Source organism: Prunus persica, chromosome G3 (assembly GCF_000346465.2).
Source record: "Prunus persica cultivar Lovell chromosome G3, Prunus_persica_NCBIv2, whole genome shotgun sequence".
Taxonomy (NCBI): domain Eukaryota; kingdom Viridiplantae; phylum Streptophyta; class Magnoliopsida; order Rosales; family Rosaceae; genus Prunus; species Prunus persica.
Genome location: NC_034011.1, coordinates 5862140 through 5932376, shown reverse-complemented (window position 1 = coordinate 5932376; position 70237 = coordinate 5862140). Strand labels below are relative to the sequence as shown.

Below are 70237 nucleotides of genomic sequence, written 5' to 3'. Positions count from 1 at the left end.
GGGAGGAGTAGCTTTGGGCCGTCACGGATTGAGCCATAGCGGCGGTTTTGCTCCTCGTGCGCTTGCTTCCAACCATGGTTGTTTGGAAGGCTTCGGTGGATTGGAAAATAGGAGGAACGGATTCCTTGAGCACGCGTTGAGTATAACTCGCGCTCTCAATGAAAGCACCAAATGTTTGTGCAAATAATCTCACGGGAGAATATTCGCTTCTAGATCCTTCAACCTTCGATCTTCCTTCTCTCTCTTCCTCGATTCCTGTAAAAAAGACTGGAGTAAATAGACCACACCCGGGGGGTGTTGGCCAAAGACCCTCCGATACCTAAGTTAGTTCGAGTGTTTGTAGGAAAACAATAGCTAAGCAAAGGGTACGGAGTTTTATGTAGGGTGTAAACCGGGTGGCCGGAGCCGTGAGGAGGAAATATGGAGAGTGGAGAGGGAGAGAGAGCTTCGGGTATTTTTCTCGGGTATAAGGAGTAGGTTTAGATGTATCTTGAATGATGAATGAGGTCGTCTATTTATAGGAGCCTCGGGGCTAGGGTTTCGTAGGAATCGAGTTGGGCCTGATAATATCTGAATTAAATAGACATTATCTCTTAAGAAGATAATATCTGATTTAAATGATACTAGCCTCTCTGCACGCGCTTCCGCGCTTGCGAGAGGTTTTTTTAAAAAAATAAGTAAATTTATTTTAGAATTAAAAAAGATAATGGGTAGTTGTGTTCCATAAAAATATGATCCATTATCTGCTTTTTCTTTTTCTTTTAATTTTTTTAAATATGAAAAAGTGTGAATTTACCATATTATCCTCATTTAATTAATAATTTGAATTCTTAATGTTTGCATTAACCAAGGGCATTTTCTGGTATTTTGAATGTTTCACCATTCTCTGCCTTTTGCTTTATATATATAGATTATCTTCTCTTTATTATGATAATATCTTAATTAATGATATTATCTCTTTAAATAAAGATAATATCATATTAATTAAGATATTTATCCCAATTAATTAATTAGCCAGATAAACTGATTTAATTAATTAATTAAAGAGATAATCTTCTTTTCCACGTGGCGTGCCCTGATTGGAGACGAAAATATATGCTCCCACAAGCTCCATGAAATTAGCGTTAATTAATAAGGATATTGACGGGTCTGTATACCGTTGGCAAGGACAATGTCTCTATAAAAGAAGACATTTTCTGATTACCCAAAAAAAAGATAAGATTGTAGAATGAAATTCTATCTGCTCTTAATATGGAAATGAGACAAAAGGCTAAGGCAGATTACCTCTAAAAAAGAATGAAATTGATCAGTCAAACAAGACAAGTATCCTTGGACACACCAAATGTAATTCAATTTGTGCTTTCGGTGTGCAGAATGCTGCTTAAACTCACAGAAAGACAATCTGGGAAAATGAGAAAATGAAGCTCACTTTTATAATATGCATTCCCAACAGCACTTCCTTCCTCCAAATTTAAGTTTTCTTCTGCAACAATAAACGATATGAAATTGCAAGATCATATCAGAATATGTGGCCACTCAGATGTATATTGTATCAAACTATAACTATAAGTTCTAACTAAACAAAGATATCAATTCAAAAGTCAGCCTTAGTGGCAACTGGGGAAATCTCTGTTGTACGTACGAAACTATTTGTGCTAGGACAAAGACGAGGCGTAGAGGCTATGCATTTTTAGTTGTGCTTTGCGAGGCGTCAGCGTTGAAGTATTGAGGCGTAAGCCCTTTGAACATTAATTTATTTTAATAACAAATTGTAAAAGTAATTCGTATTAAACCATAATAATCTATCAATTACAAGTACTAGTTCTCATTTAAGCATAATAATTAGTCCTCCAACATAATATTAGGGTTATATTATATATATGTCCATGTTAAAATATTTATAATTTAAAAATATATATATATATTTAAATAAAGGTAAGCACAGCATTTGGGGAGTCAAACAAAAAAAACATTTAAAAAATAAACAAAAATGGAATGTTAAAAGTTAACGTGCATTTAACTTAAAACCAATGTTCAAAGAAACCAAAACCTCAAAACGACGTTGTTTTGAAGAAAACGTATTAAAAAAAAATAAAAATTCACGCAACTTCATCGTCTCGTCTTCTTCTCATAACATCCCTTCGTTCTAGCTTTCAAAATTGTTTTGTTTTAGGAGACATATGACTTGTATCCATCGCCATGGTTTCCCGATCCATCTTGTCCATATCTTTTTTGCGCAAATACTCCCTTTCTCGTGCATACTCAGCTTGAAGGGTCAACTCGTTATCTTGGCGTTTCTGCTCCATTTCAATTCTTATGCCGTTTTGCCTTGCAATTTCCTCCAAAAACTTTGAATTATTATTGCTTGAATTACCCGCTTTCTTTTGCATCGTGGCCTTTCGGCCAATGGGCCTCGGCTCCTTTTCGATGGGTGAGTCTTGACTCATAGGAGAATCGAGAGGTGAATCCGATGTCATTGAATCACGGAGTGGCGTCTCGTTTAACACAACGGCGGGACCCGTCGGAATAATTATGAAGCGTTTGTAATATTTCACCACCTCCCAACATTCATGATGGTTGAAAATTTTTTTGCCACCCCCGGTTGCACCGAACCACATTTGTGCTTGAATCATCTATTTAACAAAAAAATGGAAATGCAATAAATATTTAAAATATTAACAACATATTGAAAATGCAAGAAATATTAACAAAATATTGAAAATGCAAGAAATATGAACAAAATATTTAAAATGCAAGAAATATTAACAAAATATTGATAATGCAAGAAATATGAACAAAATATTTAAAATGCAAGAAATATTAACAACATATTGAAAATGCAAGCAATATTAACAAAATATATATATTAGGAGATTAAACTTAATACAACAAAAATTATAAAATACTTACCTCGTTAGTACGATTTTCCCCGCTTCTATAGTTGTCCATCGCTTTTGCTAGGGCAGCTCTCCATTTTCTCAACTCTTTATTGAGAATTTTCCACCTATTGGATAATGCCATCTCCATACGAGTAGACCCCGGAATTTTTTCACAAAATTCGGCATGAATTTTTTTCCACATATGAAAAAATTTCATCTCATTGCCAGACACGGGACAATGACAAATTTGGAGCCAAGCCTCACACAAGGAAACATCTTCCATGGTGCTCCAAGCCCCTCCGGTTTCGATAGAAGAAGCCATAAAAATATGAAATCAAAATACAAGATGAAAAAGAGGAAAATGTTGAGTAAAGAGTGAATAATAGTAGAAGTATAATGAAATGTATGAGGATTAGTGTTGAAAGTGAAGGGTATTGATAGGTATTTATAGAAAAAAAAATCTAAATTTTTTAGTATTTTTAAAAAAAAATTTCGATTTTTTTTTCATATTTTTATTGGCCAAAAAAGGCTCAGCCGTAGGATTGGATTCGGATATGCTGATCAGAGGGCTGGGGGCGCGACACGTGGCAACTTCCCGTTGGAGCTGGCGTCGCGCTGACGTCAGCGCGTGCTGGTTGCACGGGCCAACGGTAAAAAAAAATTTGAACGCGCTCGCTGACATCAGCGCTCGTGGGCTGCAGGTCGGGCTCGTCTCGCCTTTGGGCTGGCCCGAGTTGGTGGGTCCCACAAGCCCCCCGGGCCTGGGCTACGCGGTGGAACGAAATTTTTTTTTTTCCCCCTCGCCTCGGGCTCGGCCCGCCCGTTGGAATCGCTCTTATCTCTCCGCCTCCACCACCTCCAAAGGCTAGGCTGGAACATTTGTGAAATATTAAACATGGTCTTATTATTATAGGTTTATTCCTACTCAAATAAATATTAGCCCATTGCACTAAATAAATATAGCCCACACATGCATTGTTTTTCTTTTTTTAATAAATTAATAATAGCTCAGTCCTCTATTTAAAATAAGCCCACTCTTAAAGCATATAGAAAGTAATAAATGTCAATCCAATCCAAATCTATATAAATTTGATTAGAAGCAAAACTCACGCTAAGGCTCTATCAACTTGAGCTATTCTAATCATACTGATATTGGGCTACGCCCACATAGAGCAAACATAAAAAAATTTCTTCTAGCCAACCAAAACGCCATATTTGAACCTTGAGAACCTAGAGGAAATAGCTTTCCTCCTCTAAAAAATTGTACCAACCTATCTTGAGTGGGTTCTTCAATCTTGGTAAGTTAAAAAAAAAAAATATATATATATATATATATATATATATAGATTCAATTCCAATTTTAATTGTCGTTAAGTTTTTACGATTTAGGGTTTAAGTGAAAACTTTTGGAGATTGTTGATATATGTTTTATTTTTGCAACTTGAATTATTAATTAGCATATGATTTTTAATGTCTAGTATTTTTGGGGAATCAACTTATTGTATCTTGTTGATAAAGCAAAAGATGCATCTAATAGAGAGCAAATGAACATTGTTTTAAGATTTGTTGATAAGGATAGTTTTGTACGAGAACGATTTTTTGAGATTGTTTGGTATTTATTTATATTTTGTACTTCTTTGTGTTATATTTGCTCATATTGTGGCTTTGTTTGATTTATAAAATTTTATTTACATTTTTGTTTCAAGAGAAAAAAGTCTTATAATATATCTCCTCTATAAAAAATAAAAAAAAAATTAGCCTACCCTTATAAAAATTTCTGGATCCGCCATTGGCCACCTCCCATCTCTCTCTACCTCCATCCTCTCTCATCTTTCTCTGCCTCCATCATCTCCTCTTGCGCGCCCTTGAAATAAGGTGAGCTCAGCAACAGCTACAAAGAAAAGAAGAAAAATTTAAAGATACCTTTGATGAGTAGAGAAGAAGCCATCGCCGACACTAGTTGGGTCGAGAAGAGTAGAGAAGCAGCCACTTGACCCGCCCAGGCCGCCTAACTCCCTGGCGCCTACCCCTAACGTTTAGGGTGAACTCGCGGTGGTGTTCTCCCGCCCAGGGCCTAGGAGCGCCTAGGTCTATTTTTCAGAGTTTCTTCTTCTTTTTTTGTGGTGAGTGGTGAAGAGATAAGAAAACATGTAAAAAGGGCATGAAAGATGAGAAAAATTAATAAAATAAAAACAAAAAATTATTTTTAATTTTACTCAACAATCATTTGATATTAATTTGTCCTTACCAGCCCTTAAATGTCATATGAATCATCAGATTTTTGACAGGCATTGGCCTAATGCATGAAAGCACTTGTGATAATAAGAGTAGAACGGAATTGTGTCTGTGCTTAATATGGAGGAGACATAAAGCCAATGCAGAACCAAGCTGGTGGGTATTGAGTTTTCTGCATGTTTTAAAAATAAAGCCAACTCACACAATTGCAAAAGTAACAACACCCTATGTATGAGCCCTAATCATACCAAGAGTGTGTTATATTGAATCTGGAAAGAATGGCTTCAAAGGAAAAACACATCAGTTGGCCAGACTTACAGTAAAAAGGGAGTGAAGTGAAGACAAGTGAAAGAGAATGGAGCATCAAGCTCACAACACCCTTCTTGACATGGAGTCTCTCATCTTGCATTGCATGAGAGAAAAAATTATAGACAGAGAGTACATAGATGCAATGCAGCCACACCATGCACCTTGCAAATCAATAATGAGGTGAAAATGGAGATTGGGAGTTTTGAACCCAAAGCAACTGACAATATCACCAACCTAAGTCTGTGGAAAATACGAGATACATATACATGACAGTCCTGCTTTATATGCGAACTAAATGTATAATTTTAAAGTATAAAATTCCAACTTTTGAATTTTAAAATAGGTTTTAACTACATTACTTCATATACAGATCTAAGTACATACATGAGAACTATAACTGGATCTTGTGAGAAGTTCACTTTCAGATCTAAGAACAAACAAAACAAGACAATTGCATTTGACCAAGAAGCTTTGTTAAGAGTACATTTGGATACCCCCAAATTGACCAAGAATCTTTGTTAAGAGTTCATTTGGATAAGGGCAGCAAGTTGAACTGGGAAAAAGAAGCCTAAAAGGTTCCTTTTGTGAAAAGTGTTAAGGACAAATTTTGATTCCCATGGTCAGCAAGTCTGTGATTCTGATAGGGTGGTGATCATCTTCACTGTTAATGAGCTGGCTCTATTTTAGAAGCGACCCATGTACATTAAAGGAGACGCTTCTATTGAAATTCAAAGATGTTTAGAAGTTCTCTAATGTGGAACCATTTTTTCGGTTTTCCCAAAAAAATTTTATAGAATTAGTATAGCCATGAGACTGTACTATTTTTAAAAACAATAAAAACCGAGTGTAGCCGCTCGGCTATGCTATTTACATATAAAAAAAGAGAAGCCGCCTCATGAGTAGGTGCCACGAGTCGAAATAGGTATAGCCGGGCGGCTATAATATTTTTTATAGAAAATTAGTTAAATATCCATTTCTAGACATAGTTCTATAAAAAATAAAAAAAATAAAAAACCCTATACCATTCAATACATATAAACACACTCAAAATAAACCCAAAAATTGACATCTGTCAATTTCTTAAACTCAACAGCTATGTTGGATTAATGTTTTGCCCTTTTGCTTTGTCTTTTAATCAACTCAATCTTCATCAACACACATCTCGAACTTTCTTCTTTTTCTTCCACAATCAAGCTCTGCTTCTGGCTTTTCTCCTACTCCAATTCCCATTTAATCTTCATCGTCTCCACCATAGTCCTCGCCGACTCCATCACCATAACCTGTCGTCAATTCACCTTCGCCCAAAACTCTATCTCCAATTTCCCTTCCCCCATCTCCGTCGGACGCTCCAATGAACACACCATCCTTCATCATCTCCGATGCTACCACAATTATCTCTGTCTCAATCTCCGTCGGCCGATGACACACCTCCAGTTCCTTCTCCAGCGTCGTCGAATTTGAGCGACGTCAACCACAACAACCTCAACACATACGGAGTAGAGACCTTTGTTCAAATCAACAGGTATTTTAGCTTTTCCTTATAGCAATTTTTGTTTTACTGTGCAAAGGGAATTGTTTTAGTTAATAGATTTGTTTGCAGTTCCAAAAATGCCAATATGCTAAACTGGAGAAGTTTCGATGTGGGAAGAAAGGTTATAGGCTCAGGTTGCTTGATGATATATTTAAAGGGCAATTTCTCAGAGATTTTGCAAAAGCCTTAAAAAGGGGTTCAATTTATGTGTTTGCTTAGCATATTATTGAATTGAGGTTTTGGCAATGGTGATATGGTCATTCAATTTGATTCTTCATTCTTTGGAGCACCGACGATGCTAGAGTTGGTGGTAGTCAAAATTTTGGGATGAGTTCTTGGCATAAAATACTTAATTAGTCAATATGAGTCATTGATGTATTGCTTTTTCTATTTTAGAATGATATAATATTTGGAATTAGTGATTTAGAATTCATTATGCTTGTTTTTCTCATTGTTGTTGACTTGTTTAGCTCTATCTGTGTATGCTATATAATGTTTGGTTACTGAGAAAATTGATAATTATTGTTCTTGGATTTAGATTCTCAGTGATCTAGGTTCTTTGTGATTTTAATGTGTAAAACACTATTTAGTGTTAACTTGGTTTTGATGTTTGGTATTATATTCTTTATCATACATATTACGCAAATGAAATGACATAGTTGTTAACTTCCAGTAAGTGGTATAAATAGTTGTTATACTGTTCATACCCTGCAACTGAGATGATTTCTATGGCATAGTATTAATAGTGCACTTCTATGACATAATATTAACAGTGTACTTCTATGACATAGTATTAATAGATTTTCAGTAACAAAGCATGCTCTATATTTGCTCTATATATAGCTATGCACTTGAAGTTTATGATATGCATAATGTAATTTTTACTAGGAAGATAGTGTTATGACATAGTATTAACAGTGTATTTTCTTTTTTCTTTTTCTTGTAGAGGTATTTCGTTTTGCCTTTGCGATTGTTTCTGGTGAAACTATGAACAATTAGAGGTGGTTTCTGCAAAAGATATCTGATGTCTTGCTGGGCTCTTTTTTGGGTTTTTTGAGTTTTTTTGTATGAAATGGTATTAGCAATGTACTTCTATGACATGGTATTAACAATATACTTCTATGACATGGTATTATCAATGTACTTCTATGATATGGTATTAATAATGTACTTCGGGCTTGCTGGGCTTGTTTAGGATTTTTTTTTTTTTTTTTTTTTGAGTTTTTTGTGTTGGGCTTATTTTAAGTTAATCAATGGCAGTCATGTAATTTATAGGAACTTCAACACCCATTTCTTATGTAGTAAATGGATTTTGGGTGTGTTTCTAAAGTGCATTTCATATTGGGTTTTTTTTATTTTTTATTTATTTATAATTTCAACCCCTATTTTGGGTATATAGTGAAACTCCCTATTTTTTAATTATTAATAAAACCGAGTAAGGCCGGACGGCTATACTATTTTTTAAAAAATAGAGAAAACGAGTATAGTCCATCGGCTATACTATTTATATATATATAAAAAGGACCCGCCTAGTCAAAATAAGTGTAGCCGCACGGCTATCCTATTTTTTTAAAAAATAGTATAGCCAGTGTAGCCGCACGGCTATACTATTTTTAGAATCACCGAGTACAGCCGGCCGGCTATACCATTTGTAAAAGAGGGACCCGTCTCTCGGTAAGGCGTCCACGTATCAAAATACGTATAGCCACCCGACTATACCTTTAAAATATTCTATTTATTGAGTACACGTACGTATTTTTCAATAATTTGAGTCTGGGGCGCCAAGAAGGGAGGTAAGGCTCTATTGTGATGATTTCGGCTTTTGTTTTTGAAATTTGGGAACTTTCTCAGTCCAATGACCAAATAGACGAAAAGTAAAATTTGGTCTTAGTCCAAGGACCACTGCTACAATTTTGCCCCATATATATATGTTTTCAAAATCCGTAGTTTGTCACACCACTACAGATCACCCCATTTCAAGGGTATTTCAGTATTTTTCATAATGATAAAAATTCTGAAATAAAAGATGGAAATTATAAGGAACTGAAAAAAATGAAGGGAAAACTGAAATTAATATATATTATAACAGAATATAGAAAATATAGAAAAACAATCAGATTGAGGCACAGTCAAAAACCCTTTGCATTCAGTAAAGTTTTGAACTTTTGATATTTTTTAGCATACTTTTACTGGTAAGCAAAGCTACACTACACTACAGATGACGCAATAATTGAAAGAAAAAAAAAACATCATAAAGCATCAGCTTTGTAGAGCAACTTGCTCAACTTCTTGGACGACCTGTTTACGAATAGCATGTCCGCTGGCCTATCCATTCTGAGGTTCATCAAATCTTGAAGCACTCTGCATTTCCCTCATCGCTTCTGCATCCAAAAAATGTCATGATGATAAAGAGATGAACAACTGTGTTGTCGCAATTTTAATTCCATAGAAAAGGAATATTGGGAAAGTAGAGATGCATCAAGAATTTGGCAGCAATAGAAGCTATATTGTGCTGTTCTACTGTCATGGAACCATGGAAACAGTAGGAACAAGAGCATAAGAACTTGAAACACTGAACAATAAATGCAAAGAGCATAGTTATCAAATGTTGCTGAGAACAACATTTAAAGAAACACCAACCGTTCCTCATTACTCATTTTCTACAAATTTACCAACTGGAATTAACTAGAGTCTAACACAACAGCAAACACATACGGAAGATTTTGAGCAGCCACAAATCAGATTCATACACACACAACCAAGAACACACATAGCTAAGGAGCATTCTCTGAGAGTTACTTGCAAATAACATTTTCAAGTCAGTTCACACTACACGAACCAATTTTCCGCTAGTTACATCCATTTGACACACCACATCTTGTAAAAAGAAAACATGCCTTTACAAAAAGCAAAGTAACGACTGAAATCCCTGGATAACAGAGATAGGGGAAAATCAAGATATAAGAAAACCCTCTTTGTAGGGACTTAGGTTTGCTGGTTTTCTGGTCGAGTTAGATTCTCCTGATTCGGCAGAGTTGGAGTCATGCGAAGCATCTTCTGATTATTAAGCCATAAGCCATGTATCGAGATCAAACGTCAATCCCGCACTTGTTCAACAAAACTAAGGTGTTAGATCTAGGAAAACACAACAAACTTCCTATCTGTACAGGAAGAATACATAACTAATCTCTTCCTTTACACATATCAAACTAAACTTGATCAGCACTCCGCTTTGCTTGATGAGCCATGTACAAGGGGGATATCTTCAATCCAATCAGCATAGATGCGACTCATTTTCTCGAGTTCGTTCCATTTGAAGTTGCATTCCATACCCTGCACTTGTTTATGATAAGTAGCCCCAATTCCCATCCTACGTTTTGACATACTTGTAGAAGAAGTCCTCGAATTCTGCACACTTCTAGATTCCACTGCCATATAGCCACAAAACTTCATTAGTTCTGTAAAACAAGGATACAACTCAGATTTTAGTTTTCTGAGAATCATTGCACATCCCACAATATTGAGCATCTCTTAGTCAATCAAAAGGGACATTGATGAATGTGAACAATCAGCAATTCATAACTCTAGATTGGTTCTGCAGGATATCATAACGGCCTCTGGTTCATCACTACAAATGGCTACCAATAATGGGTGTCATTTTGTAATGATCAGTACAAAATGAAGGTTATGTACTTGAAAAACAAAATAGAAAAGACACAGCTCAAATGCCCAAAATGAAGGTTATGCGCATTAACAACTTACCATTTCTCTTTAGAGCACATGGAAAAAAGAAAAAAAAAAGTAAAGAAACTGTCAATACAACAACAACAAAAATTTAAGAGGAGTAATTAAGTTCATGTCAAACATTCGATGCATCAATCAGACAACCAGGCACTGAAAGACTGTATCGCTCTCCATAAACTTATAAGTTATAAACCAACTTGCAGCAAGAGCAAAAACCTTATAAGGCCACTATGAAATCATACATATATAATATCAATTTCCTTGGAGAAGCCTGGTCACCTTCTAAATAAGAATTGAGAAAATTGCAACAGCATTATGAATACCATCACCAATCATGCATTCCAAATACCAAGTCCATTAGACCAATATCCCCTGGGTGCCTCTTCTGACATAATGAACCAGTGAAACGAAACTAGAGTTCTTATGGGCCATGACTCATGAGAAATCAATTGATCCTCTCACAATGGGCCAGACATACTTTAATGAAGTCAAGCAACCAATTTCAACAAATTAAACTTTTAGTAGAGTCAAAATCCATACCCAAAGACCTCTTGCTGTAAAATTGACCAGAACCACCCATGTGAGCCCCAGTAGTTGAAATGCTTATCGCTGACTTCTCTCTGATGCTTTCAGGAGTTACATGATGAGGATAGCGGCATTTGTCTCCATATGAGCATTTTCCCCCATTAAAGAACAATCTGCATACATCATTAGAAGTTCTTCTATGATCATAAGTCCTGGCCTTGAAGCCCTCCTCAGTTTCCAGTCCTTGCCAATGACGCCAAGTCTTGCGGAGATCACTGATTCCATGGGCAAAACAACATCCCTGCCCATAATGGCAATTACCCATTTTGAAGTTGTTGCAAAGTCTGGTTTTGAAATTACAATGCAACACTTTATTCTGCGCCATGGGAATCGTAGAGATCAATACGACTTCAGAAGTTTTGCGTTTCTTGAAAGGATGGCTTTCAATGTCAGAGTGATCTTTGAAATCTTTATCAGCATTAGGAAATTCAGGCTTTAGTTGATGCCTGTTGTCACCGGATTCAAGATATGGGGCAAAGAATTGGCAAGTAGGTCCAGAATCGCTCATGTTGGAACAGAAGTTGAAACCAAGTTGGAGCTCAAACTGTTTGTTGAAATGTCAAAGAACCCAGAAGAAAACTACGCTCGAGACATAGTTGGAGCTGAAATTCAAGAAAATCCAGGTGCAATTTCAAAACAAATCAGTGGGTATCAATCAAGAAATGAGAGCCATTCTGTTTCAATGTTTGCAAATTCGCAATGTATCACAATCCAGATGAACATTTCTAAGTTCGGAATAGACGGAATGGACCAAATTGAAATATTCAGAAAACCCAGATGAGAAGGTACCTAAGTGGAAGTTCATTATGCGCCTCAGCTAAATTGTTATGAAACCAAAATGTTTGTGAAAAATGGAAAAACCCTAAACCCTGACTGTATTTTGCATCCATTAGTGACATGTTTAATTGAGTAGATGGGATGACAAGGGAGAGTTGGTCGAGGCTGAGTATGCTATTACCATTTGGCCTTCTGCACGGGAAGCTCGTCGAGTAAATGGAGACCCGATATTTTTGTTATTAAAACTTTTTCCTCAAGAAAATGATTTTAGAAAAGGGTTATTTACTGTAAACGTCCCTGAATTTGGTCTCTATTTGCAATTGGGTCCGTGATTTTTTTTTTCAGCAATTATATCCGTTAACTCGATAAATAGTTTCAATTGAGTTCTGTCATCCAACTCTGTCAATTTGTCCGTTAAAATGAGGGATAAAAGCGTCCTTTTCAAAATGGATTGAACAGAACCACAATCCAAAAACAAAATCATATGGAAATTTTTTTCCCCAAATACGATCAAAGAAACGAAACACCTAAAACCCATACGAAAATCTTGATCTAATCACAAACACCAACAAAATGCAGTTCACAAATTCATCAATTCAACAAACAACAAACAAAAGGAGAATTTTTCAAAAGCTTTTGAGACATGAACATCTAAAAAGAACTATAGCAAAATCGGAGAAATAAAATCACAACAGAGCTGCCCATCGTGAGCTCGGTGGTGAAGCTGGAGTGGCAGCACCTGGTGTAGATAGTGAAGCATGTGCAGAAGCTGATGGCGTTGGATTTGGCCACGTCTACCAACGTCATGGCTTAGATGGCGGTTATGGTTGCCTTCATTATGGCGCCAAGGGTTTACGGCGGCAGCAGAGGAGGAGAGCTTGAGGGGATGTGGTTGAGGGTGGGTTCTGGGTTTTGCAGGTTGGGAGATGGGGGGTGGGTTGCAGGTTGGGTTCGGATCTGGGTTTTGAGGGAGTGGGCTAAGGAGAAGGGGAAATGGGTTGCTGGAGAGAGGGAGAGATAGAGAGGGAGAGCTGAGAGAGAGAAGGAGAGCTTAAAGATAAACTCACACACCTTCGGGAATGATTCACCTCCTCCATTCTAGCCATACGACTATTTGGAATAGTGGGATAGATGCTTTGCTTGAGGACTTAAAGGAGAACTGTGTTTGCTTCTTGTCTAACTAAGCTAAATTCAAAAGTCAATGCCAGCCGTATTTTGTTTTTTTTTAATATTTAAGTTTTCTAAGTTTTTTCATTTTTTCTTTTCAATTTTACAAACTGTAAATAGAGCCAAGTAAATCCTATGTGGTTTCTACCAATCACAAACTATTTGATATGGATTTGTACTGAAAACTTGTGAAGATGGAGGTGGGGTTGTTAGAGTTGATGATGGATGAAGAAGGTGGAGTTGGGGTCAATGATGGATGAAGAACCCGAAAGGACACTTTTACCCTCTCACTTTGACAGATAAATTGACAGAATTGGACGGCATGACCCAATTGGAACTATTTATCGAGTTAACGGATGTAATTGCCGAAAAAAAAAATGAGGGCTCATAGTTCTTACCATTTACCCACTTGGGGCCCAACGTCCTTGCTAGTATACTTCGGTCGGTGTCTAGCTCTAATACCATTTTGCCGTGACCTTGCTTTAGTAGCAAGATATTGTCCGCTTGGGTTCCAAGCCCTCGCGGTTTTGTTATTTGGCTTAAGCTTATGTTATCTTGCCCAAAATGCCTAGGAAGTTGAGTGCCCACACATATATGGCACTTCACCTTTCTCCCCCCGAGCAATGTGGGATTGCTCACTGATCTCGCCCCTTCCCCATTTCCATCCTTCACAGCCCACAAGTCCAAGTGTACCAACAAGAATGGCGGCCCAAAGGGGGGTGAGGGTTGTGAGATCATGGGATGGTGCCACAATCCCACATCGCTTGGGTGAGGAAAGGTGAAGTACTTATATGTGAAAATTTTCCTCTCCTTAGTAAGACTTGTTTTGGGCTTGAAAGCCCAAGAATAAATATGTGTGTATAGGGCCCAAAGTGAACAATATTTTGCAAAGAGAGTGGACTGTGACATTCTTCCTCTTTATATCTTCTTCCTTTTTCTTTTCCCTCTTACTCGATTCAACAAATCAATGGCTCGCCACTATCACCTCTTCATAGCATCTCATCTTCCTAAACCAAAAAACAGGCAAACCAAATCGGAATCTTAGTTTAGATTTGTTTGGTTCCCCTAAACATTGGTATGAAAATCTATTCGAACCAAACCAAATGTAAGTTTTAGTTTCAGTTCAAATTTTAGGGGTAAACCAAGCCGAACCGAGCCATGCCCACCTCTAAAATAACCTATTCAAAGAGTTCAGACTCGAGACTCATGACCAATCTTGGGACCTGGAACCTAGTCTGGGGCCCCCAGACACCAGATCTGGCATAATATGCCTTCTTTGTTCTTGGACTGAGTGAAATACAAATCATGAATGATTAAACGAAAAAGAAACACAATAGAAAATTTGACTACGTTTGTAGGTTTGCTCCATTAAAGAATATAATCATATATAGCAATCAAACTTGAAATGGTAATTAGATTAAATAAAAAGAAAAATATAGAAAAACTCATACATTTTTCACGGAGAAGAAATCTGACTTACTTAGGTTGTGAGATCCAAGAGAGACGAGGCAGGCAGTAAGATCCGAGAGAAAGATAAAGAGGAGGCGATGAAATCGAAGAGAGTGAAGGTGAGAGCTAAAGAGGTCAGTTGGTCCCACTAAGAAAAGTGAGATCTATCAAGGAGTGGAGAGAGTTAAAAGTAAAACGAAAACGAAAAACTGAAAACAATTTTAATTAGCCTAATTTTGAAATCAGTTTTCTTTTTATCAGAAAAATAGTTACCAAAAATGTTTTCATTATTAAATTTTCAAAAAAGAGTGGTGATTTTCACACACCTATTTTATATATTAGCACTTCTTTCTTTGGTTTTTAATGCCTTAATTTCCTTATTTGGATAACAAAATATCCCTGGAGTTTACAAAACTATCAAGTTGCATCTTTTTATTGTTTTTTTTTTTTTTGTGTAATCTTGGGGACCACAAATGACAAAAAACAAAAAAACAAAAAAAAAAAATGCAAGCTGATAATTTCGTGAATCTCAGGGACATTTTGTGATTAAAAAAACCTTATTATTTATATTCAACTATTGGGATTTTATCATGACTAGTCCCTGAATTTTTTAAAGATTCCTCATTTTAGTCCTCAAACTTTCAAATCAATTCATGTAACCCTTAATCTTTTGGTTGACATATCAATTCGATCCCTCTTGTCACATTACATCAAAACCCTTGTTAAAGTTGCACACTTGATGGCTCGCACTAACTTTAAAGGGGTGTTTTTGTCAAAAAAATACTACATATCCACCCAAAAATAAAAAAATATGAATCTCGTGTCTTATGCTCAACAACGTGAATTTTGTTTTGTTTCCTTTGTATATAAGCTATATTTTGACGGAAATACTCCTTTGTAGTTGGTCAAGCAGCCAATTTTAATAAAAGTTTTTACGGATTGCAACAATATGGATAATATTGAAATGTAAACACAAGATTAAGCAACATATTGATTGATTTGAGAATTTAAGAACTAAAATGAAAACTTTTATAAAAAAAATGTTCAAAAACTAATTATTAGAGTATAAAAATCAGGGGAGGAATGCAAGGGTACAAACTAGAAGGGTGAAAATCGTCACCCACAAAAACCAAGGGAAATAAGAAATAAAAAGGTAAAAACGAAATTATTACCAAAGGTTGGCTATAAAAAGGGTACAAACTAGAGGAAAGTTGTAAAATTACTTTATACACTTCCTTGACTTACAAATTTCTTTTCTTTTGTATTATTTTTTAAAAAAAATTTAGACCTTCGCTTGCATTGAAAAAGAAAACTTCCATAGATTCGCAACACATACTTACATAAGTTCTCTACCACATCCAACACAGAATAACCTAACCACAACCAGCCCACAGAAGAATAATGCTACTCTTACCACATTTGTATACCACATTCTCATATCATTTTATGTGGCAGTTGAGGTGAACAGCCACATCAATTAAAATTATTTAATATTTTCTTTTCTTTTATAATTTATTAATACTTTAAAAAAAATGTTAATTAAACTTTCCTTATTAAAATACACTTCATTGATTTAATTGATATGGCATATAATATGGACATGCCACATCATATAGTATAGAAATGTAAGATAAAAATGTAGTAAATGTAGCATTACTCGCCCAAAGAAAACCGCCCTTATTCATATCTAACTTCATTAATTACATTGAATTCAAATCAAAATCCAATCCGTTGACAGATCTTTCAGCCTGTATGTTTAGAAGAGGTATAGTCTTTACAATCACATATCATGTTAACTCAGTTAGTTCTTCATAAAAGCTACTAGAAAAACTAAACCATCATATCCTTCTTCAATCGGCTGTAAAGGCAAAAAGGAAGCTAATTGCGACATGGGAATTGATAGTGTTAAAAAAAGTTAGAAAATTTCATGCCAAGATGTAACACTATATTATGTCCCTTCATGTAAATAAAGTTGTGCAAGGCTAACTCTGCAACAACATTGTACAAAAAACACAGTACACAATGCATATAAAAAAATATTACTGTTAAAGAAAGTAGGAACTGAACAAATAAAAGAAAACTAGAACAAAACTGCTTCCTTTATTTTTCAATACAAGAATGAAAAACCAATCTATCTACTGAAGTTTCTTAATCCCAGGAAATGAGGGGAGAACTGCAATGAGAGCATCACCATATCCAACGGGATCTGTTAGGAAAAAATAGATTAGATGAGAACTTCTACCAGTGGTATCAACAAAATCCTGCAGACAAAGAACTGAAACATAGCCAAACGTACCGCCATCTTCTCGTAGTATCTTGATGACCTCCCCAGATACATCAGACTTGGAAAGAAACAATGAGTGAGTCAAACACTATGTTAAATATAAAGGACAACAGCTGGGAAGAGGAGAAATCAAACGCCCTGCCTCTCTCAACTGACACATACCTCAATTGGAAGCTCTCCACCAAGCTGTTCTATGTAGCAAATCACTTGGCCTTCCTTCACTATTTGCTTCTGTTATGTAAAAATTCAAAAATCAGAAGAATCAGTTAAAACACTAAGCATGGAAAATGTTGTTAGATTTTTTCAATGACACAATCGAGCAAAGTATTTAGGGTGTAGGCAAGAGCAAATTTTTTATTTATTTTAGTCCTTGCAAGACTCTGTTTTGTGATAGCCTAATATACTAGAGTTTCTTATTCATATTGAGATAAAAAAAAATATTTTTGAATTAAAAAAATTGTTTTAATTTCATCTGTTTTACGTCACTAAGCTTACATGGATTATTGATGGCTCACAAGTAACAGCATAATAAACCTAGACTAAGCCGAGAAATAAACAAGCTAACAAGTACACTGACGGAGACAAAAAGTCCAAAATGAAGCACGAGAAATCAAATTTGGGTCCCAAATCCCAACAAGACATCCCTATATCCTGACTGTGTGCCAGCCAAGTATTTCCATTAATGCCTTTAAGGAAGCAGGAAATTCGACAATTCTTTCGTTAAAATTAACAAATTAGCCGAAAAATATGTACCTCTTTACATGATGGCGGAGCACGCTTCCCCTTTATCGTTCGAGATCTCCTAAATAACCCCACCTGCACCATTGGTTGTTTTAGTATCCAGATTTTATAAAATGACAGAAACATTTCATTTGAGTTCTTACTCGTGGAGAATGAATTAACACCAAGCCATCATCTGCAGCTCTATCTAGCAATGTCTGGATATTCCTTGAAGAATGTTCTTGTCTAATGACAGCTAAAGATTGTGTAGGAACTGAGCCATTCGAAGCAGGTGCTTCAGAAGTTGCATTCACACTAACAGGAGCAGGACTTGGGGGAGGTAGAGTGCTAATTTTTTCAGTCAACTCCCTCAGCACATGTAACCGAAATCCACCGATCTGATGATATGGTTGGAATGTGTGAAATTAATAATAGACAGAATGGAAGATAAACTAGTAGCATCCCATACTAATAGGAAGCATAAGGGAAAAAGGGAGGGGTTGTGAATGGAATATTTATTAGTTGTTAAAAAAGAAAAAATTACAATTCATAATATAAGCACCATTAAGAAAAACAGTCTTGCTTACTTTTAATTCGAACTCAGCAACTGAAGTTGTATCGCATATTGTTGTGACCAAAGATTCTACCTGCAAACCAAAGTAACCAAAAGACATGTTTTAAACTCATAAAAACACTTTTGCATTAAGTGAGGACATGCATGCGTTTGTGAGTAAATGTAAAGAGAAAATTTTAAGATGAAAAGTTTGTCGGCCTAGTAATAATTAGGGAATTGCATGGCAAGGTTAACAGAAGTAAATTTGAACAGAAGGAAATTTTATTGAGGAATTTTACAAGAAACATAGATAAAATCGGTGAATCAATATTTTCCTCAAATACGAGCTTGAAAGAAAATAGGGTGTCCATGTATTAAGATAATAGTTAAGGAAACAAAAATGTAGAGGAATTTCACAAACATTATAGGGACATTTCACGATACCATCCAGGTCTATAACAGAAAGACCTAGCAATACATATTTTCAAGTCTAAAGGGATTAAAGTTGTCTTTTCTTTTTCAAATTTGAAGTACCATAAAGCATGATTTTGCAATGTACAATAACAATAGCAGGATTACCCACAAGCAGTGATGAAAATAAAATGCATGCAACTTGTGGTTTATAATATTCTACCAATAACCTATTTTTCCATCCCTCTTTTTCAACACAAACCAAAGAAAATAAACTTGTGTATTTGAATGCAACTATTCAAGAAATCTAACAAACGAAAAAACTGCAGAGGTTGCACAAGATTTTTTTTCTTTCTAAAAAAGTAAATTTGAAGTGTAGGGATGTGCTCTTTAAAGATGGTGATTATAACTATCTTATGACACCCTAGAAATAGAGAACTCGGACATCTACATGGTGCATAAAAAATTGGCATGATACAAGAAAAGAAGGAATTTACATTTTTCTCTCTGTCTTACCATTTGATAAATAGAAAGAATAACCAAGCAAAAATAATTCTTGGATCATAATTCCTCCAAAAGTAAAACTCCAAGAAACAGCCATTACTATATTCACAACTCCACTAATCTTTAAAGATGTGCCAAAGGGAGAAAAGGGACATAGAATTATTAAGGGTCCCTAATTATTAGTGAACTTACCTCGTCAAAATTTGGAATGAGCTGGTTTGTCGAACCAGAATCTCTACTCTCTGCAGGACCATCTTCTAAACTTGTAGTAGCTGTTACATCATCAACAGAATGATGATATGAGATAGACTACATGTTACAGGACCAGATATTATCATGTTGACATAATACTAACATTTACAAATCAATGAAACTTACTATTTCATCACTCAATACTAGACAAGAATCACAAAAGTTTTGGCCTTGCAAATCCCAAGATAATGCCTACTTAACTTTTAATCACAGGACATATTAAAGATTACCAAATATGACTTAATAGGTTTCAGGACCTACATAAAATTTTGGGATTGGCAATAGCATACCATAAATGAATAGGTCAGTAATTTGGATTTATTAGAAAAAGATAAACAAACTGCATTCATCATTTCAACACTGAATTAAACAATATAATAGGAAGAATACAAGATTGTAAAATTCCATATAAAGAAAATTGGCGTATGTACCAGACAATGTAACTTAAGAACAATGGCTTATTTACCTTTACAAAAATATTTTGTAAAGTGGATAGAAATGCACTAGTATATCTACCCAGATTCTCAAGTAATCAACTTCCATGTCATTTTCACTTCAGTTTCACAAAATTTACTAAGCTTAAAAGAAAAATGGATTATCATGTAATAGCATGTGTATAAATTCAGTAAGAAGTCATATAATCCAACAAACTTGATGTTTTGAGTGCCGATAATCAAATTCCAGATTTGACGTATTACTGAGGGAGGACAAGCAAACAAATACATCAACAAAAAGAACTTACGCAGGGTTTCTAAAGATGGACCACTGTGTGCACGTAATACATTGTCTGGTCGTCTTGATATTGACAAACATGAGTACAATTGTGGTTTTTGCCCTGTCCAAGGTTTTAGACCAGATGATTGTAGAATCCCGACTCTTGTTCTACCGAAGTTCAAGTTTGTAATTTTGGCATTCAATGTCCCAAGGCTACCTGCCACCCAAATCATATCACAATTGACTAATAATAAGAAGAAGAAATTCCTTCATTTCTATTTCATTTTCATTTGGTATGCATTCATGCTTCTGTGCATGAATAAATAAGAATCACGCCGGGAATAGACAAGCTTTATAAAGAAATGATAAAATCTACTAGAAACGAAGCAGACTATAAGACCCTCAAATTAACTTTCAAGTAGAATCTAATGATGCACTACACTTGTAACATAGATGCTTGAGGTCAGTTGTTCTTCTCCTTCTTTATCTTCCTTTATCAGTTTTTACCATTTACTTACCAGTTACCACTAGGAACCAGAACAATTGAATTCAAGAATTTAGATTCACAAGGGAGTAAGTGCAATGTTTCAAACATGCACTAATTACTGTTGCAGCAACATGGTTAACCCTTTTTCATGAGCTGTGCCAAAAACTTCAATGGGTATATGCAACAAAACCCTGTAATCCCAACCCCCAATTCCTAACTATAACTATAAATCAATTTACCAAATACCCATTTCCCCATAATCAAAATAATGAATATAGACATGTATAAACAAGAAGAAGTAAAATCAGATTTCTCAAGTATATGTGTATCTGTGTGAAGGAGAGGGAGACTCACAGGAAGCCATGAAGATGCTTGAGCCTTGTGGGTAGGGGGGGTGGAGAGAATGAAGAAAGTGGCTAGAAGCTTGCAGAAACTTCGCAGAGAAAAACCCAATTTGAAATGTCAGTGCAAACTCAGCAGAAGGCAGAAGAAGAAGAAGGCAGAGAGTTGAGGCGGTGAGAGCCACGGCCGTTGAGTTCCAGAAATGACAATGGAATATAGGGACCAGTTAACCACTAACCAAACACACCGCTGGAAATTGGATTAGGACTCTGGCGACCCAGCCCAAGCCCAAATCTTGTTTGTCCTCAAAATCTATGCCTTTTTATTTTAATTTCTTGTCATTTTTATGTGAATATATAAAATAATCGAGGTAGAACTAGAAGCATTGAATAGTTTTTTTAAGATTGAAATTCTTTCCGGAAATATGTTGATCTGATCAGTGTCGGTCCTCGAACTTATGACTTACTAAGTTTTAGTTATATCACAAAGCTAATAAATCTACGAAACCAGTATATATTGAAATTATCTTTTGTTTTCAAAATTATAGACATGTTTGGTGTGCCAACAAGAAGTGTGAAGTGCTGTTCTAGTTTAAATCGGATCCAAATTGATTTAGCTGGTTTTTGTTTATCTCCAAATTATGTTTTCCAAGTTTTGGAATGCTCAACAAACTTTCACCTACTTATTGGAAATGTCTTTTATCAATCCAATCTAAGGGGCATGACTTTCAATTCTTAACTTTTCTTTTATTGTAATGTGCCTGCTTTCTGATTACTTTTTTCCTTTTTTTTTTTTTTTTTTTTGGTGTGAAAGATTTTTTCTTTTTCTTTTTTTTATAGAGTTTTTGGTGCCCAGAACTGCAAGATTGTAAAAACAGCAGGCCCGAAAATGTTTTTTTCAAGGAGCCCTCCATTGGACTTCGGTTGGATCAAGCCCATACCATTTCTATTTTTCATTTTGGGGTCAAGTGATTAACCTGAAGTGCAATCAACAAGATTACACCAGAAGCAAGCACTATAAGTTAGAGAGGATGAGATACTGAGGCCATCCATCTCCATCCAGTCATGGGCTATAGGCCGAATACAAGGCTACAATTTAGTTCTTCAAAATACTATTATTTTAATAAGTAGTATATTTTTTCATATTCAGTTATACATGACTATATTTTAGGGTCTTTCGTATTTTATTATTTTGAAAAAATTATGGTACACATTCATACATTCTATTACTATGTATTTATTTAAATTAATTAAACTACTATTTAGAGACAATATTCCAAATATGACACGTGTACGTTGATAAGCATTTATAAACACTGTGCAATGAAAATTGTGAGAAATGTGGAATAAAATGAGTGAAATTTTTTAAAGAAATTTGAAGGTATTTATAGACATTTTTTTAGGTTTTTTTAAAAAAAAAATTTTAAAAAGCCTATAACTGCTATTTTGAAAATATTCCTACATTTCAAAAGGTTATGACCTCCCAACAATCATAATCAATTTATAAAAAAAAATAAAAAAAATTTATATGCATTTAAACGTTAAAAGAAAGAAAAAAAAACATTCCAAAAGGTTCTGACCGTTATATATATACCTATATATATAAAGCAAAAGGCAGAGAATGGTGAAACATTCAATATATCAAAAAATGTCCTTGGTTAATGCATACATTAAGAATTCAAATTATTAATTAAATGAGGATAATATGGTAACTTCACATTTTTTCATATTTAAAAAAATTATTAAAAGAAAAAGCACATAATGGATCCTATTTTTATAGAACACAACTACTCATTATCTTTTTTAATTCTAAAATAAATAAATAAAAAATTTTAAAAAAGCCTCGCGCAGGCGCAGAAGCGCGTGCAGAGAGGCTAGTATATATAAAGCAAAAGGCAGAGAATGGTGAAACATTTAAAATACCAGAAAATGTCATTGGTTAATCCAAACATTAAGAATTAAAATTATTAATTAAATGAGGATAATATGGTAAATTCACACTTTTTCATATTAAAAAAATTAAAAGAAAAAGAAAAATCAGATAATGAATCATATTTTTATGGAACACAACTACCCATTATCTTTTTTAATTCTAAAATAAATTTAAAAAAATTTAAAAAAAAAGCCTATTGCAAGCTCGAAAGCGAGAGACTATATATATAACAGTCAGAATCTTTTATATATATGAAGAAAAAAAATTTGGAAAATTAAAAAATGAATTTAAATACATTTTAAACATTATATGAAAAAACAAAAAAAAAAACCAACAAACAAACAAATTGTAATGGCTAGCTAACGTCAGTGCGCCTTTAATATCAACTCTTGTATTACGTTTGCACGAGATGTTCCTCTGATCACACCCACACGTGATACTTCCTCTTGTTGGGCAACACATGCGCTCGGTCCACAAAAAAGATTTGACATAGGCTACAAGTAGCTCGGTTGGAGAATTAAAAGGCTAAATGTGGCCTTCAAAATTTGGCAAAATTTTTTTTTTTTTTTGCCCATAGCTGGAGATGGATTTTGCATGTTTTGAGAGCTAAATATGGCCTATGTTTCATTGATGCCGTCATCGTCGTCGATGTTGTCGTAGTCGTCGTCATTGTCGTCCTCACTGCCGCCGTCGTCGTCGTCTTTGTTTAGTGTCTAGGGTTTAAACTTGTTATTTTGCTTCAATTATGTGTTTCTCTTCGAATTTTGGTTGATTTGAGGAATGTATTTTAAGCTTTGATGTCATCTCATCGCTGCCGTCATCGTCATCGTCGTCGCTGCCGTCGTCGTCGTCGCTGCCTAGTCATCGTCGTGGCCGCATTCAGCATCACAGTCGTCGTCATCTTTGTTTAGGGTCTAGGGTTTGAACTTGATCTTTTACTTCAATTATGTGTTTCTCTTCGGATTTTAGTTGATTTGAGGAATGTATTTTAAGCTTTGATGATCGATTTTATCTTTTGTTACTATTTTAGTTATGGATCTCATTTTTGTTTAACAATGTACTTGTATAACAGAGTATTAACAAGATAGTTATATGACAGAGTATTAACAATGTACTTCTATGAAAGAGTATTAACAATGTACTTCTGTGAAAGAGTATTAACAATGTACTTCTATGACATAGTAGTATTAACAAGATAGTTCTATGACATAGTAGTATTAACAAGATAGTTCTATGACATCATAGTATTAACAAGATAGTTTCTATGACATAGTATTAACAATGTTCTTCTATGACATAGTATTAACAATGTACTTCTATGAAGAGCCCCTGCTTGGTTTTGGCTTTTTTTTTTTTTAATAAATTGTTTGGGTTAAAAAAAAAAATTGGGCTGGGCTTGTTTCGGGTTTTTTTTTTAATTTTTTGTGTCGACTTTTTTAAAGTTAATCAATGACAATCATGTAATTTATAGGAACTTCAACACCCATTTCTTATGTAGTAAATTAGTTTTGGATGTGTTTCTAAAGTGCATTCCATGTGGTGATTTTTTTTATATAATTTCAGCCCATAATTTGAGTATAATAATAAGGCTCCCAACAAAGTATGAGATGAGAAGGCCTTCAATCGGTATCCCATCGGTCTCTTTGATATTCAATTGGTTAAGTGCTACCCCAAAACGCGAATCTTTGAAACAATTTGCAAATTAGTTAACCTAGAACCGACCATGCAAAGTAGCAATATGCTCTTACACCACAATACATTTAATTCAAAACTCTATCCAACCTTCCATGGTATGAAGGAGAAATTTATTATAAAATTTATAGAAATTTGTATATTTTCAAGCACTCAATATTTTTTGTCAACCCCAATATTTTCTTTTTAAATTGTCAATATCAACATATAATACCTTAAAATCAACCCACCATTCCGACCATAAAGAAAAAAAAGACACAACCTTCTGTCCAATGCTTGTTTATATAGCTATATCATTGAATCATTGACAATCTTCTGCTTTTGACGAAGAGATAATATACTAAAAGGAATGCTTTACCTTCTCTATACTACATGCAATCCCTATTTAATTTAATTCTCACAAACATTGTCCATGTGTTATATACTAAAACAAATGCTTTATCTACTTTTTATTTTTTATTTATGAAATTATGATTATATACACAAACACGTGTCAAGTATTGAAAATGATAATAAGGATACAGTTTGGATAAAAATGGTAAGCAAAAATACTTTTTATTGAAGCTGGATTGACACGCCATGAAACTAGCAATACTTGTAACTAGCTAGTTAGAATGAGATTTGACTAACAATATTGTAGACAAATTTGAAGTAACATAAAGCTGGCCTAAAAGGATGACAAGAATCTTGCTGCTTAAAGCATTGATAATGGAGTGCTAAGAGCAAGACACATATACATGTATGAATATGTATCACTTTTGAATCCACCTTATACACATACTTTTAAAAGTACAAACCAGGTCAATGAAGGGAATCCAATGTGGCCATGTAAGCAAAAGAAATAGTGAAAATTATTAAATTAAATATCTATTCATTTTAGGGATGATTGAATAAAGCAAAGGAGAAGGAGAGCATAAAAATAAGTGCAAATGAACAAAATGAAAGTAATTATAAAAAATCGTCATTCATTCACATAATTTATAATCTTTGAAGTCGTGACATGATCCCTTATTAATCGTTTTAATTTCATTAAACAAGATTAGCTTACAAATACTAAAATAAGAATTGGCTTAGTAGAATTGTTTTGTGTTTCTTGTGGCTTCGGTGAAATTTGATATTACATCTTGTACTTATCAGTTATCAGAATGCATGGTTGCTTTCTTTGATATCGATAATGCTTAGTGGAATTCATCACTTTTGCCTCAAGCAAGCTCCTTTTTAAAGTGAAACTACTCATATCTGACCAAATTTTCCTTTTGCATATATATATATATATTTGCTAAAGCTCCAATGGTGCTCCTTTTAAGTTTTCATTTGGATAATACATTTAGCAGCCTTTAGTGTGGATATTCTAATATTGATGAGTACGGTAGTGAGTGAGAGAGAGAGAGAGAGAGAGAGAGAGAGCATCTTATAATGAAGTTTGTGCACATCGTTTCAAGTAATGAAAAGAAAAAGGAATCATTCATTTCAGAAACCAGGCACATTACAATAATTAAATAAAAGGTTTAACACAAATGACAATAATGGGGAAATTAAAAAGCACCAAAATTACATTGATTAATTTAATTCTTATGGGAAACCTAACAAAATGCTAGGCATATATGTAGCTTATGTGGACATGGGTTCTTATGTGCCATGTTTCACCATGAAAAAACCCTAGAGCTAGCAACTCAAAGAAATAGGGAAGGAAAAACTGGTCATGATGATATCGTCTCTCTCGCTCATCAGCAATGCCTGCAATAAAATAAATAAACATATGACATCGTGAATTGATATTGAAACTGAGCAAGATCTAAAAATCATTGGTGTTAGTTTGGAACAACAAATGACAGCGTAAAAACCTACCCAAAATTGGTTAAATCCTGTCTAGTATGAGTCTCTTGGGGCATTGCATCTAAAACATTCCATTCTGCTAGCAAAGTTGTGTTCGTTGCACCCCAACCTGTCCAAAATAAAAAAAAGATAGAGATTAGTTTACAGATGGAATGTTACAAATAGATACAAATGGGAGAGAAAAACGAGAACTAAACTCTACTTTCTATACGTGTGAAGAAATAGTTATATTAGAACAAATCGAACTCTTAACATATCTTAATTTTAAACCAACCCACTTTCTTAATTCTTGAAATGAAAAAGAGAGATTCGTAAAGTATCTAACTTGAAAAAGCAGTCAAAGAAATAGGAATATTTTCAGTACGTAAGTACTTTTTCGGTCAGATTTTCAATTTTATTTTTTGGTCAGATTTTCAATATTTAATGAGTACCTAAACTAGCTGAATATACATCTTGACAAAGCAAGCTGTAGCCAAACCAAAAGCAAGATTGTGTCCAAATTATCCAGGACCAACTTTTGTTGATACTGAAAATATATCCCAAATTATTTTTAGCCAAACACATTACACGTATTAATTGTAACATATATACACACATATGCATATTCCTGAATTTATCACCTGGTACAAATCCAATCTCCAGATTTCCATCCAGGTCGGGCACCGCCGCCAGCACCGCCACCAAGCCCTAACCCAAAACCCCGAGAGCGTGGCATGTCAGAGTCAAAGCCGCCTCCGCCTCCACCAGCGGCAGAGTCATCCTTGAAAGCACCACATTTGAAGCAGCTGGAGCGGCTGGCAAAATTGTGCGCCCCACAGTTGGCAGCAGCGCAGTACCAGTCGCCAGGCCTAACATCTGAGCCGGTACTCATGAAGCCGAACGAAGATCCTCCTCCTCCTCTTCCACCAAACCCCCCAAAGTCAACGCCGGACTTGGAATCTCCGCAGCGTTGGCATGAGTCACGCCTCTGGAAGTTGAGGTGCTGGCATGACCTGCAGTTCCAATCTCCTGGCCTGCTCATCTTTTGATCTGCATTAATATTTTAAAAAATGTTTCAGAAATGGTATTTTAATTAATAAGTTTCTGAAATTTAAAATAAAGTCACTTTTTTTATTTATAGATTTTCCTATATGGAAGCTACAGTGCTATGCATGAGAGATGTGGTAGCCCTTAGTATCAATAACTTACTTTATCGTAAAGCGACCTAGTTTCAAACATAAACACGATATCAGCACAATTTATTATAAACTTACTTCGTTTTTCAAATATAAACACAATATCAGCACGATTTATTATGAACTTACTTCGTTATAAACAAAATTAAGAAATTAAATGCATCGAAAATGTTCATTATTCATACATAAAACTAAATTGAAACAAAAGAGAAGCCAAAAATCAAGATTCAGAAGGAAAGAAATTGTTAGAAAAAGCATTGTGGGAGATAGAAGAGGAGAAATAACCTTAAGAAAATGTAAGGATCGATCTTCTTCAGTATTGGATGTGTTGGAGAAGAAAGAAGGGGATAATGATGAAGTGATGAGCCATGCAGGCAGGGAGTGGTTATATATATACAAAGTGAGGCCACAGAAAAGGGGAATAAATGGAGGGCCGTGTACTACTTTTTCGTATTCTTCAATTAGCAACCTTGATAAATGGAATCAGAGAAATCTAAAGGAAGAAAAAGAGAAGGGGAACTCGATATTCCACGATTCCAAAGAGAGGATATTTTGAATTTTGAATGTGTACTTTGTTTACTGGCCCTCTTTCAATTTAGGGTTGTTTTTTTTTTTTTTTTTTTAACGTGAGAAATAATGCATGCATGTACGCACTAGTACAATATACTACTATTCATGCTGGTAACCCACTTTCACATTTGCTTCTTTCTTAAGATTAGTTTGTAACTTATTTCATTACTAATCACATCTCTCACGAAAGTGAGGTTTTTTCAGAGAGATATATAATTGAAGTATATACAAGCATTGTTTTAACTTGTAAAATCTTTGAAAAGTGAAATGTATTATGCAATTTAGATGTTTTGTTTTAACTCTAACACGTATTCCAATTTAGTCATTTATCAATTTTTATGTCTATTTAAGGGGTAAAATCGTCAGTTATGGTATAATTATTCTCTAAAACCAACGAAAAATGTTACAAAATGACCAAATAAAAACACATGCCAGAGTTGAAAGACCAAAATGAATCTCGAGGATAAATTTAAGGATCATTATGGTTATAAATCGTAATTAATTCAACTAATAAAAAGGTTTGGCAATTATTTGGAGTAAGAACATGCGATGAGCAGCTGCAAATCTATATGTGAGAGTGAAAATGAAGAAATCTAGATTGTTATTGTAGGACAAGTTACTTCCAATATCCAAAGGCAAAAGAATAGCAGATCATAGTGAAAATGTAACCTGAAACTAAAAGTCATAAGTTTTCACACAACCAATATGATGGCTAGTCAGCTAGCCCGCCATCTTTAAGATTAATTGAAGTGATTAGGTTGACCAAAGGGAAAAATCTGATTCAGCCTTGCAGGTCTAGCACGCTAGCCCAACAATTCAAGACCCACAAAAAGAAAATACAGATTCTGTAGCCTAATTTCACTACAAATCTACCAATCAAGCAAACCATGAACCTAGAAAGGCCCTTTGACCATGGCATTAATTGGGACCCCTTTTACTTCATTAATATGGTATCTCAAATTGAGCTGCCACAACCTATATATGTTTGGAATTTTTGTAGGAATGTGACTTGAATTTATATTTTAATTTTAATTTGTCATTTTAAGGAAAAATTTAGGAGAAATGTCATTATAATTTTTCAAAACTCATTATTTGTCATCTGACTTTAATATCATCCATTTTTAAGGAGATTTTAGTCTTTCTATTTTCAAGAAAAGAAATATAAAAAAATAGACCTCTCTTTCCCTTTCTCCCCCACCTCAACCGCACCTGCTCCCAAAACACATCGCACTGGACCCCGCCTCCCCTTCTTCTCTCTCTCTCTCTCTCTCTCTCTCTCTCTCTCTCTGTCTCTCTCTCCGAGCATGGAAATGAAAAAATACCAAAAAGAAAAAAGAAGAAGAAAAAGGTGGACTCTATTTGGGTGGGCTGAGGGAATTTGTGTGTGGAGGGTAAGTGTTTCATTGTAGATAGAAGTGAAAGGGGTTGTGAAGAGGGAAGGGAGAATGGATTTCAAGGTGGGCGGGGTTGGTAAGAATGATTTTTTCTATTTTTAAAATATCCTTAAAAATAAATGGAAAATTAAACGGTGTTAAAGTGAGATGATAAATTATGGATTTTGAAAAATTAAGGTAACATTTCTCTTAAATTTTTCTTTAAGGTGACAAATTGAAACTAAGGTATAAGTTCAGGTAATATTTTTACAAAAATCTATATATATATATATATATATATGTAACAAACTAACAGCCCCCTAGAAAAAGAAAAAATAAAAATAAAAACCCACAGATGGCTGAATGTAATTGGACAATGTGGAATTCTAATCAGCATCTCCTTCCATGAAATAGATATTCCCTAAACATAAAGCTCTTAGCAGGGCCACTTGTTATCTTAATTGTATCCATCAAAGGCCCAAGGGGGGTCTAGTCTCTGTCAATTTTACTTTGAGAGAATCAGCAGATTGACAGTCAATTTATTGGAAAAATTGCTCTTGCTTTACAATTTTGAATATTCCTTTATTCCTATTACGTTTCATAATTACAGACAGCTCAAGTGGAGTTAAACAATACCCAACTTTCTAAATGCGGCAAGACCACCCATTGGAACATTAAAAAGAGCATAGAATTATCATTGTAATTGAAATTTTTATTACCAAAATAGAAATTCTCGTAGCTGGTATATGTATCCTCAAAGAAAATACCAACTACAGTCATTTACGTGCGCGTAGATAATTATTGACGATAACGTATATATGTTAGACTCATATATTATTAGGGATTATTGCCTGACGGAATTTTGGTGTTTCTTTTCCTTTTTCTTTGATTGTATTGATGGGAATAGTATCTTGAAGAGAGAAACTCAAAAGGGAGAAAAATGATAAAACCAAAAACAGAAAAAGAAGCAAAATGGTGAGTTTCAATAAAGGAAGTTGAAGCTGATGATGGAATAACAAGTCTTCGAGGTGTTGTTCATTTTGACCATCTTTCTTTTTTTTCCTTTTTCTTTTCTTTGCTGCTGCTGCTATTCCAATATTTCTCTCTCTCTCTCTCTCTCTCTCTCAAAAAAGAACTGCACATAAGGAGAGATCTGGCCTCCATTCTCTTGGAGAAGGGTAAAGGGGAAGAGAGGCAAACTGTAAAGAAGCAAAGAGAAGTGGGCAGCTGATGATTCGATTCTCTCTCCTCGGGAATCGTTTCCATGCATGAATGACTACGACTAACTTATATTTTCTTGGTCCCTTTCTTTTTTGTGTGTCCTCCTCTCGTCAATAATATTAATTCCTCAGGCTGAATTTGTTGAATTCCTTTTCCTCTTTGAAAAAACCAAACCCTAATAAAAGGAGATAAGGTTAATTACTCCCACTTTGTCCTTTTGCTATCTTCTTTTTTTCAATACATGCCCCTTGTCATTCTGCTATCTTTTTTATATACAGAGTAAATGCTATTAATCACTTTACTTAAAAATTCCTTGTCGTTTTGTTATCTTCTTATATACATAGCAAATGCTCATAATATCTTACAAGTTTGACCAAAATCCTTTTTATTCCAAGTCATAATTATTCCAAATTGTAAGCTATAAATCATCCTAAATATTACCCTAATAAACCCAAATACCTTCTATATAAATTGTAAGTTAAACCAAGCAAATTTGTTGTGTGGCTTTGATGGTTGAAATAGGGTTTTGTAATTGTTGTTGAGTGTTTCTATTTTCACCCTCTTATCTTATTTTTTTCACACGTTTTATCTTCCCACTCACCGTGTATATTTGAAAGAACACGTACTTATCTTTTCACACACCATTATTCCTAAAATACCCTTTAATTATTAATTCTAGTAAATTATCTTTGCTAATCATTAGTTATTTTATTTTATTTAAACCATTAATTGTATTTTCATATTTTCCATTACAATTAAAAAATTCTTCAATTAGCCCATCCCCGCTTAAGTCTCTCCCTCCAACCTCTCTTCCTTATAAAATATAAACCTCAAAACCCAAATAGAACCCATTGTACCCATTGTATTTTGATTCCCATGATCATGAATGGTTCCTTTCCTTCTCTCTCTCTCTCTCTCTCTCTCTCTCTCTCTGATATTCAAAATAAACTATTAATTTTATCTCATTTTCAATTATTTCTCTCAATCAGGAATTCCTTTTTGTCTTTTGAGTTCTGACGCCTAGATATGGTTGAAGGTTCTATTGTTTTTGGAAAAAGGAAGTATATTAGGTCTGATTTGAAAACAAATTAGCCAAGTAGAAAAAACTAAAGATTCTAAATTCTAGTCCGGAAGGAAAAGAAAAGAGATTAGATTCAATATGGCATGAAACTAGACAGTAAAAATGGATATTTGAGTTTCAGAGTTTGGGTGGGTTCTGTTCATCCTTTCTGAAGAAAGAAGCCGGACATTAGGTTCCTTTTGTTTTATTTTCCCCAAGTAAAAGTGGCAATGTATCCTTTTTTTTAAACCCTTAGATTGAATTTTAATGATGTGTCAAGCTTATATTAATAAATAGAGAGTTTTAAATTTATTCTTAAAAGTCATTTTGTAAAGGGATAAATTTATTTTTAAAATTTTGAAAATAAAGTGGGTAGGAAAATAAAACATATGAGTGGAAATAACAGCGCTCTTGTTGTTTTAAGAGTGATTTTCTTCTCACTATTACAACATTGCGCTTGGATTCGGATATATACTTCTTTGGTCATGTTATCAAGTTTAGGGCCATTGCGTTCAGCGTATTGCGTAGTTTGAACACTTGAGTCTAAAGACCTACCCGAATTAGATTGCTTCAGAACCGTGATTCTATTGGCTAATCAATAATATATTACTTGCTTTTATGCGTACAACGATCTGTATAGTCGATTTGTATGACTAAACGTAAACGTAATAAACGTAAACTTGTGGCCAGGCAATACGTTCAATTTCATGGTCACTTGCATACCCGAAGAACAAAAGGTATACACGAACGAACATAAGAAAGGCAATGGAGAGAATCCCGTGGACCTTCAAAAGGTGCACTCTTTACAAATTTGTTCAAATCCCAAATGCCATATATAAAACCACAATTGAATTCCATTTAACTTCTCATTATACCTGCATACACCATACAGGTTGCGCCTACACCAGATGCAAATTTCAAAACACACTTCATACAAGGCACAAACCATTTTAGCAAAACTAGTTTATGTAAACCAACACAGCAGCTCAAGCTAATCTACAACGTGCACACCACCGAGGATTGCTTTGAGAATGCATTATGATCCTTTTCGGCTTCGACTACCAGAACCAGCTAGACTTCTTGCACTGATTGATTCACTTGGACTAAACAAGTCCCTGTGACCCAACGGAGTACTTCCTCGGGGTATAGGCGACGCAACTTGACGAGGCGACAAAATTTGACGAGGCGATGAAACTTGACGAGGAGATCCTGAACTTTGCTCGCTTGCTCTATGTGTCTCGGTCTCCAAATTCTTCACTTCTTCAGTGAGCATTGCTAACTGTTTCAGAAAATGCCATCCATTAATATAGTTAGCATGAGAAAGATAATCTCTTAAAATGTTACAAACTAGGAACTAAAAGAAAGGAAATTTGGGGCCTCCATCAGAATCACTTGTGCATGGCCAAGGACCAAAGCCAAATGATGGAACGGGAAGACCTAGGATGTAGAAGAAGTATGTCCAGGTTGAAATTTTAAAATGGCTCAACCTCAACATTGAACTTTAAATCAATCTAATTCCATTAAAATTCCATCAAACTTGAAAATCTTTTGAGATCAACAAACCATCCTTACTATCTACAAATGGCATGGTATATACCCGAATTTCATTCTCTCTTAACCGACACTGCAGTGCATTTATGGCAGGACTTAAACTGCATAAAATTTAAAAATTGGAAGAAAGTCAGTAAAACATTAAAAACCAAAAGGCCAGGCATAAAGAACTAACAGGGAGGTGGGCAAATAACTCACCAATATTCAATTAATTTGCACATGGAAGCCTGGTACATTGATGTGTGATGTATGTAAGTAAGTGGATGCACTTTCCCATCCCTAAGCAAAACCAAAACCAAAACCAATTAGAGAGAATCAACAATGAGTTGATCAATATGAAGTGATCAAATATCATTGGATCACCTCATATTTTGTGAGATAGCTTGGTTATATGCCGCTCGCTCCTCTTCATACAGTACTCGTTGCAATTCCGTAAATGATAATAATGGTGAATCGAGTTTAATAAGAGATGAGGTCGGTAAAACATGGAGAGGAACTTCTTTCCTGACATACTCGGCACCACTACGAGAAAAAAGATAAAAAAGTACATTTAGGATTAGAAATTCAAAATTGTGTTTTGTGAATCCAGAATGGAATTGGACGTTGTTTATTCATTCATTAATGGATAACTGTGGATGTTTTTATAATTTTACTTTACTCTTTTGTGTGGGATTGAAAATATAGATCTTAAAATCAAATAAATGTACAAGAAAATACAGTGATATAGACCTAAATGACTCATCCAGCAAACGCAAAAAATTTTACTCAAACTAACAACATTTATGTTTTAACAAACAAGCCCACAGCTCCACATAAACAAGAAAGTTCTCGGTGCTTTATTGAATCACGCTCAATGCCTTCTTATAAAAACAACATAAATGCACCCAAGACTTGTATACCATATCTCAACTGCAATTTGATGCATGAAAACATCCAGGAATTTTACATGAGTGAGAGAAGAGAGATGTGTAAATTGAATACGTAGAAGACAACTTTACATCAACCATAAATAACAATAAGGGATCAAGGAAGGATCAGAAATAAAGGAGAAAAACATTATTCTGCCAGGGAACCAACAAAAAAATCAAAATACTAGGCCATTTCTCGAGTGTCTTGCTTTTAGACAAAGGCAACGAATTTACTGCAAGAAGGCACAGATTTATGAACCAATGAAATATGGGCATTTTCTCATTTCTTTTCGAGGAAATATAGGCAGCTACAGAAATGCTGTTAACTCTGCTGCCAGACATAAATGCTAACTGTTTTGAATTTATTCTTTAATTAGCGAAGCTATTAACACTTATAACATGTACCAAGTCCACAATTTACACAATGAAAATAGAAATAGAAACTGTGTGGATAGAGTACATACCTCATATCCAAATTCGAACGGTGCATTGCTTCTTGCATACTCTCTGACATATCCATGTGATCTATATCGGCAATGATGATGTCTGAAGTGTTAGTGTGGTGGTTTCCTCCAATTCTTTCTTTTTCTAGATGATTTGCATCAGCATTAGCAAACAAAAGCCCCAGGTCTGAAGATCGTCCCCCACCCTAAGCAAATCACCCATAATTTACGCATAGCATAAAGCGAGCAGCATGAAAACAGTATCCTCTAGACAAGCAAATATGCAACAAGAAACTGTCACTACTAGAATTGAGCTCCTATTCAGTACGACACATCCTGTGACTTCAGGCACTAACAAAGCAACCAGGGCAAGAAACAACTGAGTTACTAAGCACACAAACTCAGTACCAATGCTTTCTTTTTCTTTTTCCTTTTTCTTGTTTCTTCTTTTGTTTTCCCTTTTTGTCTTTTTTACAAACTGTCATTACCAGGGTGGTCATATAATCTGGTAGGCTATATGCCTGCTTCCACGACTCATATGATGAAATTTGAGATGATGACTGAGTATATTGGGAAAAAGTAGCTGGAACAAGCTAGATCCTTCCAAAGCTATATGATAGTTTGTACATGCATTCCAGATAATATTTCTTATGTACATGCTTCATGGGGTCGACAATCTAAAGTAATTTTTGCCATTATCCTACTAGCCAACATGCACACAAGTCAAAACAAGTTTGAATGAAACACCACCTAAGGAAAATTATCAGCAATTCACTATTATGTATGGGTAATACCCTCCCTCAAAAAACACTAAAGAGGCAGCCATTTTACCTAGCTGCTCTTTTGATAAATATTTATCCTACGAATACTCCAATTAACCTCAATATCTTTTTTTACATACTCCAATTAACCTCAATACCTCAATATATATGCCACGTCAGCAAACTAACGGAGTTTTTGACAGAACCTAACGGCAAGGACCATTTGTGATCACACATACTAACCTTGAGGACCACCAATGACACAAAAATACATTAAGGATGCAATTTGATAGTTTCATAAACCTTAGGGACATTTTGTGATATTAAACCAAAGAAAAATCATACTATGATTTTAAATAAGTGTCAAAGGTAGGTGAGCACATTGTGTATGTCCGTTCATATATTTGCTTAACCCACTTAATATAGGAGTCCTGATCTCTTGGACTACAAGGGTCCAAGAGATTTGTGGTCACTCACTGTTGGATGTAAATTCAACGGTTCACTCACTCTTGCACTCCTTTTAAGAAATTTTTTTGAACCATTGGATTAATATCTAACGATGGGTGACCACAATCTCTTGAACTCCTGTGGTTCCAAGAGATCGGGACTGCTTAATATAGATAATTACCAAGCCCACTCAGTCCATCAATTATAATTAAAACATATATTGACAATTGCATATTGATCAAAATGAAATTTCGCCATTTAAACATCACTGCTGTGGAAATATGAATTAAAGGCCAGATGGATGCACAGGCCATTAGGTATCTGCATAAAGGCTAAGTTTTGAACTTACATGGAAGGAAAGAAACTTATGAGTTTTATCATTCACAATACATCAAGATATCAAAACAATATATATGACCAATAGTCAAACATTTACTCAGTAAAACAAGTAGCAAGACACAGATTTGTAATCAGGTATCAAGAAAACGAACTGGTATTAGGGCTCTGCTGCCAGGATCAATTAACATAGTTTCTATTTCCTCTTTTTTTGCAGTTTTATTAGAATGGATATAGTACCTTTATAGTTCCAGAAGTTCTTGAATCAGCTGTGTCTTGTTCAGGACACTCTGCTCTAAAGGATCTTGCAGGTTCATTTTCTGAGGTACTTAAAGACGATTCAACTTCTATAACTGGACTTTTATTTACAGGAGATAAAGATATAGGTCTTGACATGTGATGCTGCTTCCCATCTGAGGACTGAAAAGCAATTACTTGGATTCGTCCGACCTGAAAATACCAAGTATGACTAAAGAACATAGTCACAAGAAAAATCGTTTATATCTGCAGAAGAAGCCCCACTACTATGCTAATACCATGCATAATGCAAACCTTGTTTATATCTTCACTAAAACAGGAAAATATAAGCCCAATGAACCCAGAATCTAGAAGTTGATACATTGCCTGAGTCCGCACGTCTGCACAAAGTAGAACACAGCTGTAATATCAACTCGAGCAACTGATTATGATAGCATGTCTAACAAATAACAATATCATCAGGTCCAAATGTTAGAAAGAATAAAATACTTCAAGTATATCAATGGATTACTGTTGAGTAACAGCATGATACATACTGACACAGATATATAGATCAATCATGCTCATGGGCCACAGATAAAACCATATTTTGACACACATCTTCAACTTTTCGATCTTTACCATCTAACAGTTGAAAATGTAAGTGGCAACAAAAAAAAAATCCTTGATTGCTTTACTGGAAACATTAGCTTGCTACATAATGTACAAGGGGTGTCCTTTAATCTCTCTGGCTAACTGTAAAGTCTCCTCCTTTATTTACTCTTTTTTTGTTCCTTTTTTGTCTGGTCTTACAGTTATTTGGATACATGTTTGGGGACTCTGAGATGGAAAACAGAGAGGAAGTTAAGGATGGGTTTCTAAGATTTGGCAGTCTTTAATTTGATAAGAAATGTCAAAAAGTAAAATTTAATGCAAAGGCATGATAAACGATCACAGCTTGAATTATTGGCTACTTTGGCTGCTAACTTCACATTCGATTTATTTGTGTTTTGTAATCCAGGTTAAAACAAGACAAAAGTCCACAACCCCGAAATCCACCATAACTTTCCATCAAAGCATTTTATAGGCCCTACATTTTCTCCCTCTGGCACAGTATGTGCAGACTCATACTTATCAATCCTGGAGACTTACAAACTAAATATACACCATATAACAGGTGATTGATGATCCATGAATGTATCCAGGTTTCTACCAAGTAAATATTTTCCAAAGAAGAACTCCCAGGTTCATGAGTATAACAATCCCAAGTAATCTGATAAGTTATATAACTAAACTCTACTTATGATAGCCCGACCTCATGAAATTGAAGAATGAACATGATAATAACAGAAAGCAGGGGTAATTACATAACACTCACCAACATGGGAAGGAAGAACCGTAATATGAGGATGCGAATGGTACCACCCAATCACCCTAGTTGTTCTTCCTGTTGACGTTGTCATTCTGTGCTATAGAGTTAATTACACAGTATCATAAAAACAATCCTCAAAAGTAAAGAAGCAAAACAGATATGGAGCATGGAAATACCATGAGCCACTACAACTATGATAGCTATACAACTAAAGAATGTAAATGTTGAACCAACTGAACGTATTCCCAAATTTCCAGCCCACCTAAAACTCAAAGCCCCAGCTCATGAGGATGCATTCACGATTTTTTCTTTTCTTTTGAATGGCATGATTTAGATTCCTGAACAAAAATAGCTTTGTTTTTTTTATTTTATGAATTTATATCACAGTTTTAAAGCTGAGGCAGTGTTGAAAACTATGTTAAAAACAAACAAATCCAAATAAACTGAATAAGTACAGCACAACCTAACGATATAATTTTTTGTGACTGATACCACACTGTGTAGTTTAAGCAAGCATGGGTTTACATGGCAAGGGATCCAAGTAATGGAAGTTCAGTTAGGAGAAAATTCACCAAACAATAACAGTCAAAGCTTATTGTGAAAACCTATAGCGCTTCCCTTAAAGTAGAGCACTTTTAAAAATATCAACTGTAATGTTTACTATGGGGGATCATGAGAGAAATTAGAACCAGATTTTCTCTTTCAACAAAATTTATTCTCTAAATAGGGATGTCAAGAACCCATTTTTGGTTTTTTCCTTTTGTAATGAAAACATAAAAAGATTAATTTTCAAATATTTATCAAAAATAAAGCATCAAGGATATTTCGGCCTGGGCTGATGCAGCAGCCAACTGCTCAGGATTAGTCTCCACACGGTCCTTCCTCCGATCAGATCGCGTTTGAGGTGATGCTCCCCAAATTAGTGCAGTCACACCCCCATTTACAGAGTTCTGAAATTCCCAACATCATTGGAGGAAGAAAATGTTATGACTATAAGATGCTATACAAAATTAAGATATAAACAGAGAGCCAGACAAAGAGGATAAATCCAGATTATAATAAAATCATTGTATAAATCATAACCAAATTCAGTTGTCCATCATATATCTATCACCTTCAGCAAATGGCTTCACAAAAGAAAAAAAAAATTATAAAAACGTCTCACTTTCAGAAGACTGCCAAACATGCAATTATTTCTCGTCCACATCTTAATGAGTAACAAATTATTAGGCCAAGCCCCTGGGAACTTCCACTTAAGCACGAAACCACTAAAACACATGCCAAAAAAATATTAATAAAAAAAGAAGCACCAAAACACCAACAGAACAGGTGAAACAAGAAACTGTGCAAGCTTGTCTAGATTCCTTGTATGCACCTGGGACAAGAGTGAATGGAATTACAGTGCTTTTCGAGGAAAGGGATCTTAGAGTGCAAAAACAAAGATCCTGCAGCAACATATTGAAGGAACCATTGAGTCTGAACTCATTATCAATCAGATATTGGAAATTGGCAACCAGAAATGATGCTGGATGTGAAATTTGTACTGGAACACTGAATCAACTAGCCTAATACAAAACCACACCAATCTTATGCATCACTGCAAGTCTTTAAATTTCAAGAGCAGGCAAAAACATCATGCACAGGTATAAAAGATGAGTTAGCATGTTGATTTGCTAGAAAAACAAGGCTGATGCTTCCTTTAATTTCTGTGTAAATGTTCTATTTCTGTATGAGTGTTCTAATGTTTGTCATATGCCCTGAATAAGCTTTCCCAAAAGAGCCCCTGGAGCAATTTTATAATGTCGCTAAAATTTCAAATTTCATCTGGACTTAGCAAAGTTTCTAGCTGAACAGAAATTAAAAGAATAACCATATGAATTATAGTTATTGGAGAAGAAAACATAAAAACGCTGACAAAGCACAGTATTCTAAAATCAAGTTCAAGTAAGTATATCAAACAATTTGCATTTGAACACATGTACTCAGTGGTTTTTAATAATTATGAAACCCAGAGTAAACTTATGAAAGTACCAATCGAATTAGAGGAAACCCCGAGAACTAGTCTAGTTAGCAAGGAACATTAATATGCCAAATTCGAAATCTAAACTGACCCAAAATTCAAAGAAAAAACAACTAAGCTCGGTAAACCTAACCTTTCTAAACGCATTTCAGAAAAGAACCCAAAATACCCAAACCATTCCAGCTCTACATTTACTCCAAGCATCAAACCGATCAAGCAATTTCAACACCCGTACAGTAAGAAAACCTAATACATGCATAACATAAGTAGAAGCCAAAGAATTTGAAGATGGAAATGGCAGAGAGTGTACCTCAATATCACCAAGAAGGAGGCCCATGATCTCCTCGGTCTCGGTGGACAATGCATGAGTGAGACATGTCAACCAAACGTCCTCGGACATTTTCACACCCGTTAAAGACATTCTTCTCGCTCTCTTTCTCTCTCTAAAAATTGTGGCTTTCTCTCTCTACTTTCTGGCTCTGCAACAAGAGGAGGAAGAAGAAGAAGAAGTGAAAAATGAGAGAAATTGAATCCCAACTTTTTTCGAGGTTGCAAACGCAGTGCCTCGTTGTACCCTGGGTTGTGTTGTTGGAAGATCTCTGGTCCTTTTGGGGGCAGTGATTTGGTACGCTAAGTTCTAGATTGTAATTATGGTACTCATCTCAGTCGAGTTGAATAGCTTTTGATTTTGATATGCTGATGTCATTTTAATGTGACTTTCGTTTTTAATTTCTTGGTGAGGTAGGTGGTGGTAGTGGCGGTGGCGGTGGCGGTGGGCATCGCTCAAAAATATTTTCTTTCACATCATATCACATATTTTAGTCCCCACTTGGTGCATTTTGATGACTTATGCATTGTGACTTACTTCCACACTTATGATAGGGCATCAATTCGAATATGAAGTTAGATTATAGAAGAACAGTCTCGATCTCTTGGACCATAGGAGTCTAAGAGATTGTGGTCACCCACCGTTGGATATTAATCCAATGGTTCTAAAAAGTTTTCTAAAAGGAGTGCAAGAGTGAGTGAACCGTTGAATTTACATCCAACGGTGAGTGACCACAAATCTCTTGGACCCCTGTAGTCCAAGAGATCAGGACTGTATAGAAGAATATCATTAGACCGAAAATTAGTTAATTATTTTTTATTAGAGTTTACGTATCATATGAGATTTTAAATTTTTATTAATCTAAAGTCCAAATTAAGGCTAGTGCAAGAAAAAAAAACTTAACATAATAGTAATACTTTGTTATCTTCGTTTTTCTGGGTGATTTATGAGTTATTCTGTTTTTCTCATAAAATGTAACAGATATATTTTAAATTTTATATATATATAAAATTACCCAAAAAAGTCATTTATTAATTGGCTTCAACAAGCTTCACACATGGACACACATGGCTTCAATGAATCATGAATATATCAACTTGTTCGTGTTTTTTTTTTTATCAAACATCGATATTCATTAATAATAAAAAATTTCATCAATACATCAAAAACGTCTACAAGACACAAATCTTAACTTGATTGTAAAACAACAACCTGAAAGGATAGTGAAAGAGAAGGAGAGATGAAGAAAGAGGGAGAAATAGGACGAAAATAGAGTGAGGGACATATGTCGCTGGTAGGGATGGATCACCGGCGGCTGGAATCATGAGTGTCGGGGATTGAGGTTGCTAGTTTTTTGTTGTTGTTGTTGTTATTTTCTTTCTAATGTGTGGGGATGAAAGTGGAATATTAAGGGGGGAAAATTAAAATGGGTGGTTTCATCATAGTCGGAGGTGTCAATAAAATTGTTCCCTTACCGAAAAGGTCAAAAGTCACTATGTATGATTGAATATAGATTTAACTTTTGAAATTAAGTAGTATTTCTCTATTCAACGCTAGAAGTGAAATTTTAAATTTGAGTTTTTTTTAAAAAAAAAAAATTTAACAGTGGCTAGTCATGAGAGAGAAAATGAAGATAGACGTGTCCTTCTAATGTACAAAGTTTGAAGTAAAAATGGGTTTTACTTTAAAGAAACAATTATTCAAAGTTAAATTAACTAAATTTTGGCCAGCATTACTGAAGATGCTTTACATAAATCTTATGTTGACACATCAGATTTATAAAAAATAATAATAACAAAAGTTCTATTTGCACTCCTCTTACATAGTGCAAAATTAGAATTAGTTGTATCATATTTATTGATCATATTTTTTTTGAAAAATCCTACATAAGACTCATTTGTGCGAGATGCATTAGCTAGCAGTATATGGTATATATATGGCACGACTCCTTTACCGTTAAATAATAAAAATAGAGATTACAGAAAATTTAAAGAGACAAAAATAAGGATATGAGAACCACACTCTTTTTTATTTTCTTAACATTAATCCATTTTCACAACACTCTTAACAAAGAAGGAATATGGACGTCTTCTTTTATTAACCAAAAACCAAAACACAAAGGAACAAAAATACAATATGTTGCATCTGAAAGAAAACGAAACATAGCCATTTCCACAGCGCTAATTGCCATGACACCACGTCATCGAAACTTTTGATGCGAGTGAAGGCAAAGCTAGCATTATTGAAGAAAGCACTTCAAATCCTTGGGTTGCTTGGGTTAATGCTTGGGCTCATGTTTGCGTTGCTTGGGTTACTGTTTGGGTCGTTTGGGTTGTTCATTCCTAAAGTGCTCTTAACTGCTTCAGCTGCTCCTTGAGCCATGTTTTTCACTTGCTCACTTGTCTGCAATCAAACACACTTGTAACATACATATATATATATATACAAGAATATAGTTATATTAATCACATTCCCGGTTTGTCATTTTGCAGTTATTACGTTAATATTTTTGACAAAAATGATATTTTAGATTATTCTAATGCACAAAGAATGAGTCGAACTCGAGTGCAAAGAGACATACACATTATCTTGACCAACTGACCTAACTCACATTTACATTATGTAAATGTTTTAATATAATAAAAAGTGATGTAAATGTTTTAATATAATAAAAAGTGAATTTGGAGTTCTGAAAGATAATCACAGAGTGAAGTTGATTGGACTAGCTTTTTTCTCATTAATTAGAGTAATGAGATGATACTAATTGAATTGGCTTATATGTTTGATTAAATTCTGAGTAACTTCTTATACTATATACATTTAATAACAAAAATCATTGAAATAATAAGGAAAGGGGAGGAAGTGATTGCCTGTTGAAGGAGATTGGTGGCTTGGTCCTTGATGTCTTGGGCAGTGTGAGATGCATCGGAAGTCTTGTCCTGGGCAGACTGAGATGCATTTGATGCCTTATTCTGGACAGATTGAGATGCATTTGATGCCTTATTCTGAGCAGACTGAGATGCATTTGATGCCTTATTTTGGACAGACTGAGATGCATTTGATGCCTTATTCTGGACGGACTGAGATGCATTTGATGCCTTATTCTGAATAGATTGAGACATATCTGATGCCTGATTTAGAAACTCGTCTTTCTTTACCTGCACAAGTTAATTAAATCAGGAAAATAAAAAATAAAAAACATGGATTAACTTGATGGGATGAAAAATTGATTACAAAACACCAACCCTAATTTCATATTATTACAAAATTAATCACAGTTATAACTTGCCTGAGCTTGACCAGTCAACTCGCCTGCCTTGTGACTCAAATCCTGATTTTGGTGGCTTGCCATTTTTGTGCTTGATTTTGTTTCTTCAATCAAACTGAATCAAATTTCAAAGTAAGAATGCACAATGCAAAGCTCTTCCATTCGAAGAGTATATATAGATTCTCAAAGTCTCCTATTCTTGCCACTTCCAAGTTTCCTACCCCATTTTTTTGCGTTTAATCAGTAGCATGGATGGCATGTATTGATAGGGGACTGTTTCAAACAGGTTTGCTTAGTCAAGAAAGAGAGTCCCTTGGCATAGGCTCCGGGAGAATTAATTAAGCTTAATTACCATAAGAAATTAATGGCTTATTTTCTTGTTGGCCTTGTGCAAATTATACTAGTTGTTTGAGTCTTTTTCTGATTATATAGTAGTATTTTTCTTTCAAATGATAACTGCTCTCATATGTGTGACATATGAAACAACATATAAGGAAACACTCATGTGAAGTAGTGGAAGGAAAAGACTAATCTTTTTATTAAAAGTATTAAAAGAAAATACTTATTGAATTGAAATTAAATATTTTAATCCTATGACATCTTGGTTGTGTGTGTGTGAGAAACTCTCATATCATGTAATTTAGACTATCACTTGTACCAAAAAAAAATTATTAGTCGATGATCTTGAAATTATTAAACCCAAATTACAAGTTTCTTGCTATTTCTGTTTTTGGCTAACATTATTCTTGAAACAACCCACCTCCTCCATTAGAGAGATGGTCATTAATGTGGTACAAATAGCACCACCCTTCTCGATATTATTTAACAAGTAAATTAAACCTAGTTCCTAAATAATCTCATGGACCACTAGTATTTTTTTTATTTTATACAAGCGATATTGGGAGAAGAATGAATTGAACTTAAGACCTAAAATATAAAGATAAATATGATTTTAATCACTTGAGCTACAAACCCTTACGTACCACTAAAAATTTTATTGCAATGTTTTTTTTTTTGGTTGGAATTTTTTATTGCAATGTGATGTAAACGGTTTATTTACAAGTTTTCTAAAAATAGAGCACAGTAATAAACAATAGTGTAAACCCTCCACATCCAACACTTGCATGTCAGAGCACAAAATGACAATGTGTCAATAGCCTATTGACTAATACATATGATGCAAATCCTGTTGGAAGTTAAATCGACACAGCAAATTACCTCACCTCAGAATTTCAGAAAGCAAAGCACGTGTCATACGACGTGTCAACAACGTGGACACATGTTGACCAACCAGCCCACATGAGAATACTATATATACCATGCAGATTGCCACCGTTCCTTCTCATCAGCATATATCTCAAAGTTGGACGACGTACACAATTTTGATAAACTCTAAATCCATCGCTCTTATTCACTGTTTTAGAAGGCAAAAATGGCATCCCAGAAGCAGAGCTACAGAGCTGGTGAAGCCAAGGGCCAAGCTGAGGTATTTATCTAGTTTTCTGTTATTGTTTGTACTTTGTCACCGCGTGTTATGTTATTAAACTGTTAATAGGACTTTGTTGTTTTAAGTGAAATTTTATGTTCACTTATGTTGTTCAAATTGATTTTCTGAAACATCAAGTGTGAAAATACAAAGAGTATTTTTGTGTATGTGTAGTAGTGATTGTCGGGTATGTTATATTATCAGACGGTTAATTTGACTTTTTTTAGTGAAATTCTGCGTTCATCATGTGGTTGATAATGGTTTTTTGAAACTTCAAATACATACAAAGGGAATATTTTTGTGTATGCTTAGAAGTAGTAGTAATGCGCCAACGAGGTCTTTTCCCATTAAAAAAAGATCCTTGGCGTATAGACCGGTGGTCTTATTTTTGAACACTCATTCATGGTATGGTATGACACTTTGGTAGTATATGTGATAAACTATTGTTTTTATTATTTATAAAAATAAAAAATAATTGTGATTTTACTGTTTTACCCTTGGTCTCTCAGGAAAAGGCTGGCCAGATGATGGGCTCAGTAGGGGACACAGCCCGAGAAGGAAGGGAGAGGGCCCAAGAAGGAAGGGACAAGGCCCAAGACACAACGCAAGCAACAAGGGACAAGACATACGAGACAGGCCAAGCAGCCAAGGACAAAACCCAGGGAGCTACCTACCAAGTCAAAGACAAGGCCGTAGAGAAGGCAGAGGCTGCAAAACAGAGGGCAGAAGAAGCAGCCCGGAAGGCCAGAGAGACAGCCGAGCATGGCAAAGAGAAAACCAGTGGGGTACTGCAGCAGACTGGAGAACAGATGAAGAACATGACTCAGGGTGCTGCTGATGCTGTGAAAAGCACTTTTGGGCTGGCCAAGAATGATGAGGAGAAAGATGAAACTGGGCTTTCTGATAAGAAGGCTGGCACTGGTTAAATTTCAGGTGGTGTTGGTTTGATATATGTTTGTGGTGTTTTTATGTTGGGCATGTTTCAGAAGTCCTGTGCTTCCCTCTCGCTGAGTTGGGATTAATGTTGTATTTTTTGTTTTCCAGTTATATATATTATGTGTAATTCTCAGTCATAAATGAAATATGAAGTAGTTTATTTATTTATCTTTCTTTATGCAAATTTCATACAAGTTTAATGCCCATGTAGCTAGTACAATTTCTAAGAGAGTTACACACTCGACACCCCAAAATTATATGAATAACAAGTTCATAACGAAGTCTGGGGTTTTAGCGATTTAAGTATATGGTAAAATTGGTTCAATGATCCACTTCATCAAGCAGACTTTAATTCTTCAAACACTGAAATGCAGACAGCTACGTTTAATGCCCTATCTCGATTATATATAGCGCAATATTTTAGTTTTACTGCAATAAACAATCACGTAAACCCTGCACCTTTGGGTGAAGAGGGCATGTGGTTAACAAATAGAAACTTGTCACTTGCATGCCATCTTGTTAAATGGACTTGGCTTTTATTGAGATGAGTGATAGCATACTAAACTCATACACGTTGCACTACGTATATTAAGATTCAAATCTATGACTTTTTCGGAGAAATAATTACTCTAAAACTACTACACTAATAGGTCATTTACAATTGAGAATTCTTAAATCGGTGTTACAATTTCCATCTATTTATTTACAGTTATTAAACTATAAAATATATGATTATATATCGTTGTGGTGTTAAAAGTCTCACTTATTTAATTATTAATATTTTAACTTTAAAATATAAGATTATCGTCCATTAATATTCACTAATACTAAATCGATCACACCAAAATTTACTATTCAATCAAGTTTCAACTAGACTAGGTACATGCCAATACATATCAATGAAAATCCTCTTGGAAGTCATAAACCAAAGAGCCAAAAAGGAAAAGAATCGAAGCAGCTGTTTAAAACAAACAAATACCCCTGAACCTTAGTACAGAAGATGGCACCACGTGGCACATGACTTGTCAACGAAGCATGACACGTGTTGACCACCCAGCGCCACACTTGCGAGAAATTATAGAATAGGACTGTACCACCATGTCAGCTTGTGATACTCCCATTCAAAATTTGCCATGTGTAATTTTTTAAAATAAGTAAAGCTTTTTTTTCCAACTAGACAAAAAACCCATTATTATCTTTTGAAATAAAATTAAGAAAATAAAAAATCAGGAAAGAGACATAACCACCCACCTCGACCAATTCTCTTACCCTGCGCAACCTCCCCTTGGCCACCGCCCCTCCCTCTCTTTCTCTTCCACTCTCTCTCTCTCTCTCTCTCTCTCTCTCTCTCTCTCTCTCTCTCTCTCTCTCTCTCTCTTTGTGGCCTTCTCACGCAATTTAATAAATTAACCATAGCACAATCCTTGTTTATCACCCTTTGGTGGCTACCAAAGACCCATCTATATTTCTTCTTTTTGAAGGTCTGCTCATTTGTTGACAGATGCTATCAGATTTGAAAAAGGTTGAGGTGAGAGATGGGTGTTAATGGTAATTGAATAAAATTGGACCCATTTTCAAGGCTTATATTATCTTGCAGGTGGTATTCCATGGGTTCAAGACACCCTACAGTTTTAGAGAGACAGGTAGGAGAGGGAGGGGCGGCAGTGCTGGGTAAGGGGTTGGGTTGGGTGTGAGGTGGTTTCCGGTGTCTTCTTTGTCCTTTTCTGTCTTTTTTGATTTATTTTTTCTTTAGTTTTATTATGAATATAAAAAAGAAGTTTTAAATCCAGTTGTAAAAACTTATATTTTTTAATATAAAAAATGACACATGGCAAATTTTGAATGGGAGTATCACAAGCTGACATGGTAATACAGTCCTATTCTATAATTTCTCCACACTTGCAACCGCTCTACCTATACGCTGCACTGTTGACTGTTTCTGTTCCTTAATATATTACCACATTGCAAACTTGGAGAAGAATTCTTATCTTTCATTCATTGTTTTGGAGAGGCAAGGCAAAGAATATGAGCAGCAGAGACAGAGCTACAGAGCTGATGACGAAGCCAAGGCCCAAGCTCAGGTACCGTTCCCACACCTACCCACAAATATTAGGGTAAGCTTAGCCTTCTGGTCCTATTTGGTTCATGAGAAAGAAGGTTTGAGGTCTCATGTTTGGTAAGTTTAGGTATAGGAAATCGTTACTTTGCACATTGGAAAATAGGGAGGAAAGTGTAGCCCTCTTCCGCCTTTTGGTTTTGTTTTCCTCCTTATGGGAAAGTTTGGGAAAATGTGCCAACATTAAATACATATTTTTTATGATCATGTTGTCCCCATTAACAATTTAGAATTACAATATAGCATTAAATGCATTCTTTTTTTTTATTTGATTTCATATGGGTATAATTTGAAAATTAAACAAACTTTGTTTTACATTCTTATCCAAACTAAACATGTGAAAGGAAATAAAGTTGTATTTTTTATTTATTACTTTCCTAAGATTACCAAACATGGGAAAGAAATCTCCATTACCGATCCCTTGGAAAATGACATGGAAAGTGATTTCCCTCAAATCCGTTTTGTGAACCAAATGGGACCTCTAGGTGGTAGGCTTAATTAGTTATGAAACTATAGGTTAGGGGTTAGACCAAATATGGGAGATATTTTGGGGTAGGTTGTAGGACACTCCAGCCCTAGATCACCTGAGCATCATTTGTACACGTTTATTTATAAGTAATGAGAATAAAAAGAAATGGTGATTTTCATTCATGACTTCCTCTGCTTTAACTTACACATAAATTATTAAATATGCGGGTTCCACCTAAAAATCCTTAATGAAATTCCTTAAGGAAGTGGAATCAAATCAACTATCCACTCCTAGTTGATATGATTCCCATTCTTTGTTTATCCAATTCCATTTATCTTCATACTCATTGCTGGCAAGTAAACATATATATTTACCTTTTCCGTGAACTTATAATGCACTTATGCCTTCAATAAAAGGATCATGAGCTGCTTTGATTAGTAGTACACTTAATCTAGTTTTCAGTTTAACAGCTTTTCAATAAAATATAATCTAGAATTGACATGTTCATTAGATATCATAACACATGTTTCGCAGGAAAGTACCGGCCGGGTGATGGGCTCAGTAGAGGACAAAGCCCAAGAAGTAGGGGACTCGATCTACGACGCGATACAAAAGGCAAAGGAAGTAGTCAAGCAGAAGGCCTCAGAGGAGCCTAAAAACCCCGAGACGCAACCCACTACAGCAAGGACAAGACTAGCATGCATGGACAAGGAGGATGATGTGTATTATCAGAGAGAGAGAGAGAGAAAGAGAGAGAGAGAGAGAGAGGTTGGGTATGGGCTTGATTATAAAAGCTTGTGGCATGGTTCATTGTGGGTTTTTGAAGCCCAATAGGCGGTGGCCCAATTCGATTTTTGGTCCGGTTTGGTTTTGGACTGGATTATTTTTTTAAAATTATTTAAATTTCAACTAAAATTTAATTTTTTGGGCTTGAAAATTAACAAATGATCAAATTTCATACAAAGAGAGAAATTGGACATAGAAAAGAGAGATGTTTTGAATTTGAGCTTGGGAAAATATTAGTTATGAGATTAAAAATGTAGCGTTGGATTTAAATAATTAAACAATTCGCAATAATGAAGTAAGCTTTCGTCCTCTTAACTCTACAAGGAAAGGTCGCTAATTCGGAATCGTTTCCGTTGTAGCAAGAATTAGTAGAATCACAATTGGCATTTTCATCAGTTGGAACTTGGAAATCATTTCCGCAAGGTGGCAGAGCAATCTTCAATAATTGAATCTCTAGGAATTGGGCTCTAGAAATTTGTGAAATCTTTGGGATATGTTTGAGATTTGTTTAAAGATCCGTTGGGAGACGGAGAGATATCATCTACTTTTAACATTCTTTATATGCTAACAGGCCATACATGAACCCCCACCTCCAGCTTCAGATTTTAAGCACTAAACGATGCTTCTTGCTTCTTGTGTTATACGGCACAATGAATGTATTTGATAACTTTCCATTCCAACGAAATTCTAAACAATAATGCTACAACAATACAATCATCCGACCATGCCATGAAGAAAGAAATTGGAGTAAAATGCTTCTCTTTCTCAATTGAATGTCCATGATTTTGGCTATGCCAATCGTATTGAGTAATAACGATTTTTGTCTTCCAAAGGCAATTAAACATTGAATCCAATCTCACACTTCCATCGACCATGTTCATCCATTGAATCCGAACCCTCACTTCCACCCCCCATCATTCTTGCAGCCGTCACCACCGCACTGCACCATCACTATCAAAGTTCTATTGAGGTCTAATAGAATCTGAGAAAAGTTCTCAACTGGCCCTCTGTGGGGGAACATTTCTCGCGATTAACTTCAAGACTTAACTTCAGTTCTACATTTTAGATTTACGTTTCAATCACCAACTTCATCTCTTCCACTTTGCCCTTATAGATTGGTCTTCCGATCCATCGAATCCATTCTAGTTTCTTATACAATATTAGATTGGTTAGCCATTTGAATGGAAGCAATAAATACATAAGATAGAGCAGAGAAGAAGTTAATGATATAGGAAGAATGAAGAAGAAGAAGAAAGATTTCTAACAACATTTACAGAATATTCATACTAGTCGGAATATACTGTACCTAACAAGATTTACAAATATTCATAGAACAAGAAGTAGTTAGATCATCCAGGCCATTTGAATGAAGAAGCAGGCAGAATATATTGTACCTAACAACATTTACAAATTACTCATAGAGCAACCATCGACTACTGAACATCATGCAAGGTACAAATGAAGGCAGCAACATCACACCAGTTCCTCCCTACAAACAACAAACCACTACCCTGATGTTTCCACCCTACAACTTCTCCAATATCGCAATCTTTCTGTTTCATCATCAGCATATCCAGCAGAGGGAGAAACTTAACTCCAAAGTTGTTCCCAAGTGCGATAAGACTCTCAGCCGGCTCAACAACTATACCCATATCTGCCTTGAGGAGGCAAGGTAGGTCATCTACAACACATCCTACACAAATTGTGATGCACTCAGGTAATAGTATCGTCGGTAATAACGCCAAGTGACCTGGATACTTCAAAACTCTAGACACTTGACCTGTTGATATGCCCTCCTCATTATGCCAAAATATCTGGTTTGCAGAGCAATGCAACAGTCCCCTGCTCATCTCTACTCCACAAGTCAAAAACCAAGAATAAGAATCAATTAAATTTTGAATAGGAGAACGGTGGACACCGATTAGAATTAAAGAAGGTTACAACAACTGTATAAACAAAAAACTGAATATAAGACAGAGCTAAAGAACTTAGAAGATTAAAAGAGCAGCCTGATATAGCAAACTACCCACAAAGGAAGTTTGAAGTCTGTAATAGTATTATTAGAGTCCAGTATCATATAGAAGTATTAACAGAGTCCATAGAAGCATCTCAAACTCAACTGGGTATACTAAAAGCAAAAGGTCGATCTAGATAAGTTTCATGGGTCGTCCACCTTGTCCTTGTAGACCAGGAGTATATTTACCAGGTTTATATTGTCCATAACATCCCACTATAGCTAGTATTAAGAGCTATTTAACAGACGTTAAGAAGCATACTAAATATTTAAAACGTAGACAAAAAATTTATAGGGACACATTAGAAGATCCATCCACTAGTGAACAAGTAAAACCAATTCAAAGAGAGTTATTAGAGCACAGTCAAAGACATCTAGAAAGAGAAATAAGAGCAAAAGAATTTTTACAAAATCAGTTGGCAATAGAATTTGGAAGAGGAAGGCTTAGGTAAATTTTATGATAGAATATCTCAATCTAGAAATAAGTGAGCAAGTAGTCCCCCTACACTTCATCAGTAATCCAAAAATTAGAAAATCTAACCGTAGGATCAAGTAGTCAGCCTAGAAGAGTCAGACTTAATCCTTTTGATAATAACAAATGGAAATATTCAGAAGCAAAGAAAATTACTAGTAACAGCAGAAGATATTTATTCAAATGAAATTGAAGCACAATAATTTCTTAGAAAAGGTTTCGAAAGAACACAGAAAAATAAGAGTTGCCTGTATCAACTAGGTATATTTGAAAATAAAAATAGTCTAGTAAGTAGCATAAGCCAGCATGAAGTAAATTGTATAGATAAGGAAGTTACTCTTAATCCGTTAAGTCAGCCAGCAATAGAGCAACTTAGAAAATCACATTATAGGCAAATTCATATAGGAACCATAATGACAGGAATAGCAGGACTGACTAGGGCACATGTAGGTACCAAAGCACTTGTATGCATATATGATGATAGGTGGGATAATTACTTGCAAGCTGCCATAGCAACAGCCGAAGTAGATCTTAGTGTCAATATAGCAGTCATAGGATGCATACCAAATTATGTAATGGCAATAAAAGAATTTAGCAAATATATTAAAATTAGCATTAGGACTAAGAATTATAATATGAAAGGAGATTACAAAAATTTGAGCATTAGTTTAATGCATGTAGGAAAAGTATCAGATAAATTTAATCATAATTTTAATGTAGAATTTTCTAATTCAGTACAAACATTTGGAAGCAAGCATGTGAATATGATAGAAGCAAAGCCTGTAGATCATAGCTTTTTAGAAGGTATAAACATATAAAAGATATTAGAGACAAAGTAAACTACCTGTTTCAAAAATATTAGAGATGAAGTCTGAGGAAAAATCCAGCGAGTAGACATGAACAAATCCATTGAAGTCCTCCTTGTTGTGAAGTTTATTAATCAGTGAAATAAAGTCTGGGCTAACCGAAACATTTTCACGAGAAGTCTTATGCATACGCCTTCGGTCAATACCAACCAACTTCTGGGACTCTTCAACATTTCGATATAAAATTTCTCTTAATTGTGAAAGGCTATCAAAAACTTCTCCCACTTTTACATTGTCAAAGCGCACCACCGACACAATAGGAGTTAAGCTTTTCACCAAGTTTTGATAGTTTGGTTCCAGCTCCACTAGAAGACCTGAATCATATGAAGGGCTACAATTTTGCTTAAATGAAATTACACTAGCCAACTGACAAATCAAATAGACATCAGATCATTTAGGAGGCTTTGGTAGAATAGGAACTACAGCTCGGACAGATGCATGCACAGATTCATGGGAAAAGAAAGATACTGCATCTTTTAGGCTAGTTCTATAGCGATTATCAAGTATTTGAAGCTGGACCTCGGACAAATTCTGACATGATTGATCAAGAAGGAATTCAGTTTGCACAACCAACTCCTTAAACTCAGCAGAAGCATAAAAATCAAACCAGTTTCGATGAACGCAACCAAAAAACTTGAACCAACCTCGGTCAAACCAGTCTTGGTATAGGTGATTTCCTTCAATCTTGCCTCGGATCCAATTCATAAAATGCTGACCTATAACGTGGTAAAGTCTCAACCAAGCTGCCACAGTAGCAATGGTGTAGGCAATAGTTTGATCGTCAGAAGATCCTACTACAGACAACTCAGCTTGCATTAAAAGTTCTTCCGTGAATATAGAAACTGCTTCAGGTAGATCTTCCTCATTAAGCTTAGCAATTAACTGCTTCACACAACATAGGAAGAAGGTTAAGCATTTTGAACAGCTACATGCAGTAATTAAAGGGTCCATATACATCAATAATAACAGCCAGTCCCCAAACAAGATTAATTAATATATACACCTAAACCCTTTCAACTCCCCAAAGAACATTAATAACCAAGGGGTCCACACATACCCTTTAAATTCCCCATACATCATTAGTACTGCAACAACATGTGAATTGAGACTCCTCAATCCCATGGCTGCTTCCTCCTCTCTATTAGAACTCTACTTCTGATGTTTTTATCTCACATTATCATGGATTCAGTTACTTGTTTTGTTAATTGAGCACATGAATTATGGCATCATATCATACGGCATGGATAAAAAAGAATTCACTATGATTACAAAACACCATCAGAGAATAATATAACCAATTTCTGCACACAGGTCAGTAACATGAAAATTTGAAAAACAAAAAATCCATGTAATAAACTTCCAAAATCCTTCAGTACAGATTTCTTGCATTAGAAAAGCCACTTCAATTATGGTGTTGCCCTTTTAAGAATCTAAATAAAGATAAAGAGCACTCTTTCCTATATCTATACGTATCTTTTTGGTCTCTCTCTCTCTCTCTCTCTCTCTCTCTCTCTCTCTCTCTCTCTCGCTCTCTTCAAAAATACAGTCAGAGAGACTCAACATACGTAGAGTTGATGTGAAGATAGCAATATATTCCCCTGCTCAGAGCAGGTGCACTGCCGTTTCAATAAACTCTACTTTAAATTACTATGACTCAAATTATTCTCTTACCTCTGTTTCCAATGTAAGCTTTGCTTCCCCAATAAGTTGAGCCTCCAGCTGAAGAAGAAGGTGTGCATCGTAGCCATCACAATTTTCTCTCAGGATTGAAAACCTAAACATCTAAATCATTAAATCCACACAAATATTTAAAAAAACAAGTTAAAAACAGATAAAATTAGAAGAAGAAACTCACGATTCAAGTATGGTTTGCATGATATGAAATTCCAGAGCTCTGTAGAGGTTATAGGTCTCCAATGGCAAGCTTCCAGAATACATTTTCAAAGAAAAAGGAGAGTAGATAGCAGAGAGGAAGTAGAACTCACTGTCTCTCACCAATTTGTGAATTGCATTTGCGTTCGCAATTTGTTCTGCCAGCTCGAACTGCCTGGCTCGGGACCAAAAATGATGATCTCCGCTCTCAAGGCTGGGCATAGTCAATATTCTTTCCAGACGATATAGACAAAGACGCGCCTCGCTCCTAGATGCAACGTTTCAAATACGCACAGCCGCGCGGGTTCCTTAAAATTCTCGAAAATAATCGAGTATAGCCGCTCGGCTATACTATATACATATATACAGAGACCAGCCCATCGCATATGCGACACGTGTCATATGAGTATAGCAATGCGGCTACCTTTAAAAACGAGTATAGCCGCCCGGCTATACTATTTTTTAAAAAACAATTAAAAAAACTGAGTGTAGCCGTCCGGCTGTACCATTTGTTTTTAATACATATTATTGAGAATAATATGTGAGAATTATGTGTATAATGGTTAATTAATATATATTTAATTAATCAAAAGTTTGGCTTTGGGCCTTAGGGCTCCTAGGCTCTGCTATTTAATTTAAACTCGATTAGTTAATTAATTAACTAATTATTTGAATTATTTTTAAAATTCAAATATCATATAATGTTTTTGTCTGATTGAGTTTGTCTTGTAAATTCGCAAAAAACATTCATATTATCTTATATAGCTACATAGATAAACACACAAATTTCGCTAGAAACAATGAGGAAACAATTGATTATAGCCGTGCAGTTATACCATTTTTTAAATATATATTATTTTTATTCAATAATATGTGAGAATTATGTGTATAATACGTGAATTTCGTGTCTTATTGAAATTTTTGTAAAAAAAAATACGTGTATTAAACATAAGAAATACATGCATACGTGTATAATACATTATTAAACGTGAAAGTGCTAAAATCTTTATACAAGTAATAACTCTAGAAAAGTACAATAGATACTCGAGTAATTGCCTAATAGTAATGGATAAGGCTCTTGGGCTATGGAGAAATTTAATTAAAACACCAAAATGATTTCACAAAAGACGTAATAAATAGAAATTAATTATTTTGTGGACTTTTTCTTTATTTTTTATATATTAAATAATAATTAAAGTAATTCAAAAAGGCTAACATATTACTTAATTATAGTAATTAAAAAAAGGCTAACATATTAATTAATTGGATATAGTAAATTGAGACCAAGCCCTAATTATTTGATAATGTGGTTTTTTTGTTCGGTTCCTTTTTTATGATGCTTTGATGTTTGATCATTTCTCTAAACTCAGAGTAGGGTTCGTCCAAAATTCCGGGCCGGGCTTTGCTAGTTTCTTTATTTTGTGGGCTGGGCCGAGGTTTCAAAGGGCTGGGCTCGGGCCTAGATGAAATCTAAACAAATGGAATAAAATTGTGGAAAGTAGAGAAGCAGAATGCAGATCAAGGCAATAAAACAAGTGTAGAGACATGCAAGGCTCGATTTCGTCAGATAAGGGAACCAAGTAAGAAAGTGAAAGAAACCAATTTTAGAGATAGTTGGAGTAAAGATGAGGAAATAAACAAATTATCTTTCAACCACTTAAACAGAAGAGAGAACCTAAAAATTCAAGTACAGAGATAGAAATAAAGGAAAAGGAAAACAAGAACCCCAATATATCTTACCTTTGGGTGAGTCAAAAACCAGGTATCCCAATCTCTAGTGCGAGCGTAATCATAAAAGAAAAAAGGAAGCAAATATTGAGGAGGTGTAGCATAAAAAAACAAACCAAAGGAAGTAGGGAGAAAGAGAGGGGGAGAGGAAAAGAGAAGATATAGGATTAGCTGAGAAAGAAAGAAGAATTTGGAAACTACTCAGCAACTCCCAACGCAAGGAAACTTTCCTGGACTGAAAGGAGGTGCCTTTTTCCCATTATTTTTCAGCATAACTTTCCATGTGTTAGAGAAGAACCTGCCCCATAAAATTCAAATCAAATTAAGAATCAGCACATAACTACTTGAATGGAAAAGAAATTAATAAGCTAATAAGTGAAAATAAGTTGGAATTATCCAATGACGAACACAAGAATAAAGTGCATGTTTTTATTTGTTTGTATATGAGCTAGAAGCATTGACATGAATTTGGAACATCTATCAAATACTTTGTATGATATCAAGTATTCACCAAGAGCAAAATATTTCATCAATAAAATTTGCATTGAAAATAACTCGAAATAAACAATATTATGTTCAGAAAATCCTACATGATATATTGCATATATTCTCATGGTAACAAGTAAATTCCTGGTCAGATAATCTGTTCATCTCTTTCTTCCACCGCGCTCTCTTAATGAAAGAGTTAGTGTTTCTCCTGCTCCAACATTGTAATATGCAAGCGACATATTGTCCTTGAGAAAACCAGGTTTTCCACTCAGTTTCTGCTTGTTTGCAGGAAGCTGGATCTCCCCAGAAATTTTTTCTTTGAGACTCCCAACAGTTTCGGATAAAGACTGCAATGTAATCTCCAACAGTTGTCCCTTCCGATTACCTTCATCAACATTGGGGATGGATACTGTGATGCGAACAGGTCCCTGCACTGGCTGCTGTGCCAGAAACTGATCTTCTGGAATAAGCATAGAATCATCGAGCTTCTGGCGCTTTGGTGCAGGTTCTTCTGGAAGCGGACAAGGGGCTCTCTGAGGTGGAGGTGGTGGTGGTGGCATCATTTGCATTACAGGTGGAGGAACAGGAAGGGGGATATAAGCTTGCATGAGTGCAAACTGAGAACCAGGTGGAGGTGGTACAGGAATACTAGGTGCACTCATAGAAATTGATGGAGGCATCTGTCGGTTCATTGAAAGGGGCTGCTGTCCAGAACTCATGGGCATTGGAGGTCCAGGTGATGCAACTGATTGATATTGGACAACTGGGGGCCTTGGTGGAGGTACAGGGAGGCCACTGCTAGTTGGAGCAGAATACTGGACTGTGTTTGGATGAACACGAGGTAGATTCAATGCGAGACCATGTGGTGCGGGAAGAGGACGAACTGAAGGCACAGCAGGTTTTGGACCAGGAAGACTCTTTGCATCTTCGTTAAATACATCATTCTGTGAAATGGCTTGATTTGCTGTGACGCCAATGCTTCCAGTGTGACCGTCCCATATGACCTGTTTTGGTTGCTCATCATTCTTTTTTGCAATCTCAGCCTTGACAGCGTTAGAAACCTCTTCCTCTGTGGTACCGAAAATGTCAGGGCGGGTTCGTGCAAGGCCCAGAATATTCCTTGAGATTTCATCATCCTGAGCAAGAGTAGTCACCCGAAGCTTAGCGAACATTAGTTCTTTCTGCTCCTTGTATTTTGGATCAATAAGAGAAATCCTCATGTGTTCAGACATCTCATTGATAGGGATAAGCTCCCCAGTGATTGGGGAAATGACATACTTTGTTGGGTCTCTTCGGGAAAGGATCCTGTCCTCAGGTCTCTTCCAGTTGTTCACAATTCTCATTGGTGGTTCTGGATCCTCTGCCACCTTAGTCTCCTTTTCTTCAAGTCTGTCTGTCCTCCAGTCTTCTTCATCCAATTCCATTTCCACCTCCTTACCAGTCTCGACAATATCTTCTTCCATATTTGTGACCTTGCTTCTCCTTATAACTTCCTCAGGGGCTATTGGAGGAGGTAAATCCTCATCCTCATGATCAGCAAAGTAAATCGTTTCAACCACAACAAAATCGTGCCAATCAATCATAGCCGCTTGTATCCTTTCCTGCTCAATTTCATCTTCAGCCTTGTGCCTTGCCTGCTCTTGTGAACGTTCCCACTCCAGTCGATTCACGCACCTTTCAAGCATGGTTGCATTGTCTGCAACACTTTTCTTAAGCTTCTCTGTCAAACCCTTAGGCGGCATCAACACCTTTGAATACGCATCAGCAAGATAAGTGAAAAATGAGAACATACTATGCTTAGGCCTCAGAAAATGGAACTGGGGGTTATTGATTTCTCTGCTTGTCAATCCTGTCAAAAAAGATTTCCCATTTCGAGCCACAAACTGGGCTGTGAGCATAACAGTATCCAACTCTTCTCCAGTTATTCCTTGAGGAAGCCGAACAGTATACTGCTCGGCCTCTGGTGTTTCGAGCACTTTGCACGCTGGTTTAAAGTGGGCAGAGAGGTCAGGCTTTGGTGCTCCTCCTGCTTCACCGTCTGCAGCCGGAGCTGGTGGGGCCGACTCGGGTGCAGCAGAATCTGCAAACTGAGAAGAAGGTTGCTGTCCACGGAATTCAGACAACCGATGCTGATAATATGCATGGAAGGGACTTGAGGAAATCAAAAAGTTGAACTTTGCATTTCCAGTATTCTTAGCTAAGACCCTCTGCTCAAATTCAGGTCCATTTTTCGCCACGAATTCAGCAGTTTTGTCAACAATGTTTCTGATGTCTAGGGGAGGATATATGATCCCAATAGCCCTAGTATGCGTCGTAACTGAAGTACAAGGCAAGTTGGTTTTGCTCAACTCCTCCTCCTTATTCATGAATTGCTTCTCATCCTTACTAACTTCAGTCCCTTGGGATGCTGAGATAGGTAAAACGCTACTTCCATCGTCATCAGGAGGAGCCTGTATGGGCAAAAAGAATCCTATTGGTCTTCGATCAACATCAACCTTACCCATAGCTTCCACAAAAACACAACACTAACGCTTTAACTGGCAGATAATCTATCTAGTACCAGTTGAAAGAGAGAGAATTCAAACACCAGATATTAAAGTTTTATTACGCAGAGAGAAGAGTACCTTAGGGCTAGCTCTTTGTGGGATTGTGTGAAATAAGTATCACCTATGTCCTTTATATAGAGATTTTTAACCTAATTTGAGCAGGAATCCGTCTCCTAAGTGCCTTTGGATTGCTAAACCGCCATGACCTGGCGTTAATTTCGTACAAAGAGTTGAGAATATAATTTCCAATTTTATCATTCCTTAATGGACTAGGAAACCACTTTCTGTATTCATTGGCCCAACTCAACAAAAAGTTTTTATTTGGTTGTTTTAGTTTGAAGGGAAAAGTTGGAAATTCGAGGAAGATTAAGCAGAAGGAAAGGAAAGAATGGTTACATTTTCATATGATCTCCTCTTTCTTATAGTTAGGGGAATAAAAAATTATTAAAGCACTAATTAGTTTCCATTCCCATTTTTAATTAAAATTTATTAATGCTTTAACAATTTTTTTCTCTTACATTACATAGAAAAGAAGATCAGATCCATTGAAATATTCCTTAAGAAAAGAAGAAAATAAACTAATTTGCCTTAGTTAAGCTTTTGTAACCTCATGGGAGTGGTATGCTTCATTATTTTCAGGGCCCTCTCCTGCCCTCCATATGAAGGTCCATTTGTCACTACAACAACATTTTGAGTGTCGGTAGTTTGCTTCTCTTCAATGGAGCCAACACTATTGCATTTTATTTGTCTATTTCCATGCCATTGGGGATCCTCTTGGTTACCGAGAAAAAAAAAAAAAAAAAACCACCAACCCATATCCCTTTAGATTTGAGCAGCAATTTTGTGTCAGACCAATAAGCAAGCTAATAAAGTTGCAAATGTAACCTCTGGACTAAAGAGTATCTCCGAAATATGTAAAATTATCACATGAATATAAAATAATAAAAATTAAAAGTTAAAGTTGCTTCAATTGAGGACTGAAAGAGATATGTCAAAAATAATATATCAAAAAGTTTGATGTTAAATATATTTTTAATATTTTTTTTGGTCATGAATTCCATTATCATTCACTCTCTTTTAAAACTTTATGCATCAAATGGGCCTCATTTGTTTTTTTTAAAAATATAATAAAATAATATGATATTTGGCATTTTGAGTGAAGTTAAATTTTTTACAAAGTGTCAAATTGCCACATAAACCTTCAAATTCAAATTTAACATTTTTCATTTGACATCTCCCTTTTAGAGATGCTCTAAAGATCACCAAATGTAACCTTTGAAAAATCATAGGTTAAAGAAAAAGGAATATGAAAAGTTTTTCCAAAAAGATCAAAAGTGGTATTAGAGAATTATAACAAGGGTACGCTAATCCTAAAAAGTTACATTAAATACTTTCTTAGGTGGGGGAAAAAAATTTCCCAAGCTCAACCAAAGATATCAAATTTTCCCTCATAGGTTTCACTGATTAGTATAAAGCATAACAAGTCTGGGTTAAAATATAAAGTATAACATATCGGTAACTAATAAAACCCTCTTGACCTTTTAGTCTATATGTAACCTAACAAATGTGATATATTTAAGCAATAGAAATTAGAGGTCATCATATGGCTAGCAGCCCGCGGGTCAAAGTGGATAGTTCAGCTTGATTTGATGGTTAGGCTCGTTCAGCCTAGTTTGTTTAAGGTTGGGTACGAATTGGACTTAGGTTTTGAAACCTCTGATTCCCTCACGGCTCAGTCCAACAAGGTCAGCTCATGGCCCAGCTCAGCCTAGTTTGTTTTATTTTTGTTTCTTTGGTAAATACCACGAGGTGTCTCTACGCTCGAAGGGTAGGATTAATCCTCGCTCAGAGTTCGGCTTGCCTTGCCCACAAAGTGCTGCCAATTGGTTTCGAACCCTTACGATTGAAGCACCAAATAATTCGCCAGCTGGAGGTGGCAGTTTGTGACAAGACCCGACCCAAATTCCACTTTGGAATCCGAGCCGAACCCTGTGAGTGTCCGACACCTTGCTAAAGCCGGACACAAAGACCAAACTGCCCTCCTAACTAAAAATCCACTTTTAAAATAAGATTATCTTCTGCCGAAAATTCGGTAGAGTTTCCCCTGTAATTTACTCATTTCCCAAAATTTCTACTTGTCAACAAAAATTTAAAATTTCTCAAGCGTTCAGCATATATCAATTTATATCCAGGAAATCAAGCATCACAACATTCTGGCCTCAGGCCTCAATGAAACGAATAAATCATTCTACTAAACACATTAAATTCAACTTCTTAAACCATCACCAGAACAATGCTAGATTTCATAATAACTTAGCTGGACTACCTTTAATTACTTGCTCTCGTGGCTGCACCTTGTAATCATAGGCTGTCTACGTACCCTTACTAAGGGATCAAGCCACACGTAGTTCTCGTTTTTCATCTCAACTTCCTGTTCCAAGCTTCCTGGCATTTCTCACATGGCAATATATAATCAAACAAAGAAATAAAAACATCTATATCAAGTAAGCATGCTTGGAAAGCCATAACCATCAATTCCTCGTGACACCAATGATGACACGTCTTGACCTGTAATTCTCGCTGGATTCAGGAGACATCTGGTCAATCTGGTCCGCAATTCTCGCTCCCACAGTCCAGATAACTCTAAGACTCGTGGAGCAAAATATGCTAGAAAAACTTAAGATATTTAATACTATATAAAATAATAAAAGATAAAGATAAATAAACATACTAAAATAAAATAAAATGAAATAAAATAAGTTAAAGATTTATAAGCTAAGAACACCCTTGTATCGAACTCAAGTAAAGTTCATAAATAAATAAATAAATAAATATATATATACATATATCTCCATCTATCGCTTGTAAAACAAATGTGACGCTTAAGAAAATAATGGTAACTGTATAAAATCCTCAATTTAGTTTAAAAGCATCTCAGAATTTAAATTCTCTCCACCTAGGCGTACCCCCATTTCTGATTCGTTAATTCCTTTAATACCGTCAATTCCATATATGCCATCAATTCCATATATCCGTCAATTCCAATAATAATCCGTCAATTCCAATATTAGTCCATCAATTCCATCCTCGCAAGTCTCGAAACCATAAAGTTAACCGAACCGCATTCCTCGCAGGTCTCAGAGATTACACTTCAATTTGAGCCGCAATCTTCGCAGGTCTCAGAGATAACACTTCAATCTGAGCCACAATCCTCGCATCACACGGTTCAGGCATCCCCGAACGTGGGGCACCATCAAAATAACAAACTGTCTCAAGGCAACTTGGGGGGTACCCTCGCGGTGGGTTTGAAAACCGTAACTCGTCATTTATATAAACTTGAAATAGATTGGTATATATAAACTTGAAATAGATTGGTTCTCAACTAAACTTATATATATATATAGTTCCAATAAAGTGATCGACTATTGTGTAAAGTAATATGTTGATTTCCAGAGTCATGATCAGAGAAGACAGTAACCAACCATTCTGGAAAGAAAAATTTGTTAATCGATTGCCAAACTTATTTGCCCATAAAATTCGATCAACCCTTAGTAATGAACAAGGTCATATTGATTGGGATAGCTTAACTTATGGAAACATAATCAGTACCATTAATCAAGTCGGAATGTGAATGTGTGTGGATATGAAAATTGGTAAACAAATCCAATCTAAAAGAAATTATGCCAAAATGAGTTAGGTAATTTCTGCGAACAATATGGTTTAATGTCTGTTCCCCCATCTAGAAAAAATAAATCTAGTCATCCTAGCCGGCAGCTTAGAAAAAACCGCCATTATTCGCGTAGAAAGCGGTCATTCCAACATAATAATGAAGATAAAGAATTTTATAGTAAAAAAAGATTCTCCCCTCGGAAAAATTGGAAAAATAGTCATAATAAAGATAAGAATAATAGCTTTAAGAAAAAGACCGACAAAAGAAAATTGAAATGTTACAAATGTCAAAAGTATGGTCATTATGCTAATAATTGTAAAGTTAAAGACACAATCAAACAATTAAAAATCACGGATGAAGATAAAAACAAATTAATCCAAGTCCTTGAGTTAAGAAATTCTGAATCCAGTGAGAACGAAACTATGATTAGTCATACTGAGTCTTCTGAAATATATTCTTCTGAGTCACAACCCAGTTCTCCTAGAATCCAATTTGGTTGCCAAGATAATTATTGTAAATTTAAGTCAATCAGTGTCCTCACCAAACAGGAAGAACAAGAAGAACTATTAATTGATTTAATAAGCAAAGTTGAAAATCCAGAATTAAAATCTGAGTACCTGAAGAAATTAAGAAAAGTTATCAGCCAAAAAGAACCAAAACAGTCTACCCAAAAGATAAATCTGAATACAACTTTAGATAAATTTAAGAAAAAGAAAGAAGTCACCTTACAGGATTTACAATTAGAAATAAAAACGGTCAAAAAAGAAATCATTGAGTTAAGACAAATAAGTCAAAAATTACAAACTGAAAATTATGAGATAAAACAAGATCTGGTTAACCTCTTGGAAAAGAGAATTTCTGAGTCTAAACCAGAAAGTCCCACTAACTCAGACGAAGAAAACTCTATACAATAACAAGCCGTTAATTTAATTAAACATGTAAATTTTAGAAAATGGTATGCTCGAGTCACTATATTTGTTAAAAATTTTGAGTTAAATATAGTTGCCCTTTTTGATTCCGGAGCCGACCTTAATTGTATTCAAGAAGGCCTAATCTCAACTAAGTATTACAAAAAGTCAAGAGAATCATTAAGTATTGCTTCAGGAAAATCCCTCCAATTGAACTATGAGATCCCTAAAGCCCATGTCTGTCAAAATAAAATCTGCTTTAAAACTTCTTTTATTTTAATCAAAAATATTACTGATGAAGTTATACTAGGTCTGCCGTTTATTGCCCTTCTATACCTTTTTCAGGTTGAACACGATGGCGTCATTTTCACCTGTTTAGGAGAAAAGATCAAGTTCGAATTTTTGAGTAAACCTGAGTTACATAGTTTAAAAGAATTACAAAAAAATGCAGTCACCAAATCTGTCCAGGTCATCCGAAACAAAGATAAACAATTAAGATTTCTCCAAGAAGAAGTTAAAACTAAAAGAATTGAGCAACAACTAAGTCATAAGTTTTTACAATCACAAATACAGCAATTTGAAGAAAAACTAAAACAAGAAGTCTGTTCTGAGTTGCCCAACGCGTTCTGGCATAGGAAACAACATGTTATCTGCCTTCCCTATGTCAAAACCTTTAGTGAGAAAAATATTCCTACTAAAGCAAGACCCATTCAAATGAGCCAAGAGTTAATGGAATTTTGTAAAATTGAGATTACCGATCTACTAAAAAAGGGAATAATCCGTAAGAGTAAGTCGCCTTGGTCTTGTCCTGCCTTCTATGTCCAGAAAAATGCTGAATTAGAACGTGGTGTTCCAAGACTAGTCATTAATTACAAACCGCTTAATACTGTCTTAGAATGGATTAGATACCCAATTCCTAACAAAAGAGATTTAATCAACAGATTAGAAAAATCAGTCATCTTTTCTAAGTTTGATATGAAAAGTGGATTTTGGCAAATTCAAATTTCTGAGGCTGATAGATATAAAACTGCTTTTGTTACTCATTTTGGTCATTATGAGTGGAATGTTATGCCTTTTGGTCTTAAAAATGCGCCTAGTGAATTCCAGAATATAATGAATGAGACCTTTAATCATTTCAGCCATTTTTCCATAGTTTATATTGATGATGTGCTTATATTCTCTGAGTCCATAGAACAACACTGGAAACACCTGTATAAGTTTTTACAGATAGTTAAACAAAATGGTTTAGTCATTTCTGCTAAGAAAATTAAGTTATTACAAACAAATGTGAGATTCCTTGGGTTTAATATCTGCCAGTCATAGATTAGTCCCATAGATCGAGTCATCCAGTTTGTTGATAAGTTTCTTGACCAAATCCTAGACAATGAAATTGTCAAACAGATCAAAACTGATATCAAGACTCTTCCCTGTCTTGGTATTCCTTCTGCTAATTCATTTAAAATTGTTGAAACTGATGCTTCTAATGTAGGTTATGGCGGCATCCTCAAACAAAGAGTCAACTCCAATCACTCTGAGCAAATTATTCGATTCCATTCTGGCACTTGGTCTCAGTCTCAAATTAATTATAGTACTATTAAGAAAGAAATACTATCTATTGTATTATGCATTAACAAATTTCAGTCTGATTTATTAAATCAAAAATTTTTAGTCCGTGTTGATTGTAAGTCTGCTAAGCATGTATTAGAAAAAGATGTTCAAAATATTGCATCTAAACAAATATTTGCGAGATGGCAAGCTATTTTGAGTATTTTTTATTTTGATATTGAATATTTGAGAGGAAGTGAGAATTCTATTCCTGATTTCCTTACCAGAGAATTTCTACAAGGAAAACAATGGCAGAAAGAAGAAAAGAAAAAGAAAAAGATGATAAACAAAATAGTCAAATTGGTCAATCAAGCCAACCCAGTCAACCCCAATCACTCCGAGTCCTCCCACCATCAATGAGTCAAAATGAGCCTCCTTCCCAGATCGTCCCCTTCCCGGGATGCTCTCCTATCCAAATCAGTAACAAATTTGCCAACCTAGGAGCCACAGTCGGCCAGGTTCGCCCTAGTTTCCAGTCTGCTCTCATTTCCAGTCATGATCCTTTCCAGGATATTGCCGTTACTAATCCCCCAGTTGCTTCTTACCATAAGACATCTCCATACATGATCAAGAGTCATAGTCACCTATTTGTCATTGAGTCCAGATATAATTCAGTTGCTAATCCCATCACTATTGCTAAATCTTATTTTCCACCAAATAGTCATTTCATTACCCTTGCACCATTTAAGAATTTAAAATATTATAGAGATATCCTTCATGAGACCCATTCCATCACCATTAAGCCAATTAAAGATAGAGAAAATCCCCATATCATCCTCTATCATTCACTTTACATTCACCAAATTCTCAATGAAAATGAATGGAGTAGTCACCCCTATGATCTCAAAGTTCTCCAATCAGAACTTCAATATCGCTATTATGATTATATCGAAGCATGGTATTCTATCTTGCTTCACCAAACAGTTGATTTCAGTCACTCCTGGTTCTTAAATTTTGATAGCAAATTCAAAAGTCCTTTTCCTTACTGGTTCAATCACTGGTGGGAAAAACATGGTCCAGTCATTGATCTATTTCCTCCTCCTATGCAAGACTTAGTCAATTATTTTACTAATAAAAATAAGTTCAAATCTGAACTGTTCTTCCCCAACCTTCTCCATTTTGTTGCCAAATATAAAGTCCCTTGGATCCTCAAATGGTCCTATCAGGTCAATTGGGAAACCAGAGTCTTATCTCGCCAGTTTTCAATCAAATGGTGGGATAAATTAAAACTTGAGCGTATTGCAGATTATGTTTATGCTGATTTTCCTCCAGTCAGGAATCCGCACCCTGAGAAAAAGAGCTCTCCTGCCACATCACACTCTTCTCTCCCAATCGAGGGAAGATCTAAGTTTGAACTACAAGATCTTGCTCGCCAATTAATGCTTCAAACCTCTCAGATGAATGATGATGCAGACAGTGATGCCTCTCCTGCGTCACAAACATCTACTAGTCAACCAAAGCTAGCCAGTCAACAAGCTCCAGCCCCAAAAATGCGGTGGAGTGATTATCCAGATGAGCAAGACCCCTATGATTTTGGTCCTTTCAATCTAGGGGATGATTAAAGCTAAAGTAAAAGTCGCCTCGCATCATGAGCCCTGAAGAAAAGCATCTGAACTCGTGCATTCATCAGTCTGAAAGCTGTTTTCTTTTCGAGATTCCCCGACAAAGTAAAAGTTGCTGCACTCAGTAAAAGCAAAAGCTTTCGCGTGCCTCTACAGTTACTTTTCACAAGCATCCAAAGCTGCCAGCTCACCAAAAGTTATTAGAGCCTGTTTTATTTGTCTATTTAAGAAGGTCCCGACCTCTATCTTCTCTCATAATGTAATTTTAGTACACTATAATTTTCTCAGTTTCAAAAGTTCTATCAGTACCAATCTTCTGAAGAACTAAAGTGGTGAAACTAGGATCTTTGTAAGTGTTTTGCGTTCTCCAAGTTATCAATATATTTGAGATGTTTTGAGAATTGATTATTTTGATTAATGCTTATTTTCATTGCATCTATTTTCATATATTCATTAATTTGCTTCATGCATAAGTTGCGTCTGTTCTATAATCTCTGTGTTTACACCTGCCTTCATTGTTCTTCTTCTTGTAACTGGTTCTAGACCCCTTCTGGTATCAGAGCCGTAAGTGTTGAAGAGTTAGTCTAAGTTTGCAACTCATCCAACCCAAGTCGCTGGTTTAGGTTTTCTGAGTTGTAAGTGTTCAGTTTCTTCTTTTCTTCTTCTGGTCTTTCAGTTCACCTGTCCTTCTCTCTCTTGGTGTCAGGATCGTAAGACCCGTTCCAAACAGTAAGTCCCAGGGAGGCCTGAGCGGTAGTGGCATTAGTAGGAGGGCGAGAGAATTTTAGGTGTCATGTTACCTATGGAGTCTGTATCAGAAGTTTCTGTTCATCTTCTTCTTTAGGAATCCAAACCTAGAACCTTGAGTAAAAATGAGTCGTTTTCTTAGAACCAACTCTTACAATTCTAGTAGCTCTAGAGCCAATAGTAGTCTCCCAGAGATAGTAAATGAAGAACAAATTGAATATGAGAATAATAGTAATCTAGATTATAAAGATTGGAATATACCTCGAGTCCCCAGTCAAGACATCTATAAGAAAAAATGGTCATTATCCAGTTTTAAGTCAACCACCCATGTTAAAACAGTTGAACAAGTTTATGCCCTAAGTAAAAATCATGAGACATGTCAGTTACTTAATCTTGAGTCAATAAGAAACATAAAACTGATGGAAACAATTTTCTTCATATTGGTCTAGTACAAGTTGCCGTCAAAACCTTTAACCAGATTAGGATTAAAAGCTTCAATCCTTCTCTGTCTGCGTGATGCTAGATTTAATAATTTTAACAACAGTACGTTAGGAATTATTGAGTCCAGTCTTGCTAATGGCCCAATTCATTTTGATTGTTATCCAGATTTTACAGTCAGTCTGAGCGATCCACATATATTAAAAACACTCACTTTAAATATTAAAACTGAAGGTTATGATGTTTTGCCAGGAAGCCAACCCTTATTATTAGTTTACAGAATATATTATAAAGTCACAGTACAAACATGAATTTCCAAGTCTTAAACAAGAGCCCAAAGAGTCAAACATTGTTAATCCAAAGTCATACGCCTGACACTACTGTTAGAGTTCCTCACTCTATCAAATGGTCAGAAGTTACTCTTCCCACTAATTGGACCCTAACCACTAAGATTCCTCCAGTTCCTATCCAACGTAGTCTAAGCGATTTAGACTACATACAACAATATTTAGATGGTACAGTTAAAATCAATTTTGGTCACCAAACCCCACAGAAATCAACAGTCCAGTTACAACAGTTACCAACACCTGGTCAATCCCAGCGTCATATTCCCACGAGACATTCCTTTGCAACCTCTTCTTCCACCCTAGAATGAGACCTAGAATAAGAGAAAGCTTTAATTGATTTAAAATTGGAATTACTAAGAAAAATTGCACAAGTCACTCAACTTGTCTATGGAAAACCACCAGAAGATAATAAATCTGAGTCCCCTGAGTCACCCACTCAATCTGATTTTGTCAAAGCCTGTTTCAAAATAGAAAACCAACTCCAAACACTTAATAAAAAATTTGAAATTAACTGGAAAAAATTAGAAAGCCACTTACATTGTAAAGACCCAAACCTAAAATTCATTTATAATTAGTAATTTATTATGTGGAAAGACAATTTTGCCCTTTGACTAAATTATGAACTCAAAGTTGACTTTTTAACCGAAAAGGAATTTGACAATTCCACATACACCGTTGTGTAGAGCACGACGATACGAGTTCATAGACACGAAGTAAGCTCGAATCGGAGTTTTAACGAAGAAAATACGATTAAAATATCACGAAGGGCAAAATAGTAAATAAGAAAATCAGAATTTTTATAAAAACCTCAGCTTCTCTTTCTCTTTCCCTCTCTCTCTCTCTCTCTCTCTCCCTCCCGATAGTTCTAGAAAACCAGTCGGGCAGCCACCTTCCAAGCCACCCCAACGCCACCTCACGCCACCCCGACCCTCCGGACCGGACCCAGCAGCACCGGCCAGCTCCCGCCATCAACCCCAGCCCATCCGCCGCCCCTGCTGCTGTCTGGAGCCGCCGGAAACTGCTGGAAAACGCAGCAGTTTTGGCAGATTTTCCAACCTCAGTTTCTCCCTCATCCGGCCACCAAATCAGTCGTGTAAGGTATCGATTTCTAGCTATTTTTCGTGTTCTAACTGCTGGTTGGCTGGGTTTCGATCAATTTTTGCTGTAGATCACTCGATTTTCAAATTGAAATTCGGCCGACTTTCGGCCTCCGTGTTCGGACATTTTCGGCTACTTTTTGGGGTAGGTCCAAGAACAAAAGTGACTCCAAATGGGGTGTTTTACCTAGGATAGGAGTTTGGAGTCCTGGTTCCGAGATTTTTCGACCACCCGAAATTGCTTAAAACACCCAAATCTGCCCGCGCGTGCTGGGGCTCGTGGGCTAGGGTGGTGAAGTAATTTTGTACAGTTTTGTGACTCTCGGGTCGTCACGAGCGCATAGGAATTCGCGGATCTCAATTTGGATACCGTTTGAGCCTTGAACGGATTTTCCATATTGTGCGATTACCGGGTTCAATACTGTTGAGCCGTTGGATCGTAATCAATTTTAGATATGTTACTCTAGATAATTTTAGGAACGTGTAGGATTCGACGGATTGTGAATCGGAGACCCGGATACTCCAAAAACGCGAACCCTAGGGCTAGGGTTTAGAAGTTATGCGATTACAGGATTGTGATCAATCCGACCGTCCGATTGACACCAATACC

At 35.5% G+C, this 70237-nt stretch overlaps 8 protein-coding genes across 10 annotated transcripts; 1 reads left to right on the top strand and 7 right to left on the bottom strand.

The window, feature by feature from the left end:
* LOC18783597 (zinc finger CCCH domain-containing protein 28) lies at positions 9656 to 13844 on the bottom strand. 2 transcript variants are annotated; one of them, XM_020560939.1, is made up of 3 exons: positions 12073 to 13844; positions 11239 to 11885; positions 9656 to 10382 (listed from the first exon to the last, which is right to left on the bottom strand). In XM_020560939.1, the coding sequence occupies exons 2-3, from the start codon at positions 11789 to 11791 to the stop codon at positions 10174 to 10176; spliced, it is 762 nt and encodes a 253-aa protein (XP_020416528.1). In that variant the 5' UTR covers positions 11792 to 11885; positions 12073 to 13844; the 3' UTR covers positions 9656 to 10173. The 2 variants fall into 2 exon arrangements, with proteins under 2 accessions (XP_020416528.1, XP_020416529.1); XM_020560940.1 differs by having other exon boundaries at positions 11239 to 11524; positions 12152 to 13775.
* LOC18781811 (biotin carboxyl carrier protein of acetyl-CoA carboxylase) lies at positions 16605 to 21202 on the bottom strand. The gene is made up of 9 exons (XM_007215725.2): positions 20956 to 21202; positions 20143 to 20331; positions 19341 to 19420; positions 18268 to 18327; positions 17845 to 18078; positions 17714 to 17776; positions 17123 to 17191; positions 16973 to 17018; positions 16605 to 16882 (listed from the first exon to the last, which is right to left on the bottom strand). The coding sequence occupies exons 1-9, from the start codon at positions 20963 to 20965 to the stop codon at positions 16812 to 16814; spliced, it is 822 nt and encodes a 273-aa protein (XP_007215787.2). The 5' UTR covers positions 20966 to 21202; the 3' UTR covers positions 16605 to 16811.
* Positions 26006 to 27971, bottom strand: LOC18782077 (uncharacterized RNA-binding protein C17H9.04c). Its single transcript, XM_007215032.2, has 4 exons — positions 27864 to 27971; positions 27024 to 27432; positions 26416 to 26512; positions 26006 to 26304 (listed from the first exon to the last, which is right to left on the bottom strand). Exons 2-3 carry the CDS (start codon positions 27422 to 27424, stop codon positions 26437 to 26439), a joined length of 477 nt encoding a protein of 158 aa, XP_007215094.1. The 5' UTR covers positions 27425 to 27432; positions 27864 to 27971; the 3' UTR covers positions 26006 to 26304; positions 26416 to 26436.
* LOC18782826 lies at positions 32560 to 40527 on the bottom strand. Of its 2 annotated transcripts, XM_020559834.1 has the most exons (11): positions 40188 to 40280; positions 39233 to 39302; positions 38682 to 38807; positions 37864 to 37951; positions 36801 to 36886; positions 36489 to 36698; positions 34726 to 34910; positions 33717 to 33875; positions 33552 to 33632; positions 33400 to 33454; positions 32560 to 33081 (listed from the first exon to the last, which is right to left on the bottom strand). In XM_020559834.1, the coding sequence occupies exons 4-11, from the start codon at positions 37946 to 37948 to the stop codon at positions 32839 to 32841; spliced, it is 1104 nt and encodes a 367-aa protein (XP_020415423.1). In that variant the 5' UTR covers positions 37949 to 37951; positions 38682 to 38807; positions 39233 to 39302; positions 40188 to 40280; the 3' UTR covers positions 32560 to 32838. The 2 variants fall into 2 exon arrangements, with proteins under 2 accessions (XP_020415423.1, XP_007215375.1); XM_007215313.2 differs by lacking the exon at positions 39233 to 39302 and having other exon boundaries at positions 40188 to 40527.
* LOC18781846 (late embryogenesis abundant protein Dc3) lies at positions 42235 to 43600 on the bottom strand. Its single transcript, XM_020559836.1, has 3 exons — positions 43495 to 43600; positions 43076 to 43363; positions 42235 to 42608 (listed from the first exon to the last, which is right to left on the bottom strand). The coding sequence occupies exons 1-3, from the start codon at positions 43555 to 43557 to the stop codon at positions 42462 to 42464; spliced, it is 498 nt and encodes a 165-aa protein (XP_020415425.1). The 5' UTR covers positions 43558 to 43600; the 3' UTR covers positions 42235 to 42461.
* Positions 44822 to 46060, top strand: LOC18784088 (late embryogenesis abundant protein 2). The gene is made up of 2 exons (XM_020559837.1): positions 44822 to 44959; positions 45469 to 46060. Exons 1-2 carry the CDS (start codon positions 44906 to 44908, stop codon positions 45883 to 45885), a joined length of 471 nt encoding a protein of 156 aa, XP_020415426.1. The 5' UTR covers positions 44822 to 44905; the 3' UTR covers positions 45886 to 46060.
* On the bottom strand, positions 50524 to 54718 carry LOC18783344 (bifunctional TH2 protein, mitochondrial). Its single transcript, XM_020560429.1, has 5 exons — positions 54474 to 54718; positions 54290 to 54392; positions 53263 to 53500; positions 52597 to 52932; positions 50524 to 51118 (listed from the first exon to the last, which is right to left on the bottom strand). Exons 1-5 carry the CDS (start codon positions 54710 to 54712, stop codon positions 50700 to 50702), a joined length of 1335 nt encoding a protein of 444 aa, XP_020416018.1. The 5' UTR covers positions 54713 to 54718; the 3' UTR covers positions 50524 to 50699.
* On the bottom strand, positions 56866 to 59100 carry LOC18782665 (probable splicing factor 3A subunit 1). Its single transcript, XM_020559087.1, has one exon. The coding sequence runs from the start codon at positions 59071 to 59073 to the stop codon at positions 56866 to 56868; it is 2208 nt and encodes a 735-aa protein (XP_020414676.1). The 5' UTR covers positions 59074 to 59100.

What these genes read in the sequence shown, in the direction of transcription:
- LOC18782665 (XM_020559087.1), bottom strand. Translation starts at nt 59,073, where the DNA reads ATGAATAAGGAGGAGGAGTTGAGCAAAACCAACTTGCCTTGTACTTCA.
- LOC18782077 (XM_007215032.2), bottom strand. Translation starts at nt 27,424, where the DNA reads ATGAGCAGGCCAGGAGATTGGAACTGCAGGTCATGCCAGCACCTCAAC. An exon ending in GGAGATTGGATTTGTACCAG is followed by an intron (nt 26,513 to 27,023) that starts GTGATAAATTCA and finishes TATTTTGGACAG; the next exon opens with GTTGGGGTGCAACGAACACA.
- LOC18783344 (XM_020560429.1), bottom strand. Translation starts at nt 54,712, where the DNA reads ATGCCCAGCCTTGAGAGCGGAGATCATCATTTTTGGTCCCGAGCCAGG. An exon ending in AGCTTACATTGGAAACAGAG is followed by an intron (nt 53,501 to 54,289) that starts GTAAGAGAATAA and finishes TGTGTGAAGCAG; the next exon opens with TTAATTGCTAAGCTTAATGA. An exon ending in CCAAGACTGGTTTGACCGAG is followed by an intron (nt 52,933 to 53,262) that starts GTTGGTTCAAGT and finishes CATATGATTCAG; the next exon opens with GTCTTCTAGTGGAGCTGGAA.
- LOC18781846 (XM_020559836.1), bottom strand. Translation starts at nt 43,557, where the DNA reads ATGGCAAGCCACCAAAATCAGGATTTGAGTCACAAGGCAGGCGAGTTG. An exon ending in AGTTGACTGGTCAAGCTCAG is followed by an intron (nt 43,364 to 43,494) that starts GCAAGTTATAAC and finishes TAACTTGTGCAG; the next exon opens with GTAAAGAAAGACGAGTTTCT. An exon ending in CCACCAATCTCCTTCAACAG is followed by an intron (nt 42,609 to 43,075) that starts GCAATCACTTCC and finishes GTTTGATTGCAG; the next exon opens with ACAAGTGAGCAAGTGAAAAA.
- LOC18781811 (XM_007215725.2), bottom strand. An exon ending in TCATTCCAAATTTTGACGAG is followed by an intron (nt 18,328 to 19,340) that starts GTAAGTTCACTA and finishes TTTGGTTTGCAG; the next exon opens with GTAGAATCTTTGGTCACAAC. An exon ending in GTGGAGAGCTTCCAATTGAG is followed by an intron (nt 17,019 to 17,122) that starts GTATGTGTCAGT and finishes TTTCTTTCCAAG; the next exon opens with TCTGATGTATCTGGGGAGGT.
- LOC18782826 (XM_007215313.2), bottom strand. Translation starts at nt 40,298, where the DNA reads ATGTCTTTAACGGGTGTGAAAATGTCCGAGGACGTTTGGTTGACATGT. An exon ending in TCCTTCTTGGTGATATTGAG is followed by an intron (nt 38,808 to 40,187) that starts GTACACTCTCTG and finishes TGGGAATTTCAG; the next exon opens with AACTCTGTAAATGGGGGTGT. An exon ending in GGTTCTTCCTTCCCATGTTG is followed by an intron (nt 36,887 to 37,863) that starts GTGAGTGTTATG and finishes TACTTTGTGCAG; the next exon opens with ACGTGCGGACTCAGGCAATG.
- LOC18784088 (XM_020559837.1), top strand. Translation starts at nt 44,906, where the DNA reads ATGGCATCCCAGAAGCAGAGCTACAGAGCTGGTGAAGCCAAGGGCCAA. An exon ending in AAGCCAAGGGCCAAGCTGAG is followed by an intron (nt 44,960 to 45,468) that starts GTATTTATCTAG and finishes TTGGTCTCTCAG; the next exon opens with GAAAAGGCTGGCCAGATGAT.
- LOC18783597 (XM_020560939.1), bottom strand. Translation starts at nt 11,791, where the DNA reads ATGAGCGATTCTGGACCTACTTGCCAATTCTTTGCCCCATATCTTGAA. An exon ending in TTACAGCAAGAGGTCTTTGG is followed by an intron (nt 10,383 to 11,238) that starts GTATGGATTTTG and finishes GCTATATGGCAG; the next exon opens with TGGAATCTAGAAGTGTGCAG.